This window comes from Stegodyphus dumicola, chromosome 8 (assembly GCF_044657685.1).
Source record: "Stegodyphus dumicola isolate Sdum_Otavi_A_Nest chromosome 8, ASM4465768v1".
NCBI lineage: Eukaryota > Metazoa > Arthropoda > Arachnida > Araneae > Eresidae > Stegodyphus > Stegodyphus dumicola.
The window spans coordinates 92,853,557-92,925,645 of record NC_140775.1 but is presented as its reverse complement, the minus strand read 5'-3'; positions in this window follow the sequence as shown (position 1 = coordinate 92,925,645).

Genomic DNA, 72,089 nt, shown 5'->3' with positions numbered 1-72,089 from the left:
ATCACGCTGTCGTTAAATGATACACATATCCGAAAGCAGGAAGAATGGAAAAAGAGACCATTCTCATCAAGAAGTGCACATTCAATCTACACTGTTCTTAACCTTATTTTTGGAAAAAAATGAACTGCCACACACATTCAGCTTGTCTGGTTTAACTACGTTAGACTACCAATTATTCTTACTTATATATATGATATATAGGAATAGCGGTTAGTGGACCAGCTCGAGTTTGGATATCGGAGAAGGCATGAATGTTTGTGAGCGCATGATGTCTGTGTGGCAAGGAGGCACTCAAAATATACGGCGAATCAATAGTCCTCTCGAGAGGTTGTGGCAGGGTAAGAGGGGTGGGAGATCCTCGGAGATTTCCCGGGCTGTTTGCTCTCAAAACTGCGACGGAACTGCGCAGTTAGTGCAGCGGGACTACACCTGTAGGACTAATGGTAAAATTGTGTGTCTCGCCCACTTTTACCTCTACCAGTTATTTTTATTCTTGTAATTCTTTAAAAAATATTACTTTTTGAAATCCCATTAATCATTTCCTGCAGCCCTTCAAAATACCAAAACCAAAATGCTGCATCTATGTTACTGCTCGCACATCACTGCAATTTCATTCTGTTTTGGTTATGGGAAAATTTTTAATTACAATAAATGCATTGCACCATGCAGAACAGGTCGGTTCTTCTACAGATCACACTTTTCAGAAAATATCATGTCATTAAGCAGTAATACAATAAGCCTGCATTTGACAACCCCTATGCCAGACTGCTCCGCGGAAAGCCAACAAGCCCTTTACGTAACAGCTCTCTTACCGTTATATCCTCGTTTAAATTCGAAGAGAGCGAACACAATGATTAACGATCATTATTAATTCCAGAGCCACAAACCGAAAGGTTTCCTTTGCCTAAATCCTTCATCGGAGCAGCCGCGGTAAACAATGCTTCATTGCAGCTGCAAGCCGATGCTCCGAAACAGTAGAATGCTGCGTATAAAAGCCGGAAAGCTTATTCCTATACTTAGAACCCTAAGCGATTTGAAATAGGAGGTGACTTGTGGGGGAGGGCGGACTAATTGTTTCCGCTGAATTTCAATGAAAGGTGATTGCAAATTGTCATAATAAGCTGCATAAATTTTATTCTGGGAGTAAAATGGGTTAATGATAATGCAGTTTAATTTTGAAAAGCCAGACACTAAGCTCTGTTTTGCTCATACTCGTGTCATTGTGTTCTAAATTAGTTTAATGCAAATCGGATTGTAAAATAATGCGGTGTTCAATGAGCGGGAAGCTGATGGGATATCAAGTTTCTCGGTTATAATTCGCAAGCAGTTAATCAGCAAAATGAATAAATAATTTGCTGATGTGATAACGGAACATAAACGTGCTTGTAGTTAAAATTTCATAAGCTAAAGAAAATAACAGTCGTTAAAATTGGCAGACGTAGATATAACTCGTAAAACGGTTATTACGAAGAGAGAAAAGGGTAGAGGACTCAAAAAATATTTCAAAATGGCAGCAATTATTTTAAACGTTTTATTTATTTATTATTATTCTATTTGCTGCTTGAAATAGTAGTCACCATCATTTTATAATTATTGCATACGGCAAAATTTACCTAACCTATTTTACGATCACAAAGTTCTGCATTGCTTTGAAAGTCGAAGAATTTTTAACACAGTTTATTATTATTATTAAAAAACACTGGTTCTTTTACCTTCTAAGAAGGAAATAAGGATGAAATTTTCTTACTTCTAGTTTCTGATGAAAGCTTATATTGATCATAAGCGAATATAGTTTCGATATTAGTAGTTCATTTCTGTTTTAAGGCTAAAAGATTTTAATAATCACTGTGTTATGCAGTATTATTTTAATTATCAACATGTGTTTCTAACACCATATTTAATTTAACTGTTACATAACCGTTTCATTGTTTACAAGTTAATTTCCCTTTTTTAATAGATTCATTTGTAAGAAAGAAAAAACAATAGATGGATAAAAATTATCACATAAGCTTTGATTTCTTAAATAATTCTGTGGGTTTTTCCTTTTCCCTTCTTTTATTTTTATGAAGAATTTGCTAGCTGGTTTTTTACTAGATTTGACAGTTTAATTAATTAATTTTTTTTATGTTTCTGTCTTTTGTTATTGTTACTTATGGCTACATATTTAGTTATTCTATTTTGATATAAAATGAGAGAATGCAAGCTGTGGAAAATAGCTACTTTGATACTTCTTAACACAAAGCATATTAAAACAGGCTGTAACTAATAACTGCTGTTGTACATTAGCAACTGCGATACAGAAACGAAAAGGAAATTATGAGCAGTTTAAATCACAGGTACTGTACAAATATATCTTTAAATTATGCATTTTAGTTTACTTAATATGATGCTTCAATATTGTTGCGTGTGTACGGGTTCATAATAGATTGAATGCACACAGATCCGATAATAGGTTGATAAAATTTATTTTATGAAAAGAAACACTTAACAGTTCTGAAACTTTCCGCAGAAATACTCGTACAGGTTGTAGAGTCATTAGGTTAATTGGAAGCAGGAAAGATGAAAAATATGCAACCGCCTTCGCCGGGAATCGAACTACAGACTTCTGAAATACCGGCTCAGTGTTCTGACCACTACACCACGAAGGCACGCTAGGGAAGTGGGAGAAATACCTTATATACTCCCCTTTTTAAAGGGCGACTAGGGTTTTAGGGGACCTAGTAGCCAAATTCTGGGTGCGGAGAATCATCATCCACAACCTTTTTAGTTCGGGCGCCACTTGTAGAGTTATTAGGTTAATTGGAAGCAGGAAAGATGAAAAATATGCAACCGCCTTCGCCGGGAATCGAACCACGGGCCTCTGAAATACCGGCTCAGAGTGCTGACCACTACACCACAAAGGCACGCTAGGGAAGCGGGAGAAATACCTTATAAGGTGTTCTCAGTATCACACAGTACAATTAGTAGTTACAGTTCAAACTACTATGAACGTTACAATGCAATGCAAAGCGCATGCAAAGGGGAAGCTAACCCAGAGATATCTCAGTACTTTGAGCTCATGCTGAAATAACAATTCACAACAATCACTGAGGGCAGATGCTCCCTCCGGCCTTATATAGTTGTCACCCGACCGCCGAGATATTTCTAGTACTTTCTGCTTCTCGAAATTACTGGGAAATATATGAGGGCCAGATACGGTTAATATAGTGACTAAATAAATTTATTCAGTGACAATACCTATTACGAAAATACAGAAACCACGCCAAAATGACGCCAAATGGTCGTCAAGTTTGGCAAATCTCCAAAAGGAGATTTGCAATTATTACAAAAATTAATTGGCCAATTATTACAAAAATTAATCACCAAAACCGTTGCCAACTTGGCGATATCGCTAGGTTAGTAAGACAGCCATTTACTCAGTGGTAAACAGACTTGCCCCTGTATTCTTATTTTTCCGGAAGAGCATCCTCCCTCTAAATTTTCATGTTACATTATGCAGAAAATACAACAACTCACTTTCCAGATGCATTATACCACTCTTGCCCAGAAAAGTAATATAGATAATTTTAGCAGAATTATAATTAAAATTGTTGTATTTTCCTGTGTAATGTAGCGCAAGACGAATTTTAAGAGAAAGCTATGCCAGAAAAGTAAGAATACAGAGACATTTAACATTGAGTAATTGGGTATTTCGGTAATTTGGCGAGGCATCACCAAGCTGACTACAATTTGGGTGACTTATTTTGTCGCCAAATTTGGCGACCATTTGATCCAGTCCCTGTATTACCGTAATAAGTATTGAAATTGAGTAAACGTAATTGACCACTGTTTGTGTTAACTGTAACCGTAATTCCACCCTTGTATTGCTTTCCAGTAATTTCGAGAAGCAGAAAATATTAGAAACATCTCGCGGGCGGTTGAAAATTATTTACGTCCGAAGAGAGAGCATCTGCTCTCAGTTGCTGCTATTTTTGTTGCGAGTTGTTTGGCTCGGCGTGAATGAGATATCGGAGTTAGCTTTCTGTTTACATGCACTTTGCATTGCGTTGTGCTTAACGTTCTTAGTAGTTTGAAGTGGTATTTATTAAGTATATTTATTGCAGAAATCCTACAGTCTACGAACTTCAAAAACTTTTAATCAATATGTCAATAGTACTGAGACCAATGCTAAATTGGGTTCCAGCCCACACAGGTATACCAGGTAATGAACTAGCAGATACTCTTGCTAATCAAGTAGCAATAGGATTCATTCTACCAAAATTTACAATACCCTTTCCAAAATCACATCTTAAACATATCACATTCAAAGATCTATTATTACAGTGGCAATCAAAATGGACTAATACTAAAACAGGAACTATAAAATTTATACCAAATGTTTCAACTAAATTGATATCATCGTCCTTTACTACTACAACATTTTTAACTGGACAAGATCCATTTCTAGCATATTTAAATAGATTCAAACTCAAAGATATTGACGTTTGCTATTGTGGTAAAATAGGAAGTCCAGACAATTATGCTTTTGAATGTGAATAGACAAAAGAGCATCACTTAAATAAACTTTCAAATCGGTTACAGCCGAAAACATCGCGGAAGAAAACGTCGCGGAGAAAACAACGCAAGGCGAAAACGTCCTGCTACAAAACATCGTGGGAGAAAACATCGCAAAGACAAAACATTGCAGTTCTAAAACATCGTGGTACAAAATATCGTCGTCGAAAATAAAGCGGTTCAAAATCTTCGCAGTTTAAAAACATCGTCGTCGAAAATATCGTGATAAAAATAAAGTATCTACAAATCAAACGCATGACGATAACATCGCAGACATGTTTTTTTCAGGTTTTAATAATTTTAAATGGATATCCCCATAATGATTTGTGAGCGCAAGATGTAAAGAAGGATATGTTTTACTTTCATATTTTTTATTAACTAATAAATTTTTGCTGAGAAAATAAGAAGAAAACGTAAGCATAGAAAATTAATGCAACTTATAGAACTTAATAGAATTTTAAACCGACATAGTTAACTAACAAAGGCCATTAATAAATCATTTTTATAAAGTTTTTACTGGTAATTTTTCATGAAAAGTATAATCTATAAGTTGCATTTAATTTTCTATGCTTACGTTTCCTTCTCACTTTTTCAGCAAAAATTTATTAGTTAATAAAAAATGTGAAAGTAAAAATTATCCTTCTTTACATCTTTCGCTCACAAATCATTATGGGAATATCCATTTACAATTATTAAAACCTGAAAAAAACATGTCTGCGATGTTATCGTCATGCGTTGATTTGTAGACACTTTATTTTTTACCACGATATTTTCGACGACGATGTTTTTAAACTGCGAAGTTTTTGAACCGCTTTATTTTCGACGTCGATGTTTTGCATCACGATGTTATAGAACTGCGATGTTTTCTCTTTGCGATATTTTCTCCCACGATGTTATGTAGCACGACGTTTTCGCCTTGCGTTGTTTTCTCCGCGACATTTTCGTCCGCGATGTTATCGACGGACACCTTCAAATCAGTACCGGAAAAAATGGACCGAACATTTATTAAAACATCCTGCTTTATATAATAAATTTTCAAAAACAAAAGAGTACTGTATCAATCTTAATAAATAATCTCAACAGTTATTTTCATTAACTATTTTTTTTTGGATTCTAATATTAAACAATAGAATCAATTATTTATTTCGTATATATCAAAATTAACTTAATTCAATAATCATTTATTAAAAAAGGACTATAATATTCGGCCTAAGATCTAAATTGAAACTATAACTGATGTTTTATATCAATAAACCAAGACCCTCTGATCAATCAATTAAGACCTCAAACAAGAACATCGGAAACATTGAAGTACTGTAACATTGATCATCTGAAACATTGAACTAACGTAGCACGCAAATGCAAAAAAGGCTGTAAATAATTTTCACTGTCATGTAAAAGTCATATAAAAACATCACTGTCATGCAAAAATATTTATTGTAAAAACTATTCAATAAATTATTTCCAGTGGGTGGGCTTTTTCCGATAGGTATCACCTTAGGTCGGAAGCCCTCTCAGTGGTGCGAAGTGCAAAGTAGATTAAAGTGTAAATATTAATTATGCTATGCGATACTGTGAACACTTGTTCGAATATTTCTGTGGAAAATTCCAGAGTTCTGAAATATTTCTTTTGATACAAATAAATTTTATTAACGTATTATCAGACTTGTGCATTCAATCTATTACGAACCTGTACGAACGCAACAATATGATATTGAAGTTACATGAGAACCATCACTTTCCCTATTTTCTGAAGCACTTTCTATTCTGTCAACATCAATATTCAAGCCTGAGGCACACTCCATATTATCTTCATATTATTCTGCAATTTCTTCGACATCAAAACTTTTCATCTTTGGTGTTTGAACCGGAAACACAATCGCTAATTTTACAACTGGGCCCTGAGTCGATGTCGTCACCATGCTCTTCGTCAGATAAACTGAGATATCGTCAACTGAAAAAAAGCTTTCGTTTATTCATTTTTCTTTTCGAACAACTTAAAAATTATGTAAAACGTATAACACATGTAAGTTGCGCGGATATGAAAATTGAGCCGCAGCTCTAAATTAGCACCATCTTGTAGAAATGTTGTGAAAATATTATAAATAATAATAATCTCTATTAAATGCTGGGGTAATGCTTCGTGCTGGGATAATCCTTGTAACTACTAGGATGCGGTGAAAAATTAATAAATAAATCACTGGACACGCTACAATAACAATCCAATAAATAGGGAAGTTTAATAATTCTAAATTCATTCGCCATCTGATGATATTCTTGTAAAACATAAAATGCAAACTGAAAAATATTGAAAATAGCATCTACAGAAATGTTTTTGTAAACAGAAGGAAATAAATTTTGAGTCTCTTCTGAAAATCTCCTTAATTACGTTTATTTGTACGGAAATAGATCCCGGGGATAAAAAATACTTCGCTAATGCGATATTTTTCCATCATCTGATAAAAAAAGTGAATTGATAAAAAAATGTTTTCGCTTTTTCAGTTCCTTCACAACACGAGATATTAAGAAAAGGTGTCCACCGTAGCTCGTAAGATTAATTATGTTTACTAAGAACTTTCAAGCATTTTTTTCTTATTATTTTAATTTCGTAAGCAGAAGTGCGGGGGGGGGAGTTGATGACGCTTGGTTAACTCACTATGTACTATAACAAAACATTTTTTCCGCAAATAAATAAGTTAGCAATGTTGAAATTTTTATCGTTTTTTTATATACGATGGCAGAAACAATTTTTTGTGCATATTTGAGTATTGTATTTGTATAAATATATATTAATGTCGATTATTCACAATGAAATCTTAAAATCTATTGGAACTTAATAGTAAAATCTATTGTAAATTGAAATCTCATCAAAAGTCAATTCCTCAGAAAATGCGTTTAAATAATGGAAATAAAACTTGGCAAAAATGTATCTGAATTTCAAAAAATAAAAATATAGGACGCAGATATTTACGCAGATGTTTGCGTTTGGTCTCAGGATCATAAGGGCAAAGTTCATTTACAGTCATAATGTTTCGAAAAGATCAAGATTTGAAAATGTCATTTGATTATCTTTGTAACATTTCCTTGCAGTTTTCGAATCCGTAACACTAGGTATTCAATGAATCCAAGAAATGATTAACTGCATAGAAGTTTCTGTCCGTAAGCTGACACATTTCAGGAAAAGTTCAGATATCATAATAATAAATATCGTAAATTATTATTTGACAGATTAGCTGGAATTTGCTAAAAAGGTTAGTCCTAAATCTTTATAGATGCAATGTGCATATTAGGTTTTCTTTCCTAAATGTCTAACTCTTCAAAAGCTAAGATAACATGATTCGGATGGTAAATAACTCCCATTTGGATATTATTTTCTAAGGACACTTAATGTTTCCGAAACCACGTAAAACGGCAAAAATCAATTGCTCCTTAGCCAGGATTCGAACCACTGATCTCGCAGTTGCTAACTGGACATCACTTACAGAATGAAATCAAGCACAGGAGAATGCAATAATTCCTGCCATGTTTTGAAAATTATTTCCTCTACATTTTAGTCGATGGCACAGTAAAGAAAGACATTAGTGTTTTCCGTCCAGAGCTAAGAACACGAAAAAAATAATGCCCTAGCTAGGATTTGAAACATGAACCTTCCATTTACCAGTTGGACGTGTTACCACTTATACCACAAGAGTACGCAAAAGGAAATCGATAATTCTTTACAGTTTAACAAATAAAAACAGAAACAAAAAGCAGCAGTGCAGGAGTACAAGTATTGCTGACTAAAATACACAATTTGCTACAAATAAAGCAACATAACCGAATGCAGCCTTTTGCAATTAATTACATTGGTTAATGCTACATTTTTGCATGATATTTACGCAAGCATGAATTTAAATAGATGTTTTTTGACTAAACTTTCTGGAGAGCGAAGATCATGTTTTGTTTCAGAAAATTGCTTAGCATCTTGGAATTTTCATTCTGTGTTGCTTTCATTCTATCATAAATGCTATTTAATTGCCAGCTGTTAGGTAAAGTTGATTAAAAGTAGTTACAAGTAGCTTTTTTATCCACATATTAATTGCAATATTTAATCAAATTGTTATTATTTGACGTTTTAAACGTGTTGGTGTGATTCTCCAGGTTTTTAAGTTCGTACTGTATTTTATGTTGGTTTATTAATGATAGAAAATAGTGAAAAAGAAAACTTTATATATTAAATTGTTTCGTGAGATGAGTTTTCGCAGGCAGTAACGCATCCTTACATTAAGAGTAATCTAATCTAAGCCATTAAATTTAAGTCACCATGGAAAGCGATATTTTAAGTTAGAGATACAATGTGGCCTCAAGTAACTTTTCCAGGCCAAAAAGGTTATCCTTTTTATGCGCTACCTGGATGCGCTACCTTTTAATGTAGGCAAAACATATGTTATGGAATTGCAAATTTTATTTCAGTCAAGATAACACAATTGAAAAAAATAAAAGTATTCTTATGTCTGTCTCTAAAACAAAATGAAAAGAGCAAATTTTTCAACGAAACTTAACAATGAATATTTTGCTTGAATATATAACCATTTCTATTTAACTCAAATTAAAATAATGAAGTTATTTATTTATTTTTGGGTATAGTGCCCAAGCCTCAATACAGCGATTATCGAGACCATCAGTTAGAGAATCACCTCTTAACTAGTCCAGTATCTTAGAGAACATATGAAAAAAATAAAAGTATTCTTATGTCTGTCTCTAAAACAAAATGAAAAGAGCAAATTTTTCAACGAAACTTAACAATGAATATTTTGCTTGAATATATAACCATTTCTATTTAAATCAAATTAAAATAATGAAGTTATTTATTTATTTTTGGGTATAGTGCCCAAGCCTCAATACAGCGATTATCGAGACCATCAGTTAGAGAATCACCTCTTAACTAGTCCAGTATCTCAGAGAACATAATTAGAGCAGGCAACCAAAATATTGACAGCAGATTGAACGAAACTTCTGCAAAAACTACTTTCATTTGATAGACTTCTTCAAGACCAATGCCTCTACAGGATATGTAGAGACATTAGATTATTTTATAAAGCAGGAGAAGTGAAAAATGAGCAACGCCTTCGCCGGGAATCGAACCACGGACCTCTGGAATACGTGCCCAGCGTGCAAACCACCACACTACGAAGGCATGCTGAAAAGGCGGGAGCATTACCTTATAGAGAAAATCTTTGAAACCGTGAGAGGTAGACTAAGAGAAAATTCACCTTACTTAACCTTCTTCTAGTTTACCATAATGTTCGAAGAAGATGTTTTTTATTTGAATGAAACATAACACATTACCTGCTTCTACTGAAATTAATCTAAAATGATATATTTTTTATTCAGCTTAAAACAAAACATTAAAGTAATCAGTAAAATACACGTTATTAAATTAAAAAATAGCGATTAAATTAAAATTAAGGACGAATAAATTAGTTAAGAGCAAGCTTAGCTTATTACTTCCCTTAAAAAGAAGAACAAGCAGTATCCTGATAACTGGAGCTCTAAATAGTTGGAATTTTACTATACTGTCACCATAAACATTGAATTTTTAACAAGACACTACCAGCCGTTCTACATGATTTCGGTTTTTTGTCTAAAGATGTGATCTTCAGTTACTTATGTTTATTTATAATCTCAAAAGTATTGGTCACTTTTCAAAAGCGGTCACCTGAGGAAGGTGGTCCCATGAAAGAGTTCACTGTAGCTTCGTGGATCTGAATAAAGGAGCCATCTGTATTAAGTTACTTGGAGAAATTTCGAAGCGTAAATGCTCAGAGTCTGCTTTTCATAGACGGAGACTTAAAAAGGTAAACATTTTACTACAAACTAAAAAGCTCTTCCACCCTGTGAGGAAACATAAGGCTTCTTATTTTTGACTTTTGGTAAAAATCTTCTCTTTTAAGTTTCAATAGAAAGAGAACGAAAATGTTCCGGACAAAGTTTATTTTTGAGTCAATTATCTTGGAGTGAACATCCAGCTTTTTTTTATTTCATTTTATTTACCTTTTGAAGAAAAAGAAAAGAGATACCATCTTGACAATATAAATTTAAATAGGAGAGATCAGTTTCTCATTAGAAAAATAATTAAAAGCAAAAGGTGATACCATTACTAGGTTATCTTCTTGCATTTAGGGAGATAGATTTCCTTTTCGCCTTTAAATGGAGAAGGCATTAGAATAAGCAAAGTAAATAAATCGGAAGTTTAAAAAAAAAAAAAAAAAAAAAAAAAAAACTTAACGTCTTCTGCAACGCCTTAACAGACTGAAAAAATACCTTTTTCATAGCATATTCCACTACTGTACATGGAATTAAAAAAACTATAGCGACCGTTGATATATAAGGAATTTTTCCAAAAGTTATTTTTTTAATTCTCCAAATTTATTTCATTAAATTTTAATATAATTTAAAAATTGAATTTAACACAATTTAAGACTGAATTCTACCTTAAATTATGTTACGTTAATATGCTGTCTAAACTTAATTATGTTATGTAACAATTTACTCAATTTTAATTCATGATAGTTTATCTATTTATTATTATTATACATGAGATCTTAAATTAAGTTAATTTATCTAAAATAATTTTAGAATTGAAAGAATTTCTTTGAATTCTGACACAATTTAATTCTACACAAATGATTTCTTAACTACCGAATTTCATCTGAATAGAAGATTTTGTAGATTCATTCTCTACTGAATCTTAACTGTTCAAACTGAATTAATTTATTTGCATCTGCAAATGGTTGCTCTACAGCGAAACCGAAGTTTACCAATCAAGGTTCCAGATAAATTTAAATTTAATTTTCAAATTTTAATTTCATTTTTCAAATACTAAGATTGTTTTTGTTCTAAATCTGATAAATTCCACAAGGAATAGTTTCAGAAAAGCAACAGATCACGATTGATAATAGCTGTCCACCTCAGCCCCCTTCCATCCCTTTTTGTTTTTCAGTTCTAGTTATGATCTTCTTTTAAATTTTCCCTGTGGTAATGTCTCACAATATTTGTTTCAAGGATTTGTTACTCCAGTTATGTTTTTCTTTCATATTATGATTACTGTTACGAGAACTTGGTACTGATTACTGTTAGAATAGTATATAATAAAACACAAAAATTTGGGACAACAAATCCGACAAAAAAAAAAAAAAAAAAAAAAAAATTGGCGAAATAAGAGTCAAGCCATTCACCACTTTACCATTCTTCTGCCATTATACCATACTTCCCTCTCCCTCTCCGAAATACCCCTGTAGTAAGCATGCGTCCCAAAAGGTAAAACTGATGTTACACTTGAAAAGACTGAATTATTTATTTTATTCAAGTGTCTTTTGAATTTTAGCTTATTAATTCATTTTATACGTTTCTGAAGCTGTCAAGCTATTTTGTTCTACTCAAGCTGGTTGATGTTACTGTGTTAGAGGATTACTTACTCAATGCCTTAGCAACGTGCTTAAAATTTAAAAGCATATACACGAATTACTATCCATGAGAATTCAATAAAAGTTTCTTAACATTTGACATTTAACCGTAATAAATTACTAACTAATTTGCGTTGTATTAACTAGTAGATCTACAACCCAAAATATGCAAGTCGCGATCCTCTATGACCTCAAGACCATATTAATACCATTCTAGAACTAAGCTAATTTACCCGAATCTGGTAGTGGTAGAGCTATAACTCAACAAAAATAAATAAGACACGGTTGGTTCACAGACTATATTAACACCAACTTAGAATTAAAATTAATTTATCTGCATGCGTAACTGGCAGATCTGCAGCTCAAAGAAAAACACACAAGTCGTTGTTCTTAGTGACTTTTGGGCCTTGCTATTATTAGTCTATAATTCTCTTAACACAAAAATGTAGATTGCTAATTCAATGCTTATTTGCATCTAAAACTTTCATCGAAACCAGCAATAGCATTACCAATAAAACTTTAAACTTGACTTACTGAAAAAAAGCCTACGCTGGAACAAACGATTCGTTTCTTATCGAAACAGCGGCGGAATAAAGTGAGGCATCGTAAGATAAAAAAACTAATAGAACTTTCTACATTCTACAAAACTGTTCTTCTGCTTTATAAATGAATCTGATTTGCCTTTCCTGGTTGAGATGAGACATAAAAAGTTGAAACAAAGCATGAAAAATGAAACGACACGATAATCTTAAATTTGTGGGCTAAACTATTATTTTATGAAACTTCTTATTTGATACATATACTTTGACAGTTAATTTAAGTTTAACAAACAATTAAGAGTTTATTTCCCACTTCTTATACGTCGTTTCGTCGCGCACTCGCTCAATCCAGAGGTTTAAACAGACTTTTATTGGCTAGCAGCGTAGTTCAAATTGACAGAAAGATCGCAACCGCATACTTCGTATTAAAGATTATTTCTGGTGCTACAGACGTCGAATTGCCTTTCTTCAGAATGCCGCTGTTAGATGAAGAGTAGCATATTAATTACAGATTGGCAAATGTGATTTCATTTAGAGCTAGTTCGTTAATTGCAAATTATTTAACATAATCCATCAACAAAAGTGGATGCTTTTAATTCTTTTCCTGAAGAGAGTTTTCACACCTCACTATTTTTGCGCATAAATTTATTTTCGGTTAAATAATTTTTCACTAAATTTGAATACATCGTTATAAACTTTATCATGACAAAATTAAATTTTTTATAAGTATTTTTAGAAGTAAAATCGATGTAACAGGAGTAATCTTCTGAACTATAATATCAAATATGGCAGTGAAACACGATTTTGATATCTTCTAGGGCGCAGCAACTAAGTTGCTGAATAGAGAGCTATGCCATTTGAAGCTTTCAACTTTGTGTCTGCCAACGGAAAATCCCGTAATCGCCGCCATAAATCTAAAGATTCAGTTTAGGTGCGCATGACTTTTCCCTTTTAACCTGGGTAAACCCACATCTTTACTTGAGACAGCAATGAGAAAGAGTGTCTACACCCCCTGTGAGGTTCATTACCTGTCTTCACACCTCATTTCAGCAGCCCATCAAGCGTTTCTGAGTAATCTATTAACTATGGAGTTGGCGTAAACTGTCTCGGATCATTCGAAATGTTGAATAAAAAATCTCCGGCTGTTTGAGATTCATCAACAGATTTTATGTTATGTTTCTTAAAGATATGTAAAGAGCAAAAGTTCTTTTATATGGTTCTTTTAATCGTTTATAGTTTTTAAATGTAGATTTATTTTTACAAGTCAAAAATATGAAACAAAAACATTGCCTTTTTAAAAATGAACTATGTCATCTACTTTTTATGAGAAATAATGCTAAATTTTAGAAGGAAATTGCCCTTGCAGATATTCCCTCCAATTGTTAAAAACCGTATTTCCTGAAAGTTAACCAGAAAATGTATTTCTAATCAGTATTCCGAATTATAGATATTTATAGCCTTGAAAAACTGGGATGGCAGGTTTCAGCTATCGAGCATGTAACAAGTTTTAATTTACAATGTCAGAAATGGCAATTGCTTTTAAAAGAATTGATTTATTGGTAGCACGTTCTTTTAAAAATAATTATTTGAAAGATAAAAATTTTGTGCTAGCAAACTAACTTTAATGTGCAGTACAATAATAAGAAAATATGTAATTTAATGAAACATAGATTACTGGTGTAATATCACAGAATATAACGGAAATCAGGACATCGAAGTTAAAGTCTTTATTTCTGAATTAAAATATAATAAAAATATTAACAATGAAAATCATCAAAGTAACGTCTTTAAACGCTGTATCATCTAGGCCCTTTCTACGAGACGACAGTTACCTCCAGAATCGACAGGTTTGTTGGGTGCGCGTGCTGTGGCTTGGCTGGAAGGAATATTTCTGAATATTCATTGAGTGGTCTCTTTTGAAACCACGTGTAAGTTCTAGTTTAACTACCTGCATGTATGTAAAAATGATAATTCGCTGTCTTTACACTGGGTGTTAAAATATACTCTGCTTTTGGTGGTGACAAAGAAAAGATCTTTTATTAGAGTAGAATGCCATGAAACATTCTTTGAAGATTACAAAATCTACTTCTAATGTCATTTCACTTCTGTACAGATACTTTAGGATTCAGGGTATTTCAGAAGATGACAAAATTTCATATATGCAAATGGTAAGCAACATAACAAACATTCCTACCAGCAAAAATTTCGGGGATTGTGATCGAGGTAAACCCAACCATGAAAACGTAACCTTGTATGCGACTGCTATCGGTAGAAATCTGTTATGTATTACTACTGCAATGAAAAAGTAGAACTTTGCGCAAGTTCTAAAAATTCTAAAATATAGCTCTATATTTTGAAAGCTTATCCGCTATCACGAAAATACATTTTTACACAGTTAAACGGTTCTAGATTTTATTGAATAAAAATTTTAAAAAAATAAAGTGAAGCATCCAACATTTTGAATTTTCTCCATTGATAAGTACTTAACGTGAAAGGCAGGCGTGTAGAGTTTCTTTCTTCAGTGATCAGTTAAAAAAGTTAATAAAAAAACTTAAATGCTGAATATCTATAACCCGGAACTTAAGTTTGGGACCACTGCTTCAAATGAACTACATATTATTAAACTGAAATCTCGAATATATTTTCTCACTGTATTTTTACCCGCCTCGATATTTATTTATGCTATCAAGAAATGATATATTATTTTATCAACGTGTTCTCTCCAGTATGAGAATCTCAAGTCTTCGTGCCTGCAACAGTGTGAATTAATATACCAGCCAAGAGTCCGAGTTTTTAAAGATTGAAATCCAATACCAATTTTAAGAGTCTTAGGTGATGACTATATTTGTAATCTGAAAAAAATTAAACAAATCAATAACATCTCAACTGAAATCTCTAGATGGCAGTAGAAAATGATTATCCAAACGAGTATATATACGTATGAAAAGGAAGCTAAAGCGTAGCATGAAACTGGTTGAGAATTAGGGGGATTTTAAGGCGCAGAATATCTGACCTAAAGTTGTAACTCACAAGGTGTTATTTTTTATGGTTGTAAAGTATTTTATGTTAGTTGACCGGTTATTATGATTCAAACCTGAAACGTCTCCTCGTCTGTCATGCTCAGCAAGATGCAAAATCAGTTAGTTGAGTATTTAGGTCAAGGGTTTTGAATGTTTTAGGGTTACAGGTTTTAACAGAGCCACCTGCAGTTTATGTTATATCACATAGCCACACCAGTGAATATCCCGTCTTTAGCTATTTCGTTAGACGACGCTCAGAGGGGCCATTAAACTAATGATCCAGCTTAAGAAGACCACTTTGTGTAGTTTCTGACTACGTTTAGCTTGAATTCGGAACTTCAGCTTATGTTATTTTAAATACACGTAGATGACGGTGATTTGTTTGTAAGCACAGGTGGTGCCTTCTGTGAACTTAAAGATTTAATAAAAAGGTTATTTTAATCTTCGCAGGACTTTGTCTTTCTATTTTTAAACGAAGCGATAATTTGTTTGTCAGTCTAATAGAGTGAGAAGGATTTTGCAGGTTTACCTCAGAAATGGATGAAAACCAGCATCTTCATTCTAATAAATAACGAATTCCAATCGTGCCAATATAGAGATTCGATAATGAAAGCCCTCAGCCACTTGACTGGCGTGTAGTAGTTATCGGCAAAACTTCTAAACTGAGGAAACTAGGCATTGGAAAATCTTAAACTTCCATTTATGAGGAGCTCTGTTTTCTATTCATGATGCAATAGAAATGGGAAACTTACGCATATAAAATTGGTTTAGGGTTATTTGGTGTAATACTTTTAATGGCATCCACAAATTGTATTAGATGTTTTAAAATGCATGATTATAAACATGAAAGTCATAAACAGAATTCAAAATAATTTAGAGCTTTGAACTAACAGTTAAATGTACACATTGATTCCCATAGCTTGGTAGGGCTCCGGGAGACTATTTTTCAAGAAGTGACAAAAATTTTGTTATGGATTTTGCTTGTTTGTATGTAGTTCATTCACAATTATTAATTAATTGTTAATCATTATAAACTATTAAAAATTGGAAGCTAGGATTTTATATTACGCAAAAAGGGACTTTTTTTTTTTTTTAAATTGGACTAACGCCACACTGGGCTTATTTCAAAACCGCATATCTTTAGAATAATCGATAGACAATCTCGCCGCTGGAGATAAAAATGTTCTATTCCTTACTGTTTTACCACTGCTAGCTTTGAAATTGTTGAGTTCTTTTTAATCAAAAATTCGTTAATGTTTCATAAAATATGAAACAGACAATAAAACAAATTCCAAAATCGGGCTTCCAGCTGTCCATGTGTAATATGATGACTCTAGGTATCGTTATTTTTTCACAATGCGAGAAACATACATACATTCGCATAGATTCTCCATAATTTAGTTTCTTTAAATATAATACACAGCGATAATATTTGGTGGAAACAACTTGAAAAGTGATTCGACGCAAAATGCCGTTTCGAGACTAATAGTTATTCTTGGACTATACGCCCATTTGAGGTAATAATAATATTTTCTTACTTTAAAAGATTATTTCTTTCCCTTTGCTTGTCCCGCATGTTTTTCAAATGCACGGAAAAGACAAACTCATATTTACATTATACATGTACAATCTAAATAAGAGTCGGGTCTTCTAACAGAAACTCCATAAAAGCTTTTCTTCCTTTTAGGTAAACAGCCCTCGTGTACATTGCCATAAACAAATACACAACTCTTAATTTTCTCGCAAAGTAATTACAGGGATGTGGATCATGAAAAAAAAAAATCTGATGTGTACACCACATGACTTCCTTGTACGGAATATTAAATTATACGCATTTTTTCTTACATTTCATTTAAACTTATTGGATTGAATTAAATCTACTTCGCCGACAGCACATAAACCACAATAGAATAAATGCATTCTTTAAAATTCACTCTAGTATTTGTTTGCCATAGCGACACTCTGGCGCTAGATTCACTTAACAGTATTATATTTCGTTCATATTATAACTCATAATGCACAAAATTTATATCATTTAAAGAATAGAATTATCTAATCGTTGCCACATGTTCTATTCAAATACTATAATAAAGTTAGAATGATGTATAAAAGAAATTAAGCAAATAAAACAAAAAAGAAACAGTTTTTCCACAGACGATTAAGTATTTCTCATTCAATTAATTCAGGTCTCACTTCACGAGAAAGCAAAAATACATAAAAACTCAAAATATTTCTATTAAAAATTACGAAGTAAATCTTAAACACTTATTTCCTCGAAAAATTTCCAGAAAGCATTAAGCATGATTTAATTGGAAATAATAAATGAAGGCGTTATCTTTGTTGTTGAGAAGCTAAGTTTCTCTAGATTGGCAACAAATCCACTAGTCTGCTGTTTCAAATGTAAACAATCAATGGGCGCCATTAAAAAACGCTTAGCGGCAATTAAACAACTTTAAAATTGCTGATAATTCTAAAAATATTGCATACAGATTTACTAAAGGCATAAAATCCTTAACCGGAAGGTTAAAAACAACATAATTCAATCCTTTTTAAAGCAAAAAATGTACAATTTAGAAACATATAAGAGTAAAGAAACTGAGATCACTGAGCCGGGTAACAGAGTGGATATATATATAAATATATTTATATACGTTTGGTGCTGCCGATTGCAACCAAAATACGAGGTGCACATCTGCATGTTATAGCAGTCCTATATACAAAATTTCAACGTTCTGAGGCTACTCGTTTTTGAGTTATGCGAGATACGTAAGTACGTTCGTACAGATGCCACGAAAAATTCTCTTCAGAATTAATTTTAAAGCAGTTTTATAATTTTTTTGGAGAAAACGAGTCTTTTATTCTGTCCTTACGTACAGATATCACGCAAAAACATCGTTAAATTGCATTCGATAGCGGTCAAAATGGATATTTTCGTTGAAATATGCTGCCTGAAACTTTTTGCGATTACAATACTTCCTTTTTACTTCGTACATGGAAGTAAAAAAGAGCAGTAGGAAATGCAAATCACATTATTAAAAAGTTCAGTAAAAACTGCCTTCACAAAACTGTCGAATTTTGAACAGAGCTATTATAAGGTTACAGTATTACATATGGGTATGAAAGCAGTATTTTAAAACAAAATACTTTTCAAAATACCATACTTCCTTGTGTATCCCCCCGGCTTCCTTTTAACTGTTGCACTTTATGCCTGCCTAATGCAAGAACTGACTAAGCACAGCGAAAGAAACATGAACTGACATTCAGTCGACGATTTCGCTAAGTCGGCTGCACATACACATTTTCTGATTACTTATGGATAATCTGAGGTCTAAGGAGTAGCAGAGATAACCGTTAGAACGAGAGAAGTTCAAGTTACAAGGAAGTAGAAATGAAGATATCTTATAGATAATTTAATGCTAATACAACTATGCATTCTTATTGGAATCTATCTCTTAGATATTGTAATGCTAATACTACTATGTATTCTTATTTACTGTTTTTTTAAAGAAATATTCTGATAGTTGCCTGTACTTTATTCATGACTGTTTCCCATTTGTTATGTTCTTACTGTATTCCCGTCCTTCGGAAATTAAAATATTCGCATAATTTTCCACGTGGTATAATGTGGTATTTATTACAACGAAATTCTTAAAACAAACTGGTGAATAAAAATTAACTAAAACACAGAAGAAAAATGTGTGAAATAGTAGCAATATGCATTCTATAAATTACGGTCCAAAAATATGAATCATGACCTCAAATAATCAAAGCAAAATACAGGTTTCAATAAAAAGTTTTACAGCACAAAGCTAGAAGATGATATGAAACAGATAGGATGAGTTATAAAAAATAGAAACTTCACCACGTATATGAACATAGCTACAGGCATTTTAAGCCTTGTAACATACACGTTCGGGAACTCTACACGCGTAGGCTGAAAGGAATCTGGAAATTTCCAAGAGAAACTATTCACTATTTTGTTCTGTAATTTCCAGAAGGAATAAAAGAAATCGTTACGTCTCCTGAAGAGGAAGAAATTCTTTTGAAGTCCTAACAGGCTAATACTCGACGGTGATGGTGTTAATGGACAATAGCATTTTCTCTGTTCACACAAATTCTTTCATGGATTGAGGGCATTGTTTTGTTGTAAAGAAACTCTTTTCTTCTTCTCAGTACTCAACCTTAATTTTGGTGAAATGCTTCAACTTATCGAACAATTGACATGAACAGTGATGTAAGCTAGCAAGGAATCGAACAATTATCAACAAGATCACTACCGCAAAAAGCATCGGCTGCTGATGAGCAAACATCAATATCATCTCTGTTTCAACTTAAGTAATCCAGCAAGTACTTACATGATACTGATATAAAACTATCGAATACTAATGGACACATCGACATGACAATTGTTATAATTAACTAAAAAATCGAATATGTATCGCCATGACCATTTAACATTACATGTCGATGCTTATTCATTAAATAAACATTTAAGTGTCGATGCTTATTCATTAAATAAGCATCCACATGACACTGCTATCAAAGGAATCAAGCAAGTACCAACATGAAATTGCTGTAAAAAGCATTGATTGCTAATGAAGAAGCACAGACATGATGACTGCTGTAACCAGAAACGAAATCAAATAAGTAACGACGCTGTTATATAAAAGTATCGTTTGTTGACAAACAAGCATCAATACGGCCGCTATTATTTATTATTGGTAAAGAATCATGGAAGTGCCAACATAACACTTGTAAAAAGCTTCGATTATTGAAGAACAATCATCTGCACGACAACTGTTATAACCAAATAAGACATCGAATAATAGATACTACCACTATGAAGGTTCAGGTTTTAACTTAAAACCAACCTCCTCATGAATGTGCCGGCTTTTTCATGCTGTAGTACTGTAATGATTTTTTTTTTTTTTTTTGCTTTATATGCATAGTAGCTATAAAGAAAAAAAGTATACTTTTCTCCCCACCCCTAAAAAAACTAAAATCAGAGATGTTAATTAAAAACTCTTAAAACGCCAATTTTCGTCCTCACTTTTCCGAGTGGCAACAGTCTCGCATGCTGGAGATAAAAATCTGCTTTATTTCGAGAAGCGTTGCCACTCAAATCGTAGAGTTTGTTAATAAAAAATTCTTAAATTTTGCAGTGAAATAAAACTAGCATTGCAAACATTAAATACATTATTCCCGATTCCAAAAACTCGTGGGAAGCCATTTCGACTGTTTCCATCTTCGTGCGACTTTAATCAGCCGAAATATTAATTAAAATCTCTGGGAACACTCATTTTCGCACTCATTTTTCCCGAGTGGCAGCAGTCCCGCGCGTTGGAGATAAAAATGTTTTATTTCGAAAAGATTTGCTACTGCTCGCTTTCAAATAGTAGAGTTTGTTAATCAAATATTTCTAAGTTTTACAAAATCTATATATATAAAGAAGAATTTCTGTTTATACGTTTCTTTGTTTCTTCACGTTATTGATTTTTGACCAATTATGATCACTATTTTGCCACATTTAATCGACTAAAATTGAATATAAGTGAAATATTGGATGGAGCTTGAGCTTTAACGACCATTTGATTAGAAAAACGCAAATAAAAAATTAAAAAAAAAAAAAAAAAAAAAAAACCTGCGTGCCATTGTTGCTTATATTATGAGAGAGAATTAGTTTATTTTTTTATCGAAATAGTTTACGTGGGTTCCATCGCATCAGACCGGAAAATGTATGAATCGTATCTTTTTCATTTTTATTAGAGAAGGATTACAGCGGTATCATTCTCTCTGTTGTTAGATACATTACTCTCAATCTAACTAAACTGGCATCGGGTACTTCCGCTAGTAATTATATAATTTAAGAGATGCTTTAGTAAGCAGTGAAACTCGCTCTGTTTTATGATTTCTCGAAGCTGAAAGTCAAGATGCATCCAAATTTTATTAGAAAATTATGCAATGTATATGAAAAAAATCTTTTGAAATATAGTAGGGTGCTTAAAATTAGTATTAGAAGTTTCAAGAAAAAGCAGAAAGATCTAGGTAAAGAAAGAAATTCCGTAACGAACCATCGGAAAAATTTGGCCCATACGTGTGAGTAAAAATAAAATCGCTAGCTATTCGCATACGAACTGTATTAGGATATTAAGCAGAATTTTAAGGTACTCTAGAAACGATAGTACAGTGATGACGTAATCTCTATTGAAATTCGAGGAAATAAAATTGAAATGCAGCAAAAAATGTGTATAATTTAATAGGCCATAAAAGGAAGTCATCGTGGTGTCCACATCAGTTTTTTTTTTTTTTTTCTTTTAGATATCATTCCTAGAGTAACATACAATAAAGCAATACAAGCACACGTTACACATGTTGACAGCACTGCCAAAGAGAGAGGCGAAGGAGATCACGTTAACTGTGTAGAGAAGCGGAAAAGGAGTGGAAAGATCACGATATTGATAACCAAAAATGATTTGATTCAAATGACAGACATCAAAAATCTTGATTTTTTAAAAAACATTATGATTGAAGATGAAATTTGATATTTAGTTAAGGATCTTGAGACAATGCAACAATCACCTACTTGTGTTGGAGAAGGTTCACTACAGCCCACAGAAATTTCAATTTCAAAAATCGCCAGAAAGATTATGCTGGTGATGACTTTTTTGATTTGAAAGGGATTATTTCTATTGGTTGCTTAAATGCTTGGTTTGCAATTTATCAGTATTATGGGCTAAGACGTTTAGTTTTATTTTTACTGTAATGCAAGAACATGAGTCAGAAACATTGTATAAAAATCATTTGACAGGGATTAATTCTGAAATGACGCAGTTCAGAAAGATTTATTCTAAGCATATTACTGTTTTTGGACAGAAATAACCAAATCGAAAAGAAGCTTAAAGTTTAAAGCACAATTTTATAGCTTATATATAGTCTTTATCTTTTATACATCCGGATATGTATTTCTAAAATAGCATATTTTTAAGCTGTTTCAAATAAATATACATGATATGAAAAGCACGAATTATTGAAACAAACGAAGTCATTTCAGTTACCACGCACGTAGTATCGGCAGTTCGTCCCTTTCTGCCAAAATAAGCGATCAACAAACTAGAAGTACATAATTGGTGGTAAGTCGAATGGAGATGTGAAGCAACCAGACAGCGAACGCGCACCGGACGACCTTGGGCAATGATTGACACACCGGGTTGCTAACCCCTGTCTTCCCCTTTCCACAGCAATAATCCAAAATAATCCCAGACAAACAGACATGCAAAACAAAAATCTAGCGTTCCACATCCGGATCGAAATTTCTTCTCATTTCGTCTCGAATTTCGGTTCAGCTGGAAACCATAATAAACCTTTCAAAACTGGTTACTCGATGACTTAATTCGCGTATCTCTGTCAGAAACGATGTTTATCCTAATTTTTACTGGCGCCAGGGGAGAAGTAGGAAGACTGTTATTTCAAATATAATTTAAGAAGAGCTATATGCCTGATGGGGACGAGACGATTTGAAGGTCACCTTACAGGCAGAATTCGGTACTTTTTTTTTTTTAAATAGATATTAAAAAAAGTCGAAAACATAATCCTTTTTAAAGTACTTTATCAAAGTTGTCTGACGCGTATTCTCATTTCTCTGATTGGTTTTTCATATACAGCAAGAATTAATGAATGCATAGAAGTTGGTTAACAAGTAGGAAATTTAATTTTTAACACTAATTGTATACACAAAGTGAACTCGTATATAAATTTGTCTATATATGTGATGATTTAGAAGTTGATGCATAAAGATAATAACACTCATCGAGGGAGAACTACTCTTTTTGGGGCGGTTGACAAAATAAAGCTTTTGTTTCAAACACTCATTTTTCATAAAGACAGAAATTGGCACAAAAAGTGTGCACCTTTATACAGGTGCGCGAACGATATGCGCAGATGTCAGAATTTGAGAGAGGTCGTGTAGTTGGGATCAAAGAAACCGGTTGGTCTTGTCGGCGAATCACTCGACATTTGAGCAGGAGCGATGCAACTATTAGATAGGCTTGCCAGATTTGAGAACTGTTCAACCGCGACACCGGATTGCCCCCCGACGACGCGGGTATTCAAGGGTACACACCCTTGGTGGTTTTTTAGAGTGTTTTAGAGTGTCTTTTATTCTTAATGTTATGGATAAATGGTTACTTAATAGGAACTTAAACCATGTATAATACTAAATGACACATGCATATAAATTTAAACATTTTATTTCTTACATACTAATATAAGTTACTTAAGTAAGAAGAAACACTTCAAATAAGAAATAAACATTTGAACAATATTTATATGTACATTTCTTTGGCTAGGACTATTTTTAGAAAGTCTTTTTTGGTTTTAATATTCGTGTAAAAATCTTTACAAGCTAATCCGATATTAATTTTGCTGTAAAATTGGACTCTGAATATTGGACTTGCCTGGAAAGCCTCTCGCATCGGGCATGGTCACGATTGGCGAGACAAGACGATACGATGACAATATTATTTATTGTCAGATCATCACTCTTTTATAGGCTTCACCTTTCATATAGTATAGAGATAACTGACAAAGTAATTATCCTAAATAATTCTTCACAGTTAATTATTTTTAGACTTTTTTTGGTCATCTATAAAAACAAATTTAATTTTTACCGGGACGAGAAGTAAACCGGCCGGGACACCGTGATTTTGTCTGGAAACCAGGACTGTTCCGGTCAAACCGGACGCATGGCAAGCCTACTATTAGACGATATTGGCAGGAATGGGTGAACCATGGCCGCACACAGCGTCAAGACGGAAGCGGTAGGCCTAGAGAAACGACAGAATGTGAAGACCAAGCAATCGTCAGAGCGGCACTCACAGCCACAGATGCATCAATATCATCGATTGTACGTGCAACTAGTGCTTCAGTGACTGCAAGGAACATTCATAGACGGCTCACAGAAAGAGGGCTGAGGTCCTGCTTTGAAGTGGGCCCCGATGACCAGCAAAGGCGAGTTTGGAGACGCCCCGGACAGCGGTGTGATACCAACCTGACTGTCTACCGGCAAACAGGCCGAAAACCAGGAGTGATGGTCTGGGGTGCCATTTCATTCATAGTAGGACCCCTTTGGTTGTCAACCGTCGCAACCTTACAGCACAGCGGTATATCAACGAAGTTCTAAGGGCCGTTATGTTGCTCTTCATGTCACGCCACCCTGGGCTACATTTCAGCAAGATAATGTCTGCACATGTTTCTACTGCTTGCCTTAGTGCTTGCCGAATATTACCCTTTACATTACCTTTTGGTTACTCTCTCTCCTATTGAGCACATTAGGAGCATTATGGGCAGGGCCCTCCAACCAGCTCGGGATGTTGACGATCTAACGCGCCAGTTAGACAGAATTTGGCACGATATCCCTCAAAAGGACATCCGCAACCTCTATCAATCGATGCCAAGCCGAATAACTGCTTGCATAAGGGCCAGAGGTGGACAAACGCGTTACTGACCTTTTCGCTTTGTGAAGCTCTATCACTTCAATAAAACGTTAACATAAATTTTAACAGTTTTCATAAAGACGCCAGTCAAAGGAGTTGAGTATTTCAAATAATACAAATTTAGCATCTTGTTTATATTCAGGTGGTTGTTCAACACGAAAACTTATAATAAATGCATACAATACAGAAGCTTAAAGTTCTTACCTTATTTTAACAAATGAATGACTCGATGAGTAAAAGTGAAAGAAGTTACCTGGAAAATAAAGAATAAAATATGATTAGTGACTCATAATATAACTAATCAGGTTAATGTAAAAACATCCATATTTGCAAAGGAGAAAAGAAAGAAAATAGCAAATTCAATCTCAGATTGGTACAAATAATTATTCTGCAGCTGAAGTACATATCATATGTGCGGTGTGCAACTTTTATTGATTCATTGCTTCCCTTTTTACTACGTGTCGAAATTCATCCTCATTTATTTTCTTTTTATTTATTTATTTATTTGTTTGTTTTATTGATACATTCAAAATAATAGGTAAAATTGAAAACCGAGACAGGTAATTTTAAATGTTTGCTATAAATGCATTAGTGCATTTAAGATTTATTGTATTTAATAAATATTTTATTATTAATTAAGTAAAGCGTGAATTTCTATCACGTTGAGTAAATATAAAAAAGAAACTTTCTTACTGAATTAATTACGCTTACATGATACTTAAATTTAACTTTTCAAATTTTTTTGGTCACGTGATTTAAGTTACATCTAGCTTAAATCTGCTGATTTAAGTTACACGATTTCGACTTTTTTTTTTTTTTTTTTTTAGTCCAAAAGGATTTGAATCCCGAAGGACTATTAGTTTCGTTTTGGTATTTTGCGTCGGACTCATAAATGTCGGTTCACTTTTCAAACTGTTGCCACAAAATGTTAGAGTCCTGCATTATATTTGAAGAAATTAAATAATGAAAAATCTGCATAAATGTATGTATATTTCTCGTATTGTGATAAAATAACGGTACATAGAGTCATCGAATTTTGAATAACGTAATCCTCCAAGGAATATGAGCATGTGGAAGACCAAATTTGAAATTTGAAATTTGTTTTATGATCGATTTCCTATTTTTTAAAACTTTGACGAATTTTTGATTAACAAACTCAAGGATTTCAAAGCGAGCAATGGCAACGTTGTGCAGAAAAAACATTTTTATCTCCAGCGCGTGAGTCTCTGTATCGGAAATTCTAAAGATATGCTCGTTTTAAAACTATTTTGCGATATTGCTGTTGCACTGGATCTTATGGTTTAAGTGCGAGGAACATGATATTTAATAAAGAAAGGTAACACACAAAATGTTAAAAAACGCCCCTTCGGACGTAATTTAAAATCTAAAACATTTCAGATTTTTTTTTTTTTTTTTTTTTTTTTTTTTTTTTTTGTGACATGATTTAATTTGCTTGTTGTTTGCCATAAACATTTTACTATAGTTTCATTCTGCTAATCTGAAACCTGAGGTCAAACAATTTCCACCTGAGACCGTAAAATTCACCTCTTAGGCAAATATCCTGCACTGGTTTAAAATCTCTGATGAAGGAACATTTGTTATTAATTATATCAAAAGTAAAAATTTCATAAAAGTTATCATTTCGTTATATCTTAAATTACATAAATTTAGGGTATAAAAGTTTAAACGTTTATATAAATTTCTCAGTTTATTAAAAAAATACTTTGTTTAGTTCAAAAAATCAATTTTTCTTATACATCTTATACAGCGTGAAAACTCAACAGCTATGGGAAATGATAATTTCTATGACCACATGGAGATTACATTAAAGAACCATGAATAGCAGCACCTCTAAAATTTCGTACTTTCCGAGAGCGCATGAATGATTTATGCAATGGTAACATGATGCCCCGTTCCCAAAAAATGTCATTTTCCTATCCTTATTTTCCAGCGACTGGTCGAAAGCAAATACTTCCAGATTCAAAATGCCTTGAATAAGAAAAATAAGTATTCGTATTATGTATATTATGTTATGTATGTTATTTAAAAAAAATATTATAAAACACAGAAATCTAACTTTTTATACTGTTCTCTCGCTCTTTGTAGTTCCTCTCAGTTATTATAGTCATTATATTTAGTAAGCATTTATGCTCTTATATAAAGTAATATGCAAATGGTACGACAAAATTGACTGAGTTATTTAATTATACAGACCATGCGCAGGGGTCATACACAAATTAAAGACCGTAGCATTTGTATTTATATTATTGAAAATAAAATATCAGAAGTAACTAGTATTGCTCGGCAGACTTTCCTGAGAAATATTGATCCCCCCCCCCGAAAAAAAGATCTTATCCATATAAGTTTACTGAATTTTTATTCTAGAAAAGAGTAGTGGGCGTCCGTATCAGAACATAACAAATTCGTATCATTATTTTCAGTTAAAAATGTTTCAGTTTAATATTTCTATAATTATTTAATTCACATTTTAAAGTAGAATATTGATAATGTAATTTTAACATTTGGATACTCATAGTCAACTGGTTACTAACACGTAGTGTTACTTGTGTGTTATAGTTACTTCTGTTAAAATTCTTTCGGCATCAATCAGTCAACCAACCTTTGTACACCACTCCTGCTTCACGATGAGGCAACTGTGGGATTGCTCACCTTGTTGGTCAGGTGAGCCATAGTTTGCGTTTGATGACTTAGTTCGCCTTTGCCAGTGTGATGTTTGAATTCACGTAGGCACTTCGCGTTTCTTCACTCCGTGTTAGGCGGGAGGAGAATGGTAACGAAGCTTCCTGACTCCGCTGATACCATGTGTGCCACGGCAATCCACCGTGCTTATTAGGTTCTCACTCCGTAATGGGCGGGAGGAGACTGGTATTTGTGTGTCTAACTTAAAGGTCCCTATGAAGCCTTTCGGCTAATCTGCGAAATGAGAGAGCCCTTTCTGGCGAAATCTCTCCTAGTTATTTTATCTTTGTATTATGCAAGCACCATTCTTCGATCTCTCCAACTGGAAGATCTGTCGGGCTAATTTGGCCCCAAAAAATCGTTTCATTTGGGTTCCTCTGGACCCGTTCTTTTATTTAAATTTAGAGTTACAATAGTTAGGAAAAGTTGAAATACAGCAAAAAGAGGTTACAAAAGATAGTTGAAAACAATATATTTACATATTTATAGATGAACCTGACCATGCAAGGCCTTACAATGATCGATGGATTTATTTACATAGGAATAATTAGATTGTTTGCTGAATTCGAGACTGCATTCATTATTTCCCTAACTGCCTTTAGATGTTTTTCGCTGCTGGCTTCAACTTAAACCGTTGAATCTGGAAACTTGGGTTGTAACTTGTTACGTAGCTTTGTAATTTTGGGCATGTGTACAAGTAGTGGGCTGCGTTGGCTAAAGACCCTCTCGTACCACATGCGCATCTTACTTGCATCCTATGGAATCTCTGCATGTAACTGGGGAAGTTCCCGTGATTAGTCAACATCTGGATTAGCATGTGATCTGATCTTAACCGCTTTAGAGAGACCTTTGGATAAAACGCAAAAGTGCTCCTTCCTGTTGTGTCTTGCCATATCTCTATGAATTCTTGAAGGATCTTTGTCTTTGCCGATCTTTCCGAGAGCGAGACGTGTACATCTATTGCTGTCCTTTGTGTGGCCCTTTTCGCTTGTTCGTCTGCCCTCTCGTTACCTTTATGCCCTATATGGGCTTTAATCCAATTTAGGTCTAATTGTCTCTTAATGTTCTGATGATTTCCTTTAGACTTTGAACGCTCCGCGACCTTATCTTTGTGCTATTTAAGTTTTGTAATGTACTTAAGCTATCCATGTAGACTCCTAATGGCTTCTGTGTTCTTTGTCCCAGCCAGAGAAGAGCTTTTTTTAAATCATCTCTGTCTAAAACACTGTTGCTTCATCACCTCTGTCTAAAACATTGTTGCTTCATCATTTAATCTAAATTGCTCCTTATGAATATCTTCGTTATTTCTCAGGACCACAAAGGCCGCTCCCACTCTATCCTCCATTTTGGACCCATCTGTATATGTCTCTATGTTCTTTCCTTTCGGTGGATCTTTCCTCCATTTTATCCGTGCTACCTCCGCTGGATGTGTATGAAGTGCCGGAAGGCGATCTTCAATTTCATTTGCCCAAATTATTATGTTCCAATTGCTACATTCTCGTTGAAGTGAAATAATCTATAGGTATTTTGTTTCATTTCTGCTCTTAGATCGAGCAGTAATATTCCCGACAGGACTTGTAGTGCTGATGTCGGCGTAGTTGAAAAAGCCTTTGTGATGCTTAGGAGGGCAATCCTTTGTATCTGTGCTAGCTTTTGCTTTTGTCTTTCTAACTTTCTCATTAAGATTCAAATATACTAGCGAGGCAGCCTGATGAGGCTCCAGGGAATTGTTGCCATTAGATAGTGGAGGACGCGGGGCATATGCCTGTTTACCTATGTTAAACATCAGGCGCCCTCGTCCTCCGTCACCTGTCACCTGTGTTATACCAATCGACTCATCTCAGCCCCTTTTCTTTCCCGTTTCATTACAGGCCACGGACCATTTCCCCAATATTTTTATCAAAGGGCAATATCAACAACTGATCATTGTGTCTGTAATGAAGTAGGTACACCTGATCATTACGCTACGTCTTGCCCTCTCACGGAAGAATGGCACATGAGGCTTCCTGATACTGACATTGCTTATAAACGCTTCTTCATTAAGCAGCCAGCCTATCTCAAGAAGCTCAAAAGCATTATGAACAAACTTGAAGCACTAGGACTAGAATTATGCAGCCCACAATAACAGACTTAAATGTCGCAGAAATTCAAAGCACACTGGTTTCCAATGGCCTCTGCAAGAAGCCCATCTTGAGTCAGTACGCAGAGTGACATTAGGCTGGGAACACAAAAAACAAATGTAAATATGATTTAATATTATCCAAATGTAAATAGTTTAATTATGTTTATTTGTAATGAGCATATTAATGCATGGGTGCAATATTGTAAGCATGTGATTTTTATAAATAGATTATTGTGCAGCGTATTGTGAATAATGTATTGTACAGCACACTGTGTATAGTACCTTGGTAAAATGTGTAAGTGCTCGTAGCATGCAGAGCTATGCTTTGAGCCGCAGGAAGCATAATAATTATAACTGTAGTACTACAACTTAATGTATTCAAGAGCACAGAATGTAAATATTATAGTGGTAATTATTATAGTAGTTATATGTATGTAAATATTATTGCATTCTGTAAATTTTAGTGCATTGAGTAATTTATATATAGTAGTGTGTTAACATGCATATTATGAAATGTATAGTGCATCGTAAATACGGTATTTAATGTATCTAGCACATGTAATTTTTTAACTGCAATTAATTTAATCTGTAATTTTTTCCCTCAATGTGTATTTCTAACAGTGTTTTTTATAAGCTTTTTGTATTAAGAATTATGTTGTATATAACAAAGAGTTACTACCACTGACTATATTATTTAATCAAGAGTAATGTTCAATGTAATATGTAGCCAATACACACAGTGCATTAAGTGTAGAAATGAGTTTTGTAAGGTGTCCTAAATATAGTGCAGTGTTCAATGTAATATGTATTATAAAAATTTTAGTGTATCGGGTGTTTTATATAAAGCAGTATGTTAAGGTGCAATGTAACCAGTAGAATGTTTAATTACAAAGTTATTTTTGGTATGTTTTAAGAATACAGCAAAATTTATGCCACAGTTAACTTTTAACATGTTATTTAATCAAAAGTAATATGGGCTTTACTATGTCCTTAAATCTGTATTTTGTATATTATAAGTACAGCACAAAGTAAACAAAGAGGATTTCTGTGTGCAAAATGTGTAATCTGTTTGTAATGTGCAATTTTGCTCTTTATTTAAGAGCTTTTAATTTATTTATCTGTTGTATCAAGTTATTTATTTAAGTCTGTCTTATATAACGAAGTTATGTACTATATAATCCAGTTATGTCTTATTTAAACAATTACATTGTTCAGAATCTATGTTGAGTTGTCAAGAATAATGTTTAGCGTAATATGTTGTAAAATATAGTGTATTAAGTGTAGCATTGAGTTGTAAATGTGCCTTAAGTATAGTGCAATAATCAACGCAATGCATATTATGAAATGTATATTGTAGCGATTATGTGTAGCAATGTGTTAACATGCGATGTAGCCAGGAAAATGTTTAATTTCGCATGCAGAAAAATCTATATTTTGCCCTTGTATGGCCATGTACTTTGCCCTTGTATTGTTTTCGGAGTGTAACTTCAGAGAGTTGCGGGTTACGGACGATACCCGACTAGTCTACGTAAGCCGTCCGGGTGTCCGAACCTGCTCTCACCTGTCACCTGTGTTATACCAATATTGAAAACTTACTGCTTTGGACATTCTTCAATGTGACATGTTTGAAATTATATCGCAATATATGTTTTCATCTTTGTATCTCCTGGCACTATTTTCATTTATTCATAATCTTATCTAAAGTATTTTTCTTAAATATCTTTTTAATCCTTTTAGTTTTTATTAGTTAGTTTAGTTGGTTGTGTATTGTGTATTTGCATTTTGTCATCAAGTCATAACAATTGTATTTACTGCTGTGCAGTTAAGAGCATTTGTGTGGCCATGTATCTTGTGTATTTATCTTAATAAATGCCCGGACGGTTAGATGTGTTGCGTCTGGGGGGCGCTTTTGGTCTGTGGACTGCCCTCTGGATGGTCCGGGCGCTGGGTCTCGGTTCCGGGTGTGGGGGGACCGTGTGGCTCCATGTCTACGGCTCTAGATAGTGGTGGGCGCGGTGCTTATACCGATTAACCACTATGGTAAGGGGACAGTGCCCGTGCCCCCCGTAACCTGTAACCTGTTCCCGTGTACCATATCGGACATCCGTATAGTAATATTCTTTCTATGGCCCTACTGTACAGTACCTTTAGCAAGTTACTCTTCATATTCCATTTTCTTGAAACTACGTTATTTAATTTATTCAGCATTATCTGTGATCTTTCTTTTATTGCTCCTATGTGTGGTATCCGCGTGTTCTTCGGGTCTAGAATGAAACCCAGGTACTTTATTGTTTCCTTTCTTGGTATTGGGATCCCCTTCCATTTTATTCTTGGGGGTGATCTATGTAGCTTGGTTCCTTTCGGAAAAAGAATCAATCTTGTCTTGTCTATACTAAATTGGAGCTTATATTTAGTACTCCATTCCGAGATTAAATCTAGTGCTCTGTGCGTATGATCCTCCAATCTAAAACTGTTGCCTCCCTTGATTATTAGAATAAAGTCATCCGCATACCCTTGTATTTGGACATTATCTCCTAAGTCGAGAGGGCGGTATCTGCTATAATATTCCAGAGAATAGGCCCGAGATTAGATCCTTGGGGGTGCCCCCTTCTGGTACTTGAGTTGTAAATTGGGACCGTTATTGTTCTATCACTTAGGTAGCTACCTGCCATCTCGAATATGTTGTTTGGACAATTTAAACTTTTCAGTCTATCCAGTACACCTGGCCACTAGAGATTGTTGAAGGCCGAGGCCACGTCTAACGTGATGGCGCAAGTGTGAAGCCCCTCGCTTCTGTTTCTATCAATCTGTTTTATTAAGCTATCTAACGCGTCTACCGTGCTTTTGTCTGGGAGGAACCCATATTGTTTTTTGTTTAGGGCTTGGGTGCTGACTAAGAAATAATCTTTTTGCTAGTAACTTGTCTAAGATCTTACCTCATGCCGATATCAGGCATATCGGGCGGTAAGCGCCTGGTGTTGTTTTGTCCTTCCCTTCTTTCTGAAAAAGGACTAGACTCCCTGTTTTCCATGTTTCCGGAAAGTATCCATTCTCTAGACATTTGTTTAGGATTTTCCCAAATAATTCTTCATTAGCTAGCATCGCTTTCTCTGCTTTCTCTATGGATAGGTCATTGATTCCGGGGGGGGCCTTCCCTTTCTTTGTTGTTCTAATTATTGTTCTTATTTCATCGATTGCGAATGGCCTGTATTTTTCGGTATTCGGACTTGCCCTGGCCTTCTCTCTTATCTCCCTATGTATCTCTGAATCCTCGTCATCCTCGTCTTGGGGGAAGTGGAAATTCACTATTTGTTGTAACATGTCCTCTAATGTCTCTGTCCATTCGTTAGAACTTTTTTTGGTTATACTCAAATTTAAAGGCTGGTATACATTCCCTTTAATTATATCGAAATATGTCCCAAAAGGGGAATTGATTCTTAAGTTATTCCAGAAGTTATCCCACGATCTTTCTTTTGCTCTGAATATATTCTTCTTATATAACGCCTCTGCTCTTTTATATTGCGTCCTTTTTTCCCTTTTTTCTTCATTATGAGTGTTGGTACGTCTGCTTTAATTTCTTTAGGTTCTTACTTTCCTGCGTGAGTTGGTGGTTCCACCAAATATTTGTTTTTCTAAACCCCGTTCCTTTCCTTTTTTATGTTTTGGGAGTAGTGTCCTTAAGTACGCACTTTTTATTCCCTCTGAGATTTTTTTTTTATTGTTTTATTTATATCATCGTTAGTACTTAGGTTATACTCTTTTGTCATTATATTAGAGATTTCTTCTTTAAGTATTAACCAATCGGCCTGTCCTTTCTTCATTCTTCGACCTATCCTAGTTCTTTTAAACTTTAGGTTAATCTCAAAGTTTATTGCATTATAACCACTAAGCGTGTTTCTCTTCGCTACCTTCCAATTTTCGATGTTTAGTCCTGTTATAAATTTTTCTAAAGTTAAGTCTATCCTCTGGGGCGTGTAAATGTTGGGGAACTGTTAGCGTCATTTAAAATACACATGTTATGTGCTGCTATAAAGTCACTTATCTTCGTCTCTCTGAAGTCTGTTATTGGGGATCCTAACATTCTACTTTTTGCATTGAAATCGCCACAAACTATGACTGTGTGTTTGTCTATATCCTTCATAATTTGGTCTAAGTATGCCATTATAACTTTTATCTCCTCATGTGGGGGGGGGGCAGTAAACGGACATTAGCACGAAGAGTATTGCTCCCTCCACTTTTAAAACTACCACCTCTTGCGTGGTTTTAATTTCTGGAATCGGTATGTTGGTGTCTGTAACTATTATTATAGCCTTCGCTCCTGTTTTTGCATAGTAGATCCTATAACGGAGTGGGAACCCACTCGCTTTATCTTTTAGTAAATAGGGTTCTTGTATACATGGCAATTTTATCCTCTCATTATTCTTTAAGTCCTGCCTTAGCTGTTGCGTTGCACTCCTCGAGTGCTGTATATTTAATTGCGTTATTTTAATTAAGTCCATAATTTATTCTTTTTCTTAATATTTTTAGCTCCCTTATTCTGCATGCGCAATTATTGTCTAGGCTATCATAATTCTCTCGGCATATCATGTGAACCAAAATTATAAATACTCATAACAGATCACTTTTATGAGTATTTAAACGTAGCTAATAAATGATGTTTTTGACGTCATATACATCGAAAACTCTCTGTGATGAACATCAACTGTTCGGACGATTTCGTTCTACTATGAAGCTGATTACCGTAGAGAGGTGATGTTAATATCAGTTTTCAGAAATAATGGTGACTTTCAAAGATGGCCATCTTAGAGATGTGGTTACCACGAAAGGGTTCAGTGCATTAAATTATGCTCGTCTAAAATATTACAGTTTGCGCTCAGCCTAGCAGGGAATATGCCGCATTTTTAAATACAAAAAGTGTGATAAAAGACTAAATACGAGGAGGAATCGAACACTTTTTAATCAAACTACTTATTGTGCCTTTGAAAAGTGGTCTGAAGAGCTAAACTCCACATGATTTTTACCGGTTGGCCACTTGAAGGCTCTGATGTACCAGGAAAAGAACGTGGGTCACTTATAAAAACGAAGTGAAAATTAAAAGTACAAAAAATAGTTGCAGTTATGGTATCGAATATTTCAAAATGTGTAAATATGTAAATTTCTGCATGTATGAAGACTCCGGGAATTATCTGTGATCTGTATATACCAAAATGTTTATTTCTCTTCTCAAACATTCAGTACTTTGTCTGGAATTCAGAAGAAGGAAAAAAAAAAGAATAGGAGCAGTAAAATACTATTCGTGACCAAATCTGCATCCATTTCTCACAAAGAAAGGAAAAGGAACTCAAAAGCGTGAGATTTACTGCAAATTTCCACCTTTTTAGGAAGGAAAAGGGGGGATATTTCAAGACTTGCCAAAAAACAACAGAATTATGGAAGATAAAACAGAACAGAAGACCTGACTCAGCATGCTTATATCAAGTTGAGGTGAGAAAGGGAATGATTTCCTTCGTTTATAATGCAGAAGTGCAGAATTTCCATTTTCGAATTCTGCGGATAACACTTGATATGCCAATTTATCGACGAAATTTATTATTTCTGCTTCCATGACCACCACAATACTTTTCGCAGCAACGTCTTTTTTAACGAATTAAATAAAGGAAATAAAAGGTAGAACACTGATTCTATGAAACATTAATTCTGAGCATCTTCAATACAGAAAAATTTCAGGCCCACAGATCTTTATTATGGTAAATTTGTTCATAAAAATGTCATGTCATCCTGTATAATGGGATGACGTTTTTACGAACATCATATATAAAAGCAAGCAGAAAATTTTGATCTCATGATATTTAGAAGTAAGTTCATCATAGTTATAATAATACTGAAACGAACATCACAACAATTCAAGAATTATTTTGGTTCAAAATTTAAAAAGGGCAGTAAACTAAAAGTAGTTTACTGTCTTATTTAGCCCACACTGGTAATTTACTGTCTTTTTTGGTGCACAAGAAATTCTCCTCTATAACTTAAATTTAATTTTAAGGAACTAAAGATAAACAGAAGTTAACAAGAGTGCAGACCTAACAACTGCTATAAACCATAGCTGTAGAACGTATGCTGTAGTTTTAATAATCACGACAAAACACGTCAGGGTTTGAAGGACGAATACCTTCGTGGAGGACTTCTTTAAAGGTAACTAACTCGTATTTATACATTTAAGTTATGAGGATATTTACAAAAACTACAATCCAGCTATCTCTTTCAACCTTTGGTAATAAAGCCTGTCAAAGGATAACATTGTTTTGACATTGGGAAAGCCATGATCGCGTTAGTTAGTGCTGCCACTTAGAGAAATAAAAAGGGTTTAATTTATCTTCTGCATGCGTCGCATGTAACCGATTCTCAAAGTTTTGCCATTCAGCGAAATACAAGTTCTTGAATTTAGTTTCTGAATTAATCAGGCTCTAAAATTGTACTATTTAAAAGTAAACAATTTTTATTGCATTTTCTAAAAATGCATCCGACTGATATAAATTAAAATCCATTAACCACTTGTGCTACGACTAAACTTCACGGTTGCGGTGCCGTGCGATACAATATAACAAACGGTAAGGTGTCTCATTTACGCCGCTCCGCGTCTGCGAGTGCAATCCAGAGCTGTAACTCAAGAAATAAACAAACAATCTCGTTGTTAGGCGACGTGTGCACCACGTTATTTTCATTTTTGCGATAAATGCCTATCGACGTGGTGTTCACGTCGCTCGCGGTTTGAGACAAAAGCATCTCGACGTGCATGGCACGTCTTTTTAGCGCAAGTGGTTAAAACAAATTATTGTAATTAATAAATGCCGTTCTCTTACGTCAGATATTATGACATACAATAAATATAAACGGTTTACTTCATTTTCTAAGACCTTCATATATAAACAATTCTCAAGAGTGCTGTCATTAGTCAAAACACTAGTCTTTTAATTAAAATTTGCAGTATAATAAAACTGTAATTGCTTCAAGAAGGCAAGAAACGCATTTACAAGAAACAGCAGTCATTTAAAAGCAAAAAACGCTTTTCCCAATAGTTAAAATCTTTTTTACTTTTGCTAACAATATATCTAACTGATTTAAACAAAAAACCGGTAAATAAATTGTTATTCAAAATGTTTCTCTGTTATTAAATACGTAGGTAATCGTTTCATTATTTGACTTTAGACCAAGGGTGGCCAACCTGCGGCCCGCATGAGGCCCAATAAGCAAGAGCGAACCGCAAAATTTATACATTTTACTATTGCGATGGGCGTTCAAGGCTGGCTCTCAACCTAGGGGAATGGATTATTAGATTCTTGAAGTGATATAAAATGCGTTTTGAGTGGCCAGATAATGCAAGCCTAAATAAATGCAAAAAATTATTTATATTTCAAAAAATACGATTTTTCTTTTGATATAAGAATTTTTCCTAACTTTTCGATTTGATATAAGAATTTGAAGCATCCCTTCCTTAAACTGATAGCCCTCGAGTACTTTGCGCTAATTAAAAAAAAAAAAAAAAAAAAAAAAAACTGAAAATAGATTTTAAGATCTTCGGAAAAGTAATTAAAATTTTTATATTTTTGCAACTCTATTTACATTCAATATAGATATTACTAGCACGTTTTATACCAGTGATGAATAGAATGCATAGATTTCCTACCTGACATTCAACTTAAGAAAAACTTTGATCACATGTCTTTGCTGCATTATTTTAAATCATACCTACCCAGACACAAATATGCTTCGCCATCATTATTTCGCAGCACATACATTTACGAACAACTGTTTTCAAGAGTGAAGGACCCTAAGAGTAAAATTAAAACCGGTATATCAGAATAATATTTTGAATCGTTACGTTCGGTACGATAAATTACATTGTACAACTCCATGGGAAACCATTGATCGCGTTAGTTAGTGCTGCCCCTTAGAGAAATAAAAGGTATTATGGCAAGGCACCCTAGGACTACTGCCTAAGGGAAGGGATGCCTTTGTGGATGACTTTCTAAGGGAAACTGACTTGTATCCACGTTACACATGGAAAAACCACATAAAACGCCCATGCAGCCAGCCCGTTCGCGGGATTCGAATCTCGTAAATGAAGTAGAGAGAAATAAAAGGAGTTTTATTTATCTTCCGCATGCCTCGCGTGAAACCAGTTCTTAAAGCGCTGCCATTCGGCAACTCATAAGTTCTTTAATTTAGCTTTTGAATTTAATCAGTGCTATTTAAAAGTAATCAACGCATTGCTAGTAATTTGAACCTTTATTCTATTCTTTAACACTATATCTAACTGATATAAATTTAAAACGCATTAAAACAAATTATTATAATTCATAAATGACGTTCCCTAACTCAAATATTATGAAATACAAGAAACATAAACGGTTATTTTCTAAGACCTTCGCATATAACCAATTCTCAAGAGTGCTGATATCAATCAAAACACGAGTATTTTAATTATACCTTGAGAACACTCTGAGAATTGCAACCACTTCAATCTCCAGACACTGATGCATTAGTTTCTTAAATTCAAGATCAAATATTAAATTAATATTTTTGATTTCTTGTTATGGTTGTAATCATAAACAAAATTTTATGTAAAAAATATCAAATACCATGTCAAAATACTTCTATTAATGCTATCATTACGTTCAAAAAATCATAAAATTTAAATTATTTAAGTGTGTTTTTATTTTTTATTTTATTTTATTTATTTATTACTTATCAGTCCTCGAAGTGGCGGCTCGCTATATGAATCAAGTCAATCATTGTTTCACTCAAAAGTTTTCCGCATATGCAATTTCTTATGCATTAAAACATTTGTGAAAATTGCAACACCATGAAGGAACTTTCAGAAATGAATGAAATTTATTCCATATATTACTGATTGTGGTACAAATAACACGATCAAATTTATAATACAACAACAACAAGCGATGAGAGCCTATATATATCGTAGCATTTAATCATCCAGATTCCGAATATAATCCTGGGGAATGGCCTTCCATATAGTTTCGACTCGACACCATGCAGTTAAAGTTTAGTGCGTGCCCCACCAGCTGTACGAGTGAGTCGCCGACCGACCCAATCTCAGACATGCTCAATGGGCGACATATCCGGGGAATAAGCAGGCCATGGAAGAAGCGAAACCTGTTGTGCCCTGAAAACCAGCACCTGGAATGCCGGAAAGAGTGGGGAGGACCTCTGGCTTCCCAACGCACGATTACTGTTGAAATTGCCGGCAATCTGCATTAGATGGGATCGACCAATTATACCCAATAGCTTCCCATATATTTTATGTATATTATATATATATATATATATATATATTATATATATATTATATATATAATCGCTCTGTAATTCTAATCGTTTGCTTGTGATTTACAACCTCACTTTATGTTTCCTGTAAGTCTGGTTCAATTTGCATATTTCCTTCATGGTGTTGCAATTTTCAGAAATATTAGATTATATATTACACGCTGAGAAAATTTGAACTAATGCGGTCAAACCCGTATATATCTCTCCTAAAGGTGACATTTAAAGATTTTTAGCGGTCAAACCGGAGGCAATTCGAGAACTGTCAAAGAAACCTATGCTAATATGTGATTCGCTTATTTGGGATGTCACGAGCTGGCCATTGGTATTAGAAATAATTTTTGTGGCCTAAAATATCTCATCGTCTTTCAGTGTGGCCCAGGGAAACAAAAAGGTTGAACCATTTCAGATAGGGGCAGATGTTCTAAATGAGCTAAGCAGGTCACTTGTTTTTTGAAGTGTTTATGTAAGCTATTGTTACCGTGTGTTTGTAAAAATTGAAAGCGTATGATAAGTTCATACAATGGATATTTCAATTTACAATTAATGATGTTTCATTTTAAGAGATATATTCGCAATTGTGCTTTCCAGAAACGACATTTGCCTCATTCAGAGAAACTTTGAATTACAAATTGATTAATAATATTGTTGCGTGTTTTCTTTTCTGACACCAGTTGTTATTTTCTTCTTTTACGTTCGTACGGAGTTCGCAGATTTGGAGTGAATGACGACGACACTTGATGAAGTATCCAAACACACTTTATTTAGCCAATATTAATCAGGACAGCTCCAAAGTCATTTTACAGTCGTCGAACTGTTATAAACACGCTGACACTTTCAGCGACACAGCCTTCACACTGTCAGGCAGTCAGGCGGTGGAGACAGCTTCACTGCAAAGCACCCGAGTACAGCTCCTAACCCTGCTTGGTCGTTCTCGAAACTCCACGTACTCTCGAGACTCTCCACGCTACAACTCGCGATGCACTCGACGACACACAGAGTTGTCGGTTGAGTTGTTCCCGGAGCTCAACACGCTCTCTCGACGATGCACTAATCGCGATACACTAAGAGACTCCTTCGGGAACTCGACGACCCACTCGGCACTCGCTGCCCGGCTGTCAACTCGATCGACTCCGCAGGGATTGACTCGCTAGACGAGACACCAACTGGATACTGACTAGACGAAGCACACTCACTCGCCCTCTCGATGACGTACACTCTCTCTATCAGCTCGCTAGGCGAGACACTCACTAACTGACTGCGAACCAGCGGGGTTTATATAGCTTTTGGCTTGTGTTCGAGAACATTCTGGGCTAAACCGGTGAAAATTCATTCCAGAAGGTTCTCCATCCGTCCATAGCATATCACCAATTTTGTCGCCAAATGGGCGATTTCTCGCCAAATATGGAAACTCTGCCTTGCCATTTTATGGCAACCCTAAAACTGCTTTGCGGGGAAGCTATCTCACCGCTCCTGTACATTTTGTAACAATATGCTATACCTGCTTAGAAATTAATATTATGATGCTGTTTATTGCTCTTTTGGAAGATTAGGATGGTACCAAGAAATCATTTTTACACTATCTGCAGGTATCAACTAGCCAGGATACATGAATGATAAATATTGGTGTAACACAGCGTAACAGTTCAAAATATAGGAAAAATCCCTCTGTAGACGTTAAAAAAGTCCCTTATGCGATTAAAACTGTCTGAGACAACGTTAACTCTATTTATAGCTAAAATGAATAAATAGGGTAGAAATGTTGCTAAGTAAAATTATGTAAGTAAATTTTTAAATGCTGTTTTCCGCAAACAGATATCAATGTATAAGTAACAGAACTAGTTTTTCACTCGAAAAAATGCTAAAAATCCGAAAAAATTTATTGTCTTTTTTATTTCGGATTTAATACAGACTCTAAAATATTTTAAAAGTGTGGCTCTTAAGATCTGAAGGGTAAAAAATTTTAAGTTTCAAAGTCCTCCCTCCTTAAATCAAACCTAAATAGCGACTTATTAATTCAGGTATAGCGACTTATTAATTAAATTCATATATTCTTACAGGAAGCATACTTTAGGTCATCCATTTCTTGGGACTACAACCGCGCTTTCCAGAAAAATACAGTTCTGGAACATTTTGAAACACTTTGTATAACGTCATTTAATTAATAAATGACTATAAATATTTTAATTAAAGGTAGCTTTGGAATAGATTTCCAACTAAAAATATTGATGGAAGAAAATGCAAATAATTTTTCTTCATTAAAGAAGTACGAGATCTGAAACTTGCGAGTTCTACTTCGATTGTTCATAAATAATGGATAACAGGACTATCGGAGAAATGTTCACAGAAAAAAATTTCGGTAATGATGATGACAATAATAATCGCTTTTCGACACGACAGTCGCCGCTCCCATCGAAATTGAAGTTGTTTTACGAAACTAATCGGTATCAATACTGAATGCAAATTTCTCTCATCAGTATAAAACACTCGATAATTTTAATGTTCACAGTTTTTCTAATTTTAGTGAAGGTTCGAATGCTAGTTTTAGAAATGCAGCTCACACAAAAGTAAAGTTACATGACTTCGTTTTTAATTCGTTTTTACCACTCGGTATTGTTCAGTGGCTTGAATCCGCAAGTTCGTTGAACTCTATTAATTCGTCTCTAATTCGAACCAGCCAATTATCTGCATGGACGTTTCGCTCTTTTACTAAAACATGAAGATGCGTCAGTTCTCAAAGACTACTTACTACTACTACTACTATCTACACTAAACTAAACTTCTACTAAAGATACTATAACTATCCTGCATGTTTATTCTTATTTATTAAATGCATAATAACATAGTTACATAATTGCAAATAACATTTCTAGAAAATAATTTCCTTTTTGCTTATTAAATGTATTATATTTTTATTTATTAAACGTAAAGTTCTCCTTTCTTACTATAATCTAAAATCTTGCTTTTTATTCAATGTTTCATGTAAACATTCTTGTTTGTTTACTACATGTAACATTTGTTTGTTTACTACATGTATTAAAAGGCAAATACCGGAACACAGAATAACTACATTCTAAGAAACATACGGTAGAATCTATTGTTTCTCAACGTGGAAGAACTCAAGTCTTTTCAAATTCAAAATTTAAAAAAAAATATGTTTTGACGGTATCCTTCGTGATATAATATATTAAGTGTTTAAGAAAAAAGATAAATTAGAGCATACATTGAAAAGTAAAGTCGAACAGTGAAACTACGAAATTATGAACTGCGAAAAAAGTCATTATTAAGAATTTTAACTAACGCGAAAATTATGTGAAGGGGAGGGTCTAAGTCTTCCTCCCCCCGTTCAACGAAGGATTACTCGATTTATTTTAAATGCTAACAGCTGCCTTCAGGAATGAAAGCAGCTTAAAATTTAAAACTTGCATAATTAAATGTACTGACCGAAAAAGTAAAACATTAATTACTTTTTGCCAAAAAAAAGGGGGGGAGGCGTGAAATAGTCTAAGTTAAGATGGAAATGTGTTAAGCTAAAACTATATTAGTATATAGCTTTTATGCTACTATTAGGCTGGCAAAATGTTAAAGCTAAATTAACTTTGTTAATAATAATGCAGTTTAGAAAGTCATGTTGGGAAAATGAATACAAATAAAAGCAAATGGTGGTAATTTAAAAGTTAGTTATTATTTCAAAATACGTATATCATTCTCTGGTTGAGAGAGTAATTCTTGATTTTAAAATGATTTCAGTCCTCTTTTTCCATATCTGTTGTTATTATCCAAAACTAACTGCAAGCGCAGGTGACATGCACACAACGTCTGCAAAATTTTAGGACTAAATTCGTACAAAATCGAAATTTAGAGAAAAGCATCCTTACTTTTCAGCCTTTAATATACAAATTTTGTATATCTGCATATATATATATATACGGTTTCAGATATTCATACAGCTGCTAAACTCGGTCTTAAAAGAAATGTAAACTTCCAATTTTTGTGCTTTTAAAGCGGAATGTAGAGCCAATTTTATCATAGAAATAAATGACAAAGTTTCGTGCTTAATATGCAATGACATGATAGCTGTGAGATAAAAGTACAATATATTTTCTCATTACCAAACTAAGCACGGGACACAGCATTCAAACCTCACAGAAAATAAACGATCATTAAAGCTGGAAAGTTTAAAACAGAATGCGTTATCCCAACGCAATTAATTCGTGAAAAATGTGTTTATTCGAGGAGTCAACGCTGAATTTGAGATGATTGAAGAATTAGCTTCTATGAATTGTCTGCGTGGAACAACTACGGGTGAATATATCTTCAAGGAAGTCGAAAAAACGCTAAAACAGTACAATTTGCAACGGAATCAGTTACAATGCATCAGAACTGATGGTATAAAAGTATGCTTTAAACGGGAAAGGATTAGTGGGACAAATTTTAAAGGCCTTGTGAAGGTGCTAAACGTTTAAAACCTCTGGTAATTCCTTGCATTATTCACCAATAAGCTCTTTGTGTGAAACATTTCAATCTGTCATGTGTTACTGAACCAGGCTTTTCTCTCTTTTGGACTATTTTTGACTTCTATTTCGTGAATTTTTATTAGAGATAGAAGCTGAATATTCTGACTTGCTATATCACATAGCTGTTCGATGGCTCAATGGAAAAAATTCGTTTTCTTTGAACTGAGAAATGTCATAGATATTTTTTTGTAATGAGAACAATGGCCCACCACTTATAGTCGAAGAGCGAAGAAATTAGCATTTGCCGCAGACGTCGTGGGATATCTCAACAAATGTAATTTAAGCTTACAGAGGAAAATAGTACACATATGTAAAATTTATTCTACAGTAAAGCTGAAAATTGCTGAAAATTTGCATTGCTTGAAACGCAAATAACATTAAACAAGTTTGAACAATTTCTATGCTGCAAAACATTCGGACTATGAGCGAAATGCCCATTACCCCAAAAATTCGTGCGGGATTTATTTTCTGAACTTATACTTCAGTTACAACAGCCTTTTGAGGATCTTGATGCAAAAAGACATTTTCGAAAATGAAGTACGTAAATTCACAGTTCAGATCATTATTAACAGATGACCATTTGCAAACAAATTTAATGGTGGGAAGCGTTCACTTTCAAACTCCAGTATGATAAGATATTATCTCAGAAAAAAAACAATTACATTCTTAGCATTATAAAAACTATTCAGTAATAATGCTTTTTAATATCTAAATGTAAATCTTTTATTCTTTTTTTATTGCAAGTGTTAATAAAATGTGTATTTTACAAAAGTATCACTTCAGAATAAAAATATCTGATGTGGACACTGCATGACTTCCTTGAACGGCCTACTAAATTATACGCATATTTTGCAGAACTTCATTTAAACGTATTTCCTCGAATTTAATTAGAGATATATTTCTCATTCAATCAATTCAGTTCTGACTTCAAAATACGTAAATATTCAAAATACGTAAAAAGGCAAAAATACGTAAAATGTGAAAGCATCACCATTCAAAATTGTCAAATGCAGAAAAACTTTTTAAGATATTTCTCCCGCCTTCCTAGCGTGCCTTCGTGGTGTGGTGGTTCTGTACTCTGGGCCGGTATTCCAGAGGTCCGTCGTTCGATTTACGACGAAGGCGTTGCTAATTTTTCATCTTGCCTGCTTCCAAAAAATACCTCTACAGTGGCGCCCGAACTAAAAGGGTGGTGGAGAATGATTCTCGTCACCCAGGATTTGGCGATTGGGTCCCCTAAATAAAACCCAGTCACCTTCTAAAAGGGGCAGTACATAAGATATTTCTCCCGCCTTCCTAGCGTGCCTTTGTGGTATAGTGGTTCTGCACGCTGGGCCCGTATTCCGGAGGTCCGTGGTTCGATTCCCGGCGAAGGCATTGCTAATTTTTCATCTTGCCTCCTTCCAAAAAATACCTAATGTCTCTACAACCTAAAACACCAAACACAGTTAAAACCGGTTAAAAAACAATTTTTGCGATTAAAATTTTAGAGTTTCTACCCGAAAAGAAGAACAAGAAGACAAAAGTTTCGGTGCACAAAACTAAAAGTTAATTTTTGATCTTACTGGGCAAAAAGACACCGAAGTTGGTGCACCAACTGGCTTAATTCACTGTTTTACTAGTTTCAAAAATGTAAACAAATGACGGCCTCGTTAGGCTTAGCCCGTTACTTAAATTTTTAAATTGTTGACAATTCTACAATTACTGCAGATTAACTAAAGGCATAAAATCCTTAACTGGAAAATAAGAACAACACAATTCAGTCACTTTTAAAGCAAAAAATATACAAGTTACCAGCATATAAGAATAAAAAGCTAAGCTCACCTAGCCGAGTAAAAGAGTGGGAATATACATATGTGTGGTACACCGGACTGCAACGAAAAATGGAATTGCACAACTACAAGTTATAGCAGCCCCATATATAAAATTTCGACGTTCTACAGCAAATCATTTGTGAGTTATGCGAGATACATACATATGTATCTAGTACGTACAGACGTCAAGAAAAAAAAATCTCTTCTGAATACATTTTAAATCCTTTCTACAATCCGTTTTGGCAAACACAGTCATTTATTCTGTCCGTACACACAGATATATGTATTTCTCATTCAATTAATTCAGTTCTCACTTCACGGCAAGGCAAAAAATTATGAAAACACAAAATACCTTCATTAAAAATATAAAGATATAGAAAAACATAAATCACCAAATACAGTTAAAAAATTTAAAAAAAAATTATAATTAAAATTACAGTTTCTACGCAAAAACAAACAATTCGGCCAGCGTGCACGAAGACAGATTTTTCGGTGCACAAAACCGAAAGATTACTTTTGGTCTCACTCGGCAAAAAGACACTGAAGGCGTAGAAACTGATTTAGTTTGTTGTGGACACTATGCTGAGCCAATATATGAGATAATTTAATAACTTAAATAATAATTACAGAATAGATTATACATAATTTAATTCGCAATAATAAAAGATGTTACTTTGTCGTTGCGAAGCTTAGTTTATCTAGATTGGCAACAAATCCATTATTCTGGTAAGTTTCAAATGTAAACAAAGATGGCTCTTATGGTAAAAAAAATTAGGCTTAGCTGCACTTTAACAACTTTTAAATTGTTGATAATTCTACCAACTATAACATGCAGCTTAACTAAAGGCATGAAAACCTTAGCCGGAAGATAAGAACAACATAATTCAATCATTTTTAAAGCAAAAAATGCACAATTTACAAACATATAAGAATAAATAAACTGAGCTCACTGAGCCGAGTAACAGAGTGGATATATATATATACATATCCACTCTGTTACTCGGTTCAATATATATATAGTTTTAGTGCGGCCGATTCCAACCAAAAAGGGAGGTGCACATCTACATGTTATAGCAGTCCCCCATACAAAATTTCAACGTTCTGAGACTATTCGTTTTTAAGTTATGCGAGATATATACATACTTATGTACATACGCACGTACAGAGGACACGAAAAAATCCATTCTGAATTCATTTTAAATCAGTTTTATAATTCGTTTGGGGAAAAAGATTTCCTTCACACAAAAACATCGCTAAATTGCATTTGATGGCGATCAAAATTGATATTTTCGTTGAAATATTGTAGAGTCATTAGGTTAATTGGAAGCAGAAAAGATGAAAAACATGCAACCGCCTTCGCCGGGAATCGAACCACGGACCTCTGGAATAACGGACCAGCGTGCTACTGTTACACAACTAAGGTACTCTAGGGAAGCGGGAGAAATACCTTATAATATGATACCCGAAATTTTTCGCGATTATAATACATCCTTTTTACTTCGTACAAGGAAATAAAAACGAACGTTATTTGTGCTGCATAGGAAAATTATCCATTCATATCTTCATATTTTCTTTTTTTTTGGCTCGCGAAGCCTTGCATTTATACCTATCTGGACCTTTCTAAAATAATTTGCCAACTTCCTGGCCTTCAAGGTCAAAAATTCTTATTTAAAAATGAGAAATCCGAATGCATCTAAGGCAACAAACGAAAAGATGCAGGGCTACAATATTCCCTTTTGATTTTTATCTTCAAAAGAATCATTATTACTCACAAGACTTATACATTAAAATACGTAATGCATCGAAAAAAACGCAACATCTGATATAAATAGTATTAACAAAGTAATTCGAAAACTTAACATTTAAGAAAGTTGCCATTTTTAATATGAAAATAGTAAACATCAGTTAGCCAAAGATTCAAGTTCCAGGTTTGAATTAGTAAAAGCCGTCTATGATACCGCAGCAAATGGACATTATACAATTTTTGATGTTAAAAACGTTTTTGCATTATCTACATTATATTGCCCTCATTTTATCTTGTTCCACATATCTTGGCAAGCGTTGCCACTGAGCGAAACACTTTTTTATGTCCAAAGGGGTTTTGTCCCTGAGGGACTATTGTTTTCGTTTTGCGATTTTGCGTCAAATCACTCTGAAAGTCCGTTTCACTTTTCAAACTGTTGCCACCAAATACTACCGCCCTGTATCATATTTAAAGAAATTTAATAATGAAGAATCTGCATAAATGTACCTATGTTATGATAAAACAACGGTACCTAGAGCCATCCAATTTTGAACGACGTAATCCTACTGCGAATATGGTCATTCGGAAGCCCAAATTTGAAATTTGGAAATTTTTTACTATCGATTTCATAGTTTGTAAAATTTTAACGAATTTTTTATTAACAAACTCAACGATTTCAAAGCCAACAATGGCAACGTTGTACAGAAAAAAACATTTTTATCTCCAGCGCCTGAGATTGGGTATTGGAAATTCTAAAGATATGCTCAATTTAAAATTATTTTGCGATATTGCTCGTAAACTGAATTTTATAGTTTAAGTGCGAAGAACATGATACTTAATAAATAAAGGTAACATACAAAATGTTAAAAAAAAGTCCCTTTGGGTGTAATTTAAAATCTGAAACCTTTCAGATTTTTAGTCCAAAGGGGCTTTGTCCCTGAAGGACTATTGTCTTTTTTTTTTTTTTTTTTTTTAATTTCCACACGTCTTTACTCTCAGCCAGTTCCCAGAAAGATATCTTTTTCATATTTCTAATTCCAATCATTTCCGATTTATAACCTACGGAAAAGGTGTGTCATGTATAGATCCTAGGTTGCAAATTTATATAAAGACGATATAACGCTGAAAGGCCGTATTTTCTTTCTCTTTTTTCTTACGCAAATAGAAATAAATTTTAAATGAATGGGTTGGCCTTCAGACCTTGTTTACAATCACGTTAAGGTTACGTTCGCTAAAACATAATTCCAAGTAATTAGTAACGAAAAGATACACAGTATTATAGAAAGCTGCTCAAAGTCCATCTAAATCTCACGGCTATTCGAGACGTCAACTTAAATTAATCCTTCGGAAAAAAAAAATAATAATAATAATAATAATAATAATAAGATAAAAGTACTTTTTATTATGAGATTTTCAGAAAACTCATACATTGTGCTCCTTTTGCTTTCGATTCAAAAGAAGAAATCACAGAGCGAAAGACACTGCATTAGCAATTAGCGAAATAACGAAAAAGTTATATCGATCTTTTACAATGGGAATTCAGTTGCTAAAGACAGAAAGCTTTAAAAATATTTTTTTCCCCACGATCCAGGATTTTACGGTAAAAATTATTTTGTTTATGAGAGATTTTCGTTTATTTTTCAGCTCGTTTTCTTTTATCTTAAATGCGAAAGGAAAATAATTATTTTTCTTTTTTTAAAAAGCAGGCCCATCACAGTCGTGGAAAAGGAATTTGTATCATGCCAACTTTTAATGATGCCTTTTGCGGCAAGTGGAATATTTTGCTTTGGTTCTGACGCAAAATCGAATTCTGTAAACAAAAAAAAAAAAAAAAAAAATAAATAAATAAATAAATAAATAAATAAATAAATGCCGAAAAAGAAAATAAACTAACGGGCTCTGATATCTTTTCCATTGTTCGTATAGCTGGCAATGTTTTACAATTTATGGAGGGAAAATGGACAAAAAGGGTGCTATTTTTATTTTCCATAAAAACTCTTTATGAAACAAGAATTCTTTTCAGAATCTTTAAGACAATTCGGTATTATCAGCATTTTGCCGTTTGAATATAAGCATATGTATACCCTGCTTTCCGTATACAAATAGCTTTTTTCCATCTAGCATATAAGATTTCTCTATTGTCTGTAGACATGAAATTCGTATGGTCTCATAAGTTATTTAAAATGAAATACGCTATTTCTCTGTTGAAAAAAGTGCAATAAGAGAATAAAAAGCGGTCGAGTTCAAGTAGCTAACATTACTGTTACCATTTTATTTGTAAATATGCATAAATATTTCCCCAAAAATATTGTTCTTTAAAAGGCGATATCATACTTTTTTAAAGCAAAATTGCAAAAAACTACAAGGTTTTTATGCAAAGTTTGTCTGGCGAACGCCAAGTATTTAAGTGTGGCCTTTTTGCCAAGCGAAAGAGAGGAAGCAGTGAGTTCGAAGCAGGCCGCTTACCTTAGAAGTTACGCAGTTGCTATTTGCCTTCCAGGCCAGAGGTTTTAATCCTCTTGATAAATTAAACGTATTGTAGTGTTCACAGTCTCTGTGCTACATACGCTTCCTGTTATTATAAGGCCAATCTTCCACGTGTGTTATTCTAAAGTTAAATTAGAGTTTAGTTTTATTTTTATACCTTTTACGTTAGACCCCGAGTGGAGGGTCATTGTATTCCGAAGTACGGAAGTCATTGTATATAAAGAAAAATAAAGGGTTTTGTATACCCTTCGTCTGTATCCTGTCTACTTACTACAATTAGTGAACATAGCTTTAGTAAGCTCTCTGTTCCTAGTCAGGTCATTGTATGTTTCCGAAGAAGGTTAGAAGGAACATTGAACCTGATAGTGGCGCCCGACGAAGAAGAATAACCATGGCCGAGTTTCAAGAAGAACCTGTGCTGCCTGCAGAAACGGCTCAGAATCCAGAAATGCCAGCTTCCGCCCTGGAAGGATTTGGGTACATCGTCCAGACCATGCGCGCTTCGATGAAACCAGAAGCAACATTTAATGGAAACTCACCGGTAACCAGTTTTTTGGAAAAATTGGATGACCACTTCATGCTCTACCCCGTGCACGAGTTTCAAAAAGTTACCTTAGCTACCAGCGCTTTGAGGGGCCAAGCGCTTAACTGGTTCAAATGTATCGGCAGAAGTCTCTTGGGTCAAGCAGGAAGTCCCACCTATACTTATGAAAATTTCAAGACTGCCCTACTAAAAGCCTTCCCTGTTGTAAGGGATCGTGCGAAATTAGAAACGGAACTTTTTAGTATATATCAACAAAGAATCGAAAATCTCTCGAGCTTTATTTTAAGAAAAATTCACGTTTTCAAGCTCTTGTATGGAAACCGTCCGGATCCTGAAATAATTCAAGTGATTTTGCCGAGGTTACTACCCCAAGTGCAAGACTTTATTGAATTGAGAAATCCGACTACACTGGAAAAATTATTTGAGCTAGCAATCCAGTTTGAAAGTAGAAGAACGGCGGACGTCGAAAGAAGACGCCAATATCAACAGCGAAACCAATTTGGTACGCCAAGACTACAGCAAACTCAAGCACATGGCTACGGAGAAAAAGCGAATCAGTGGGCAAGGAAACCCGAGCATTCAAAAACAGCCGGCGAACGTCGACAGTTCAATAGCAACCCAGGAAAAAAGTCTCAAGGCCAGGGGAAAAAGAAGGAAAGCACGGAAAGGAAAAATAATTTAAACTAAAACGGATTTCTGCTGACGAGAGGGTGCGGAAATCCGAAGGCCACGAAAACCCCTCTTCCTACAAGTTAAATACAGTAATGGTGAAAAATTTGACTCTTCCGAAGATTGAAGTCTTGGTGAATAATATCCCGGCCACCGCACTCCTGGATACCGGCGCGCAGTGTTCCTGTGTGGCAGAAGTCTTTTTTAGAAAGTATTTTCGGAAATACCGCATATATAATGCGGATAATACGACAGTATTAGCGGCGCAAGGAAAAGAATGTAAGTGCGTAGGTAAAGTACCTTTATATATCCGTATCAAGGACGAACAAGTAAAGGTGATGTTTTTTATAGTAAAGAATTTGCAAGCACATTTAATCCTAGGAATAGACTTTCTTTCAGACGCACAAGCTACACTGGATTTTAATGAAGCGTCCCTTAGGCTCACAATGAAACCAGTGCGTGTAGAAAAGGTTGAACCGCCAAGGTTAAATCTTGACCACCTGCCTAATGACGAGCAAGATAGAATCCGACAAGTGGTAAGTGAATTTGCTTCCTTATTTAGTGATATTCCAGGATTTACTCAGGTTACTAACCATAGTATTGACACCGGAGATGCATTGCCAGTTCGTCAAAAACCATACCGGTATGATAAGAATAAGGAAAAAATTATAGAATGGCATATTACCGATATGCTACGTAAAAAGATCATAACGCCCATCTCAAGTAGTTATGCTAGCCCGGTGGTTTTATGTAAGAAAAATAATGATTATCCTTTGGAGCATCCAAAAAGGTGGAGATTCGCTATTGATTACCGTAAATTAAATTCCATAACGAAATATCCGGTATATCCGTTACCGATCATAGAAGAAATTTTAAGGAACATAAAATCAACCAAATTTATGACGACTTTAGACTTAACGAATGGTTATTTTCAAATAGGGGTCAGGCCTGAGGACGTGCCTAAGACTGCTTTTATAACCAAGTCTGGCACTTATGCATTTTTGCGTATGCCGTTTGGCCTTTCTGGGGCCCCAGCAACATTTCAGCGATGCATGGACATTGTGTTAAGACCTGTTCTTGGAAAGTCCACATTTATCTATTTAGACGATATCATTATTACTAGTGATAATCTAGACCAACATGTACAGGATTTAAGACAGGTGTTTTCTTTATTAAATGAGGCCGGTCTAAAAGTTAATGTCGAAAAGTGCAAATTTGCAGCCCCTGAATTAAAATATTTAGGTTACAAAATATCGCAAAAAGGGATCGAGACAGATGAATCAAAAATAATCGCTGTACAAAAGTATCCGACTCCAAACACGGCAAAGAAGCTCTCTTCTTTTCTAGGACTTTGTTCATATTATAGGTCCTTTATAAAAGATTTTGCGGCTATCGCTGAGCCATTGTTAAAATTAAAAAGGAAAAAGGCAAGATTCTCGTGGACGGCCGAAGCCAATAGTGCTTTCGAAAAATTAAAACAAGCATTAACGCAAGCCCCTGTGTTGAAATTTCCTGAAAAGGATGAAAATTTAGAAATTTCAGCGGATGCTTCGGATTATGCGGTAGGAGCGGTACTTTCGCAAAATCAGCAGCCCGTGGCATTTTTTAGCCGAACTTTAAATCAAACACAAAGAAACTATTCCGCGACCGAGAGAGAGGCACTTGCAGTTCTGTTAGCAGTGCAAAAGTTCCGAGTCTATTTTGGAAAGGCGCCGATAACAGTATATTCTGATCATGCGGCGGTAACTAGATTGTACTCAGGGAAAAATTTATCCCCAAGGTTAATAAGATGGGCACTCAAGCTCCAAGAATATAATCTGGAAATCAAGCATACCCCCGGAAAGGAAAATATCGTAGCAGATGCCCTATCAAGAATTAAAATAGACGAACAGGGTAATACCGTAAAAGTTGGAATGCTTACAGCGTGTACAATAAATCCCCGAGAAACTGTAATAACCGAACTGGGTAAGGATCCTGAGTTTGGAAGTATTTATGAGTATTTGAAGGATCCTGAAAATTTTAGCCACCAAGATATTGTGGCGATAAGAAATAGGGCGGCCCATTACGAACTAATAGATGGTCTATTATTTTATACAAAAACTACGAATTCCAACAACGAATTTCGACCTGTTATCTCAGCTAGTCTTAGATTAAATATCCTGCAAGAGCTCCATGACAGCCCTTTAGCTTCTCATGCTGGTATTCGAAAAACTATCCAACGCGTACGCGATGCAGTCTACTTTCCTGAACTGCAAAAGTTAACAAGGGCGTATGTCCAGTCCTGCCCAACATGTCAAGCCGTTAATTATATTAATTTCCTCGCGGCCGGGTTTCTATATAGTATTAAATCCGAGTTTCCAAATGAAATAATTGGCATCGATTTATTGGGCCCTTTCACAAAAAGTCAGTTAAATAAAAGTCGCTATCTCCTTGTTATGGTTGATCATTTTAGTAAATGGACCGAAATTGTTCCCTTAAAACGAGCCTCCGCGAAATTAGTTACTGATTCTATTTTAAATAAATATATTTTAAAATACGGGGCGCCCCTAAAAGTTATATCGGATAATGGTCCTCAATTTGTAAGTAATATATTTGAAGACATGTGCCAAAAACTGGGCATACGTCATTTAAAAATGGTCCCGTATCGGCCGCAATCAAATATAGCGGAACGGGTCAACAGAAATATAGTGAAAATTATCCGTAGTTATGTTAAAAATTTTCATAAAAGCTGGGATAACTATGTCAATGAATTTGCTTTCGCCCTTAGGACCGCAAAACATGATACAACGGGCAAAACTCCTGCTGAGTTATTTCTAGGCAGAAAGATTATAACACCGTTAGATAAATTATTTTATGTGCAACAAAGAGCCCCAGAATTTAAAATGGGTGATATAGAAAAACTAATAAAAGAAGCAAAAAAGAATACGGAAGTAGCACAAAGAAAACAGAAATTATATTATGACTTGAAACGACGGGGAGTAACTTATAAAGTAGGGGATGAAGTTTTAAAAATTAAGCATTCACTTTCTTCAGCACCAGAAGATAAAACTGCCAAATTTTTTCCACGATTTGAAGGACCATATGTTATAGAAAAAATAACTCACGCTGTTGTAGTGTTAAAGGCCAGAAATGGTGAAACCTGTTCCGCAAATATTGATCAAATTAAGCCCTACTTCGATCGTAATAAAATGCAAATCTTTTCAGATCTTTTGCAGGATCCGGCACGGCAGACACCGCAGGTACAAGTTCCAGAGGTGGGAAAACGACAAGTACAAGGGCAAGCCAATGAGAGACAGAAGCAAGTGAAAAGAAAATTGCCCCGCGGAAAAATTGAAGGTGAAAAGAAAAAGAAGCCGTTCCACCGTCCAGAAAACAGAGTTCACGAACACCCCCAGAATGAAGAAGGGAGAAGGACGACGTATGTGAAGAGGACCAGGAGAAATGACGGCAACTATAACCCGGCTTTAAAACGGAAGATCGACTCATCCGACAGAACTCTCCGCAGCAAAAGTCGCCGAACTGCGGAAGGGCCATCAGCGGCGGAGGAAAAAGTACAAGAAAAATTTGAACGGCCAACAACGAGGTCCAAGCAGGATCACGACAGAAGTTTCCCGGTTCCGCCAAGACCAGCTGCCTTGAAACGGCCAAGACCACAAGCAGAGGGGAAAAGGAAGGTGTTCAAGGGTGGCCGTACTGGTGAAAAACGGAAGCTTCCAGAGGAAAGCACTGAAGGGCGAGCCCGTACAAGAAGGAGGATAAACCAGGCTACGGTCTGCAGTACCTTTAAAGACTGGGCCCAGAAAAGGATGTCCGAATATTACAAAGATAAGTAAAATTTTATGTTACTTTGCAAACTTAAGTTAATCTTTCATTCTTACTGCAAGTGGCAGATTTCAAGAAGTTTTACCTCATGCGAGGTCTACCTTTATCGCCAAAAGGGCGAGAAATGAGTTGTGACCGATTTTCGTATTATGTTTTTAAATTACTCGTGCGTAAAACTAACGTTGATGTATAATAGCGTTGTGTAAAGACTTAAATATTGTAAAAAGTTATTGTATAAATTTTATTTAAAACATTCTAGCAAGAAAGAAGTTTTAGTCTGAAAGACTTTTTGAAATGTAGTATTATTTCAATGTAGAAAGAATTGGCACTTGCTTTGAAAAGAATAGAAGTTAACAATGTACTACTAATGTATGTTTTCAAATGTGTAAAATTAACGGCATGTTGATATGTTCTTATATACATGTGAACTGTTATTTTAAATGTTAAGAAATACCGTGATATGGTAAAAGTGAAAGTAATGTTAAAAATTTGTTATTCGTGTGACTGTAAAGATTAAATCATGGCGAATATGTGGTAAAGGTTGAATGATGTAGTTAGGCTCTCTGACGCTACACTTTAGAGTTAGCCACTTTTAGAATAGTACCTCAGGGTTAGAGTTGAAAGTAGGGTGTGTTAAGAGGTCTCGTTATGTTGAATTTTAACACGTTAGTGTTTTGATTGTAGGAGGAAGTGTGGCACACGTAGACAGAAACACATTCGTGTTTGGTGTTCTTTTACAACACATGTCAGAGAGCACGGGGAGAGATAATTAAAATAGGCACGAATGAAATAAGAATGTTAAGAGAAGTATATTCTATATGTTATTTGCAATGTCATTATGTAACATTTCATTAAACTAGTTTTCCTTCCAGATCTCTGGAAGGAACCAGAATTGAATAAAGCTCCTGGTTAGATGCAGTACAGATGAAAAAAAAGATTCTTGTATATCCTGGGAGCTGATATTGTAACAAATTTCTTTCTTTTAAATTTTTTCTAGTTTCTAGCGAAGCATTTTTTTGTAAAAGGTTGGCCTCGCGTTAGATTCTAGAGCTAAAAGTTTTCAACAAGGTCGTTTTAGACCTCAGTTTCAAACTAATTAACTCTGGCGGGAAGTATGTAAGGATCTTAAGTTTTACTAACGTTTATTTTATTTTAAATCTTTACTATCACTTCTTATTTTCTACTTCCGGCCAGAATTATAAGCGTGAAGGTTTTTATGCAAAGTTTGTCTGGCGAACGCCAAGTATTTAAGTGTGGCCTTTTTGCCAAGCGAAAGAGAGGAAGCAGTGAGTTCGAAGCAGGCCGCTTACCTTAGAAGTTACGCAGTTGCTATTTGCCTTCCAGGCCAGAGGTTTTAATCCTCTTGATAAATTAAACGTATTGTAGTGTTCACAGTCTCTGTGCTACATACGCTTCCTGTTATTATAAGGCCAATCTTCCACGTGTGTTATTCTAAAGTTAAATTAGAGTTTAGTTTTATTTTTATACCTTTTACGTTAGACCCCGAGTGGAGGGTCATTGTATTCCGAAGTACGGAAGTCATTGTATATAAAGAAAAATAAAGGGTTTTGTATACCCTTCGTCTGTATCCTGTCTACTTACTACAATTAGTGAACATAGCTTTAGTAAGCTCTCTGTTCCTAGTCAGGTCATTGTATGTTTCCGAAGAAGGTTAGAAGGAACATTGAACCTGATAATGTGTTCGGTATGGACATGAGCTTTGAAAAACAGAATACACGATGAATTTGCTTATTGTTCAGAAATATATTATGAAACAAAGAAACGCATTTTGTGCAGTCAAAAGTTCGTCCTAAAGAACACTATGCCTGCTTAATCTTTAAGAAGGTGCAGATACCAAGATGTCTTTTACTTGTTATTCTCAGACTGCTTGCATCATGTACCTCTCTTCCTCCTGCAAAACATCTTCAAAAATGCAGGTCATCTTAAAGCAGGTCTTCTGTAAAAGGCCGTTGCGTCAGAAGAAAGTCCGACTGATTATCTCATTTACTGTAGCATCTATGTTACATAGTATTTAACTTAATAATATTTTCTAGCTGTCCATTGTGCTTATAAAATGGTAAAAAACAGCTGAATTGTTGCTTTCTTCTACAGTACAATATTAAATACATTGCACCACATTTTCAGTTCTTAAACAAACATAATGTTAAATAAACTTTGCATTGCTTAGTTTGAGGCTAATGTAAATAATTTGACGTTATTGTAATGCAAAGTTTTGCGAATTTTAAAGGAATTTTTAAAATTTTTGCAAACATCAGATTTTCCATCGAATGTTTAATATTTTATAATCATTTTCTAATTTTTATTGTTCCCCCCCACGTTACATAATTTTTTATCTTAGATTATTTTTTATTTTTATACATTTTTTAATTTTATTTTCGTTTAGAATTCTTGCAAAAATCCACATTGCAATGTAATCCTGTTACAAAATCAAAATAGGAATTTTGAATTTTTTGAATTTTTGTTGGATTTAAATCATATGTGAGAATATCATTCTCGAAGTTACATAAAATTGTCCGCCATTGGCCTGTTAATGTCGACAAATAAATTCGATTTCTTTTCACTGGAAACTTTATGAAGAAAGTGTATGTATATATTATATATACAAAAATGTATATGAACACTTCAGTCTAAAATAAAACTTCGTTATTTGAATACCTTTCCAGACTTTGATTGGTTTAAAAATTAAAATTCTAATTAAAATATATAATGTATTCGTTTATACTGAAAAAGTAAGAAATTTAGAACCAAATCCGCAAAGGTGCAAAGAAATGAAATTCAAAAGCAGTAAATTTCAAAATTCTCTATAAATATGTAAATAATCAACCAAAAGTAAGAAGAATTAAGAAAATGTGAAATAAAAATTTACAAAAAAAAAAAAAAAAAAAAAAAAAAAAAAAAAAAATACACATTGAAAGGAATGCAATCAATCTGATTCAACGCTATCGAGAGGAAGTACCCTCTTTCCCTGCAAAATTCAAATTTTTCAATTGAACCCTCTTTCCCTGCAAAACCGCTGTGTTTCTGTTCATCAAAAATTAGCTGATAAACCATTCTAAATTATTATTTAATTATAACAGCTCGCTTGAAAATTTGAAATCTCCTCGACGCAGAGGCAGTCCATTTTTCACATTTCTTTAACTCTTCTGACTTAATTGATTATTTACATATTTATAGGGAATTTTTAAATTTACTGCTTTTCAATTTTATTTCTTTTGGGTCTTTGCGAATTTGGTTCTAAATTTCTTATTTTTGGTCTATAACTGATTAATTTTCAGCATCATAATTCTCGAAAATAAGATTGGTATAATTTTGTTTTAAAATAAAAATTTGTGATTCTGTAATATATTTTTATATAATAGTTATATGTGTTATTGCTTTGTTTCTGATACAGATCCCCTTCCTAAGTGTTCATGTAAATCCTCGATTGCGAAATTTTTTACGAGATTATTAATGCAAATTCCAAACCACAAAGATTTCACGAGTTTCAATGACTTAAACCCGCTGCGCGAATTTTATCTCTTCCCCACCTCCATGATATAATTATTGCTGTATCTATGATGTTCGTGCGTAAAAATGAACTTTCGGTTCAGAAATTTCAATTGACAGTGGATTTATCAAGATGTAATTCTACGGTAAACCAAGCAGCATGTATATAGATTTGCTTTCGGGTGACGTTAAAACGTTTACCACTCAAGTTTGTTGCCGCTGTAACGATCCTAGAAATGTCGTGTCTCTTTGTTATCCGGATGAAGCCTGGGAATTTCGATCCTTTACGAAAAGTCCCCTTTCAATCAAATTTATTCACTGCATAAGCCACTTATTCAGCCGATTTCAAGACAAGCTGCAGTACGGATTTGAAATCATACGGGATTACACATTGCTACATTGATAAAAGTTGTAAATCCTTCTTTGTTGAATACAAACCTTCGTAACTAAAAAAACTTTTTATTTCATTTTAGATGGGCTACACATCCAGATGCCTAATACATTTTCCTCAAAATGGAAAATTTTAAGCTATGATTAGTAAAAAAAAGAAGGAATTAAATCTGAACCAAAAAAAGGAGGAGAGGGATTTAATCTCCGCTTTCTCAGAAACGTTTCTCAGCATAAAATAGATTTGAAAAATAAAACTTTTCAAATCACCATTTATTACAGTTTTCTATGATAGAAATAAAGATCATTTGTAATTCTGCTGAATTGTTTCAACGAATCTTCTGTAAGCAGTAATTTCTCACCATCTGTCGGATAAATAAAGGAAATCATTCTTTACATTAGAGATTAATCATGACCTTTTTACGTTTGTCATTGGAAGTATTCCATAATCTTTCTAAGACCAGCAGGAGATCTCACTTTCCTCGGTAAAGATCAATATGTTACGTTATTAAGTTGACTAATAGCTAATGTTAATTAACTTGAATAATAAGTTAGTACCTTACTGGCTTGATAATCATTAGGTCTGCAAGCATTAACAATAAATAAAATCATACTCTTTTCTTTCTTTCTTTTTTTTTTTTTTTTTTTTTTTTTTTTAATTTGACGATGAATGCTGATTTGTTTATTTTAGAATTTGTCTTCATAGTTCCCGTATTCTCGCATGTATAAGCCGCATCCTTGACTTTTTACCTCTAATTTAAAACAAAATTTTTCAGGATATACTACAGATAAACCTGTCTGCCAGGTACAATATGTTTTTGTTTTGAAACAGTAAAATCAGCTTACAAAAATTTGAAAGATTTCAGATTTTATAGTACGTTCAAAGAGGCCTTTTTTTTTAACGTTTTGTGGGTTATCTTTATTTATTAAATATCATCTTCGCACTTAAACCATAAAATTCAATTCAACAGCAATATCATGTAATAATTGAAACAGAGCATATTTTTAGAATTGCCGATACGCAGTATCTCGCGCTGAAGATAATTTTTTTTTTTCACGTGCAGTGTTGCCATTGCTTTCTTTGAAATCGTTGAGTTTCTTAATCAAAAATTCGTTAAATTTTTACAAAATATGAAATAGATAATAAAAAAAATTTCAAATTCCCTGCTTGGGCTTCTAGATGCCCATATTCGAGTGGAGGACTATGTTATTCAAAATTATACATTTCTAGGTACCGTTGTTTTTGCACAGTGCGAGAAACATACATACATTTATGCAGATTCACCATTAATATTTTGCTGTGATATGGATAACTTTTGTGACAATTTATTTTGTTATTTTGATCCAATAAATTATCACATCCGAGTAAATATGTCTGAACTTATAACATTAATCAGTAAACTGATTTTAAATACACAGCAAAACATATAACACTTTAGCTAATGTTTCAAACGTGTTTCATACTTAAAGATGATATAGCATGAAATTAAATTCAATAGTATTCTTTAATAAGGAGTTTCTAATAGAACGTTCCTTCTCTAAGAATAATAGTGAGTATGGATTTGCGGACGTTCGATTTAAATAACAGACGAAATAAAATGCAATAGGATATAAAATTAAGTTCTGCAGATATCCATTTTAGGAATGTAAGATCTCCGTATGCAATTCTAAATTGGTTTGCTTTGTTGTTAAAAACAAAGAGACTAACTTTCACCTCAGTTTACCGGTTGGCAGATTGGTTAACGAACGTTAATCAAACAAATCAATAATAAAAAAAAATAATTGTTAAATAACAATAATTTAAATTCACAAAGGTTTTTTTAACATGCCTTTGAAACTGCAGAATACAATGAGGAATTCTTTGAAAATGACGTATTTAGTCTACGAAAGATAACACAAAGACAAAACAATGGCTCTGCTCCGTGCATGAGTGGAAATTCGCTCAACAATTGTCTAGAAAATCAATAAATTCAAGCTTTAGAAAATGATATAATGGAGATATAACAAAATTGATTCTCACGATATAGAAATAATGGATGTATATTGTAACGTCTTTGTGTTGCTACGTTACCATAATAAATATCCAGTGAGAAATGTAAAATGCTTCCCGCCTAAAAAAGATGCTCGCATGAAGATGTGTTGAAGATCCTCGCAGAGGAAATGCCTAAGTTTTGTAAGTTTGAAAAAAATAAAAGTTTGATGTTCGACAAGAATGGTAAATTTTCTTTAAAACATTTCACTGCAGACTAAAATGATATCTGGGGGTAACCGCTGGGATCAAAAATTGAACTAAGTCTTCTATTTAAAAACGAGAGGAATACAGGACGTGTGAGGACCAGCCTTTTTATGAATACAGTGCCATATTCTATGAAAATATTTCATCTCATAACTGGATTCAACTTATAGTATGATATTCTAAATTTGAACTACTTTATTAAACTGTCAAATTGACTAGTAAAGCTTTTTTTTTTTTTTTTTTTATTTCAGCTGTATTTAAAATGGTAAGTTGGTACTCTTCTGTTATCGTTACCGGATTTGGAATTGTATATATGTATGCACATGTGTATGTGTAGATGTGTATATATGTACATGTGTACACACGCACATATATACGTATTTACATACACGCACACATAAACACATATATCCATACATACATGCATATCTACATAAATTTCTGAATCCAGTCCCGATAACAGAAGAGTATCAGAAAATTTATTACATAATGTTGGAATATTTCCATGTTGAAATTTGAGCAACATGGTATTATAGTGGCAGATTTATAACATAATATTCCATTTGAAAATATATACATATTTCCATTTTGAAATCTGAAGTGTTGTATTAAGATTCCCAAGCGTGAATCAAGTTAAAAGCTCGAATTTTTTTGTTTATTCTAGCAGTCTTTCATTAGAGAAATCTTGGCAGATTTTTATTGAACGGAAAGCATATATTTTTATTGTACTCAGTGTTTTCTTTGAAATAAAGTACTTTATGTTATCTATGAATTTCTAATTATACAACAAAAAAGTAAATTGCTATATTAAGCTGGTTGATTTTAATTTTTGACTTTGACTAAAGACTTTTTAAAATTAATTTTGATACGCCTTCAAGAATTTTGTTTTCAATAATGTCCTTTCTCGCCAAGGGTAGAAAACAAGATTTAATAGAAGTAGCCCAAGAATTATGTGAGGAGGTATACCTCACTAGCAATGTCCCAGTGAATAAATGTCAATTCTACAATGAGGAAAAATTTATGTTAATTCTAAACTGAGTAAATGCTGATCGAGAAGATAAGGCACAGTAAGTGAAAGAAGCAAGGGCACACGAATTAAAAATAAAGCGGCTTGAAATGCAAAATCAAGAAATACGAGCTTGAGCATCACCAGCGAATAAAGAAAAATCAAGCAATAAATTCAAACTGCCACAAATTAATCCAAAGTTTGATGAAAAAAGGATGAAATGAGACTATATTTGATAAATTTTGAGAGAAGAGCTAAAATGGCTCAGGTCCCTAAGAAAGATTGGATTGCTTATCTTTTGGGTGTTTTACCACAATCTCTAATATGTTAGCCACAGAAAAGTTTGAAAATGCAACTAAGTACAATTATGTGAAAAGTCTAATCTTAAAAATTATGAGCTTAATAGAAAAAAGTTGAAACAGTGCTTTTATAAGGTATTTCTCCCGCCGTCCTAGCATGCCTTTGAGGTGTGGTGGTCTGCACGCTGGGCCGGTATTCCACAGGTCCGTGGTTCGATTCCCGGCGAAGGCGTTGCTAATTTTTCATCTTGCCTGCTTCCATAAAATACCTAATGTATCTACACTTTTACCGACAAATGTCTTCTGAAAAGTCTTGGATAAATTAAGCTCATGAACTTACTATTCACGTTTTTAGATTTAGAAATTAAAACATCTGACAACAGCAGAAAAACTGAGTATGAGGGCATTAGATGAGTATGAGGGCATTAAACAAAGCTTTCAGAAAGAAAATCATAGAAAACAGCGAGTAAATTTTAAGAGAGTTGTCAAAATGGAAACAGAAAACTAGGTAGCTGTTATAATAAATACAATCCAAAAGAAATTTCGTAAGATTTCGATACTAAGTCTATGATTAAGATAAAATGTTTTAATAAAATTCATGAAAAGAAATTTGAAAAAGAGAGACAACTTCGTTGTTATGAATACGGATCCTACTTGTAAATCCGACTTCAATGTGATAAACTCGAAAGGAATTCGGAAACTGTAGCCTCAAATAGAATTTCCAAAAATACTTTTATGAATTTTACGGCTTCATACACCAGCCTGGCTATAAAATATTTGAGAACACTGGTGCAAAAGTATGTAAAGCCTTCCATGTACACCAGTGAAACTGTGCGGATACGAAGACCTCTGGAAGTGCATGCAGTGTACTTAACTTCGGCTGAGGTAGAATTTGAATATGAATTTTGTCATATCACAGAGGCTGCAGTTTTAAGAGATTCATTAGATAAAGGAAAGTACATTTTATGTAAAAAAAAACAGCTAAATTATTAGAAGAAGCAAAGCGAGATTACGAAATTCATATCTCAAACGCCATTCAAACTCGTGCTCAATACGGACTTCTAGAAGAATCGGAAATTCTATGCTCGACAGATGAGTTAAATTTTAAAACTTAACTCAGGGACAAAGACATATTAACTGAAAAGGAATTTTTTCCTTCTGTGGGATATGAATTAGATCTCATAAAGGCATCCCCAAAAACATTTATACAAGAGCAAAATTGGAGCTTTAAATTAAATAAATAAATAAATAAAAGTATAATAAATAAAAGCTCAAAATAAATAAATAAATAAATAAAAATAAAAAATTAAACGCAGGTAAACCATAATAATACTTATGGTTTACCTGCGTTTATGAAATATGAATAATAAAATATGAACAGAAAATATGAACTTGCTATGCTTAGAAGAGCGATTAAACAACTATGAAGATGAAATACTAAGTCTCAAGTGTAACTCAAATACTGAAATGTTTGGAATTTTGCAAGATATCGAATTCAGTTCACTTTATCTGTTGATCAACGCGAAGATTTAAAGCAGTTGGTATACAAGTATTCTTGTATTATTTCTAATAAACCTAGATATGCTGATCATACTGAGAATTGCTGACTAAACTAGAAACATATAAACCAATGCGAACAAAATCTTATCGGATGTCTGTCAGACAAACCGAGATTTGGAAAACTGAAGTAGGCAAGATGATAAAACTCAGAATAATATAATCAGGTGAATCGGATCTTACCTCTCCCTTTATATTGATTTAAGTTCCTAGAAAAAAAGAAGCAAGATCATGCGTTGATCATCTTCGCTTGAATAAGGCAATTAGAACAAAATATTTTATTTTTCCAAGCATTAAACAATTAGAAAAAAGTGTCATTTGCCAGATATATAACTGTTCTAGATATTATTCGATGTTACTGGCAGATTCCACTAAATAAAAGAGCTCAGCATTACATTGCTCTTGTGACAAGTTTTGGTACTACCTTCAAACCCTCAAGGGTCGTTCCCACTGATATTTATCTGAGCTAGCGAAGTCAGTTCCATGTGTCGACTAGCTCCGCTATGCCTGCAGTTCAGATTTTGGAGATGGGTCGGCTACGTCAATTGTGTCCGTTAGCTCAGATAAACCCCAATGGGAATGGCCCTTTTAAAGTTACCGTTCGGGCTAAAAAAACACGCCAAATGATTTAGCTGTTTCATAGGAAGACTATTAAAAATTCTGAAAAATTTGCTGTACGATATATTAACGATGTCTCAGTATTCCTGAAAAGAAACATTTGAAAGACCTACAAATTATCTTGGAGAAGATGAAATTTACTAAACTGCATATTAAGCCTTCGAAATGTCAGTTTTCTTAAACGACTTTGAAAACCTAGGTTATGTAGTAGGAGAAGTAAAAGTCCAAGCCATAGAGGACAACCGTACATCTACGATGAAAACACAGGTCAGTTCATTTTTAGGATTTGCGGGATGTTATTGACGGTATATTTCCGAATCTTTTTGTAATTTCTGCACCTGCGGCAGATATGTTAAAAGCAAAATGTTGCAAAACAAGCATAAATTGGACGAAGGAAAACTTAGGAAACGGCTAACAGAAAATCCAGTCCGAACACATTCTCAACTATTTATCGTCAGCGCAGTGCTTCAAATGTTGATAATGGCATTGTATCGGCCCAGATAAAGGCTAATGGCAGAGAGCATTCAACAGTGTTTAGCAAACTGTTTTCACCTACTGAATAAAAGTACAGTACGATCGAAAGAGGGTGTGCTGCTATTGTCTTTGCAGGTTAAAAATTAAAATTCTACCTAAATGGATTTCATAGGTTCATCGTTCTGGCTGATCACAACACGTTAGTGTGGTTGAATCAAAATACTGGGACTAATTCTAGACTATTAGGATGGGCTTTGATCTTACAATATTTTAACTATGAAGCTGTGCATAGAAAAAGGAAGCACTATCAAAATAGTGACAGTTTACGTCGTTGTACCCAGATATATAACAATTAAAATATATAGACAAGGAAGTTTAAAACTTCATTGTTTAGATTTTTTTCTAATATCCGAATATCAAATTAATGTGTGTTTATTTTTAATGTTTGCTTGAAAAGCATTTACATTCAAGCGTTTTGACCCTTTTTATTTTTCTGTGTGTGTATGTGTTATGAACAATTTTAATGTATTTGAACTGAACATTTTATCTTGAAAAGTACACAAAACTCAAAGAAAAACTTTTTTTTTGAAAAAACTTTTTTTCGTTGACCTGAGGGAAGGAATTTAAGAGTGTAGCGTCTTTCCACTGCTACGCTACCAAAATAAATATCCAGTGAGAAATGTAAAAGTCCTCGTACTTAAAAAAGTTGCTCGCTCGAAGATGTGTTGAAAATCCTCGAGCTGGAAATATCTTAGTTTTATAGTTTGAAAAAATAAAATGTTTGACGTTCGACCAAAATGCTGAATTTTCTTCAAAACACCTCACTACAATATGTAGAAAGAGAAGATACATATTTTTCATTGCGTCACTCTGTAGAAAAAAGTTTTCGTATCCTCACATTCATATTCAAAATTTACGGAATGCAAGAATACATTTTATATGTACTTCTATTGCATATACAATTTGAGAAATACATAGGAGTCTATTAGGCACTTTTTGTACAGTTGCGAAATCTAATTTCTCTTTCTGATCTAAATTTGTTTCAAGTGTATTTCCAAAAAATATATACTACTAGATATTTAAGAAATGTAAAATTTAATTGGCTTTAAAACATTTCTTTATCACAACTTTGGGCACCAATGAAATGTATTGCGCTGTGCAGAGATACACGTTTAAGTGCTACCAGTACATTTTTGCTTAGTACTTACTTTCTTGCTTATCCCAACTTATTATTTCAACTGATAATCGGACTTAACTAATTAGGGCAATAGTTCTGCCTAGAATGTACCTTTGCATTTTTTCTTTTTGATATTTCTAAATTACTTCAAAATCTCTTAACAATTTCAGATGAAATGAGTTCAGAATAAGTTATTGTTGAATTAGCTAAGGTCGACTGACTCGCTGCAGGCCCTTATAGCTCACTACGCAAACAGCAGAAAGAAATGCATGATCCAGCATTAGTATCTTAATATTCATAATCAATAATAATAATAATAAATATAAAAACAGCAATTCTTACCTTAATATTCAAAATCTATTAGAATGTTCATTTATATAGTTCGCATCTTTAAAGGCGTCTCAAGAACTCGTTTACTACTCGCAAAATTTCTCCGCCAATTTGAAACGTTTCCTGTTGAGGTTAGGGAAGGTAATGCTGGAGAGTGAGAATTCGCTGATGAAATACTATGACATATCTTGACACTGTTACTCCTTGTTATCTATATTCCTTCTCACAAACTTGTGAAAGTACACAACAGTCGAATTATGTACGTTCAAGTGAAAATATGCCTGTTAGGGAGTAACTGGTGACTTGAGTCACTAGCGGAATGTAATTAGATTTGTTTCTCTCAGTATGATGACTGTTTTAGGAAGATTATCAGAGAGATGCCCAGAGAGATATTATATATGGCATTCTCGCTTTAGTTCAGGTGCCAGATTTGTAACGTAAATTGATGATACAAATCAGTGAGCAACCGTACTCTGAATCAGGTAATTGCCAATGAGATCTAAATAAACTTTAATTCAGTATTAATTTTATCCTCTCTATACCGCATGTAAGAAACTTCCTAGTTCCGAAGTATTAGGGTATTCTTGGAAATGCCTCTAGTGATTGTTTTGATGTTGGATTCTCTATCCATATGGACGAAATTATTGTGATATGGTATAGGACACCGATCAATAAACTGAGTTTATTGACAAGTTTTTCACAGAATGCAGGTAATCTAATTTAGAGACAGAGAAATTCGTCAGCAGAGTAGCAATATTGTTATTAAACAAATAATAAAATTTAAAAAAAAAAAAAAAAAAAAAAAAAAACAGAAATGCATGTAGTAGTAGTAGTAGGCCAGCAGAAACAAACTTCGTTAAACTGTTTAGGTATCCGTGCTTGGTTGTTGGTGGTTTTATTAAATTATGGCAAAGCTCTCGAGGGTTATCCGCCTAAGAAAAGGGATGCTTCGTAGAAGACTTTATGAGGGAAACTGGTTCGTATACACGTTAAATATGGGGAAAACCACGGAAACGCCCATGCAGGCAAACCCGTTTGCCGGCATTCGAACCTCAAATCGCACTACCGGTGTTCAGCGACTTTACCGTTCTGTCGCCGGTGGACCGTATCCGTGATTGGACTTGAATAATTGTTATGGATCCAAATTTATATGCGTTTCTGCATTCTTCCGAATTCTGTTCAAAAAAGGTTAACAAAATTATGCAACTGTATGGAAATTATTAACTTAAATGTAAACCTGTATTTCTATACAGCAAGCTTAGCAATGTAAAAGGAGCAGAAGATTATGCCTTCTGAAATGCTCAAATTAGTATAAGTTAAATGAGCAACATACACGTATCTTAAAGAAGACCTCAAAGCATATAATTATCATACAAAAAATAATGAAATGCTAATTTTTACAATAAAAGTCTAAAATATGAAAATCCATCTTCACATGCCTTCTCTCTATCCATCTCCCAGTATTCAGCGTTTTTGTCGTATCAGCTGTCTGCGAAAATTGCAAATTATTGACTGAGATATTTTATTTAACTTGGCATATTTCTTCTAGACAAAAGCGAGATCTCAGAAACCTTTCTGTTCTGATCTAAAGTATGAAAAAATTTAAAATCCTCTTAACGCTTCTCGAAGAAGAAATCTCTTTCCGCCCCTTCAGATATATTTTACAACTGGTAGATTTCAAATTTAAAGCAGATAAAAAAAAAAAAAAAAACTGAAAATTCTTTCTATAGTTGCTGAAAATAATAAAATATCATAAATACAGCTATAAATAATAGGACTGTTTCCAGAAATATTACTGGTATGTACATTCTTGTATTAACCACCTAAATAATGAATAAGTGTTTGATATTACTTTTTAAAAAATCTCAGTAAAAGTTATTAAAATAGAATTTTTTTTTTTTTTTTATGTAGCGTTGAAATGATTTATACAAAATAATTAGAAAGCAACTCTAAGCACACGCTTTTCCCAAAAAATGCGTATATTTGTTTACATATCAATCATTAAATAGCGTACTTGGTGCCGCTTTTATTCCGTAAGTCATATAATAATTATAAAATTTATAGGTTTGAAGAATAGGTTGCTTCAAGTTACCGTACAGCTAGCTATTTCTCGCACATAAAGAATTTTTTAATGTATTTAACCTGTTTAACGACAGTTTGTTTCAAATAGAATATGAACTCCTATACAAAGGCTTGCTTTCATGGAAATTATAGCTCACTGATTTTTTTTAGAAGCAGACTAAAGCGCAGGGGTGGGCAAAAGCCGGCTTGTGGGCCTAATGCGGCCCTTTTAATTGCTTCATCTGGCCCCCATGAAACCCTGTATAATGATACTTTTTTATTTACTCCCTACCCAATTTGTAATAAGAATATATCCAAAGCTATAAAGTTTATGAAAATGTTTGATTGATTAACAACGGCTTTTTTGATCCATATTCCTGTACATTTTATTTTTCATTGTCTGACCCGCATGCGAGCGACCCCGTGTTCCCCGTTTAGGGCTAAATTAAAGTAAAACATATAAAATTAAGTCTATAAAATGCTATTTAAATTGTAGTTTTTTTTTTTTTTTTTTAATTCTGCCGGGGAGGGTATTATCCCCCTCCTTTTAGCAACCTATCAAGCAGTGAGGACACCGCAAAAGATCGTTAAACAAGGACCATCGCAACTTGCGATTATCTACAACTGAGTAATTCAGAAGTTTAAAGAAAATTAGCATTTGAAAAAGTAAAATGCAAGAACTAAGATATTTAAAACTGACTTCAACAAGTACACACAAAATAAGAAACAATATCCCTCTTCATCCTTCAAAAAAAAAAAAAAAAAAAAAAAAAAAAAAAAGCCATGTAAAGATCTAGGTAACACTACCAGTGTTTTACCTTTGGCCTTATAACGCAGACTGCTTACGTTATTTTAAAATAAAAATAAGTGGAGGGAGGGAGGGGGACACTGAAAAAAAAAGTTCAAATAGTTTACGTATCTCTTAACCGAGAACCGGTTTTATGATTTCTCAAAACTAGTCTACCTTTCTTCCCTATAGCCACAAATCTTGCATATATAATTAGCATCTACTAGACATTTACACCATGTTTAACCGCAACCGACGTCCTTTTCAATATGCAGAATTGCAAACAGTAAGGTTGCTCGGCGATTTATCACAACGAGATTATAGAGCTCGCCGTCGAGGGGGTGGGCGGAAGGATCCAGAAGAAAAAGAAAACGAACAGCATTGGTTGTACTCTAAGGGTTGAAATTAATTACCAGTAGCTGCACTATCTTCTTTATGATGACATACAGCCTGCCACTGTCCGAATGTTGAGATAAAGAATGGCAGGGAAAACAGATCTGAAATAGAAAAATTATCTACCCCACATGCTTCACAGATGACAGATTTTTCAACTGTCAGAGTTATGTTCCCGTCATGTAAGAATTGCTTTTCTCGTCCACCACACTGACAGAGTTATGTTTCTGTTTGAAAAGACATGTCATTTTCAATTTAAGGCAGATCTCAAAAATGACATATTCGTACTCTACTTTGTAAAAGTATGTCATTAAAATTATCTGTTCTTTTTTTTTCTGTAAAATATATAATTGAACTCGGAAACATAAATAACTTATGAAAGAAGAACTTGAGAAACGCAGTGCTAATTAGATGATAAGGAAAAAAAAAGACTAAACGTCTTCCTTTTCTTAATGACTTAAGTTACTAGCATACGAATATTTGGAAAATAAAATAACAGTTATCAATTAAAAGAGATGAAAATGAAAACTGACTTGGAGGGGGAAAAACAGAAAAACACATCCAGTCATCTAATAGTAGACGGTTCAGACAGATAAAAGAATCCGTTGAAAACAAAGTAGAATCTTATATTACAGGCATATTAATTTTACATTGCACGGTCCATTTGAAGAATTTCTTTATATAAGAGTTTTAGATTTAAAAAAGAAAACATGTATTTTGAAAATTAATTAGCACTTTCTAAGCTACTAGTGTCGTCAGAGAATACAGTTGCTAGGCTTATTGATTTAATGCATTACTGTCTTTAGAATATTGCGCTGACATTTGATTTTTCCCTCTGACTTCAAACATGTACTGAAAGTATAAAGCTGCGCCGATTTTTATTTAATTTTTTAATGGAACAATATTTTTCAATAGTTCGTAAAGTTGCTAGACTTCCTGAAAAACTTCCAGGCGTGAAAAGAGAGAGGCGCTATGTCTGGCATTTTGCAATCTTTCGGGCATCCTCAGAAGAGAGTGTATAAAGCTGAGCGCGCGTCCGCAATATTTACAGCCACATATTTTAAATGTAATGCTTCTATGAGTTATTATACTGTTGTGTGTTCTTGGCAAGTAAGTTCATTCCTGGCAAGTAGCATATCTGTGGTATGAAAATAACTACTGCTTGAACAGTGTAATACAGCGCAAAGCATGTCTGTCAACTGTGAAATAATGTTTGGGAGTAATAAGAATGTTGCATGATCAAAATATTTTGTAATTCCTTTATTGCGCAGTACAAATATTTATGACTGAAGTGACATAGTAATACCCCACAGTCGACACAATTCCAATACACATTGACAAATGCTTTGGCTAGGAAACTGTTCACTTGGTCGAAACAAGTAAAATCATCTCCGAAAATATAAGAAAACCTCCAGCATCGAATAAATTGCAGCAAAATATAACAGCTTTTAAAATGGAACACGGAGTCGCATGCATTTGCCAGCATATATGTACACTGCGCAAGAAAAAAAAAGGGACAGTTCTATATCTCCCGTTCTACTGGGCCGATTGACAAAATTCAACTTGCGTTTCTGATGTCTCGAAAGCGCGACTTAGGATATGTATTAGATTTATATATAGCTTTGTTCTAATATAGGTATTTTGACATAAAATCGGACTTTTTCTGAAATAAGATACCAATTTTTTTCCATATTTCCATTCTACGACTCATTACGCCAAACTGCCAAGTTTTATAAAAATCGCACGAGTAGTTTTTAAAAAATTAGCTCTCAAAATTTTAGCTCCTCAATGTTAATTGAGTTAAGTCTAAAATTCATCCATTTTTTATGATTTATTTTTTAAATTTGTATTTTTAAATCATTTTTATAAATTTTATAAATTTCCATATTTCCATTCTACGACTCATTACGCCAAACTGCCAAGTTTTATAAAAATCGCACGAGTAGTTTTTAAAAAATTAGCTCTCAAAATTTTAGCTCCTCAATGTTAATTGAGTTAAGTCTAAAATTCATCCATTTTTTATGATTTATTTTTTAAATTTGTATTTTTAAATCATTTTTATAAATTTTTCAAAAAAAATTAATTGTAATCTGTAAAATATTTACCATTATCTTAAGTAGACGTATTTCTAAGCAAACTTGCAAAAAAAAAAAAAAAGTTTTTTATTCAAACTTTTCGAAGATCTTTTATATAATGATATTATTTTATATATTGGCGTGTTTTGAAATTTCGTATATTTGTTGAGAGCGATAAAACATCAAACATGGTTTAGACACTAAATTGCTAAAATTATTTGAAAGTATGAACGATGTGACTTTTTTTTTCCGGTCCTTGCACAATATAAAAAGGTAGGAACGAGGTGCCTTTTTTTCTGCTCTAGCACAATGGAGGGGAAAGGAAAATTGGTTGTCACACATTAAGAAGTTCGCTAAGTGAATTATTCTTGA